Source organism: Artemia franciscana, chromosome 7 (assembly GCF_032884065.1).
Source record: "Artemia franciscana chromosome 7, ASM3288406v1, whole genome shotgun sequence".
Lineage (NCBI taxonomy): Eukaryota > Metazoa > Arthropoda > Branchiopoda > Anostraca > Artemiidae > Artemia > Artemia franciscana.
In genome coordinates, this window is record NC_088869.1 from 10630467 (window position 1) to 10702284 (window position 71818).

General features: G+C 34.9%; 2 protein-coding genes across 2 annotated transcripts; both read left to right on the forward strand.

Moving 5' to 3' along the window:
- Positions 1-2668: 2668 nt before the first annotated feature.
- Positions 2669-46497, forward strand: LOC136028829 (putative leucine-rich repeat-containing protein DDB_G0290503). Its single transcript, XM_065706755.1, is given in 9 exon segments — positions 2669-2800; positions 10702-11410; positions 14685-16456; positions 22417-22618; positions 30893-33231; positions 33234-34334; positions 36658-36804; positions 39283-39875; positions 46360-46497. Coding segments are annotated over 8 exon segments (6729 nt in total). The 5' UTR covers positions 2669-2791; the 3' UTR covers positions 39733-39875; positions 46360-46497.
- Positions 46498-49578: 3081 nt separating this feature from the next.
- On the forward strand, positions 49579-59239 carry LOC136028828 (uncharacterized). Its single transcript, XM_065706754.1, has 3 exons — positions 49579-49691; positions 54088-54464; positions 58930-59239. Exons 2-3 carry the CDS (start codon positions 54215-54217, stop codon positions 59076-59078), a joined length of 399 nt encoding a protein of 132 aa, XP_065562826.1. The 5' UTR covers positions 49579-49691; positions 54088-54214; the 3' UTR covers positions 59079-59239.
- Positions 59240-71818: the final 12579 nt, after the last annotated feature.

The window sequence follows — 71818 nt, forward strand, 5'->3', positions numbered from 1 at the left end:
ATATATATATATATATATATATATATATATATATATATATATATATATATATATATATATATATTTTATTTATTTATATATATATATATTTATTTTTGGTATAATTTTATGCATACAGAAAATTGATATGTAAAGTTTTATGTGTAATTTGATGTATGAAATTATAGAGAAAAGCTTTGTAGCAAAAAGCTCGGAGAAAAACTCGTCACAGAATACTTGTCATTTATATTTTCACAGAACACTTGTTCAAAAATAAAATCCCGAAAAAATCAATTCTAGTGAGGATTTGAAGAACTGTCCTAAATATTCTACCAATATTCTCTAATTAGATTTTGCTAGATGAGCAAGAATTTACCACACGAGAAATATTGTACCATATTTACATATTAGTAAAAATATTAGTAAAGTAAGTACGATACTTAAAAAGAACTTTTTAAATGTCAAAGTCTTTTTGGCAAAAGAGGGAAAAGAAGATCTGTTTAATACAAAGAATTACATCATATTTGGCATCATAAGTGTTTAACTCGCGTTCCATTGTTGCTAAAGGAATTTTAGTAGAAACTAGTAAAAACAGTAGTACAATACTAGTCTTTTACAAATCAACTTCTAAAAGTTTATTAGAAGCACTTCAAAATCAAAGTCTACTAATGTGTGCTGCAAACACTGACAGCACAAAGAAAAAAAATGAATAGAGGGGATAAAGTGAAATAATGTTTTTAAGAATTTCAAAATAACTTTTTACTGAATGTTTTTTTTGTAGACACCCCAAAGTCTTATTGCCAAAAGAAGGAAAGGAGGATCTGTTTAATACAAAGGATTACATCATATTTGACATCATAAGTGTTTAACTCGCGTTCCATTGTTGCTAAAGGAATTTTAGTAATTTTAGTAGAAGCTAGTAAAAACAGTAGTACAATACTAGTCTTTTACAAATCAATTTCTAAAAATTAACTAGAAGCACTTCAAAATCAGAGTCTACTAATGTGTGCCGCAAACACTGACAGCACAAAGGAAAAAAATGAATAGAGGGGATAAAGTGAAATAATGTTTTTAAGAATTTCAAAATAAATTTTTACTAAATGTTTTTTTTGTAGACACCCCAAAGTCTTATTGCCAAAAGAAGGAAAGGAGGATCTGTTTAATACAAAGGATTACATCATATTTGACATCACAAGTGTTAGCTCGCGTTCCATTGCTGCAAAGGGATTTTAGTGATTTTAGTAGAAGCTAGTAAAAACAGTAGTACAATACTAGTCTTTTACAAATCAACTTCTAAAAATCAACTAGAAGCACTTCAAAATCATAAGTCTACTAATATGTACTGCAAACACTGACAGCACAAAGAAAAAAATTGAATAGAAGGGATAAAGTGAAATAATGTTTTTAAGAATTTCAAAATAACTTGTTGCTAAACGTCTCTTTATAGTGCACTCCAAAGTCTTTTTTCCAAAAGAGGGAAAGAGACTTACCATTCAAACATATGCAAATATTAATTAAAAAAAATCATGGCTGATTGAAATTTATTATGTGTAAATTTATATACATAACATTTTATGTATCATTTGTTTGATTAACTACCCCTCTAAGCTGAAGTGGTGGGAATATGGATGTAGACTTATCCGTAACTATTTTGCACCCGATGACATTTATGGGCGGCAATACTTATTTGTTGTTTTTTTGGACCAAGTTGTTTTTTGAATGAAGTTAGGAGCAGCATTAGAACTTAAAACGAACAGAAGTTATTATGTATATGAGGGGGGTTGCCACCTCCAAAACCCCTACTCTTTACCCTAAAGTTTAGCTTTTGTCTGAATTTTTTGAGAACAACTGCTCTTAACACTATAATATCAATAGAATAAGAATTAAGATCAGAAAATTTCTAAGTCACGGAAACTTTTGCTTAAATTGTAATGGGGTTCAGGGAGAGGAAACCCCTTTCGTACAAAGAATAATTTCTATTCGTCTTAATTTCCCCTCTTTTTTGAAAGTAAGGCAAATTTTCTCAGTCTCATAGCCTTGATGCGTAACTTTAATCGTGATAAATTTCATGTATTCAATTGATTCAATTGATACATATATCTATTGCTGTCTAAGCTCCTTTCCTCAGTGTTTGGGGTACTACTAGCCCTGGTCGCTCCTTGCTTACAGTTCGTTACCACGAACTGTTTTGATCATCCAGCAATCTCAGCATGGCCATTTTTAAACTTCTTCTAAGCCTAACCTAAGAGAAAATACAAGGAAATACAAACAAAAGACAAACTAAAGCTAAAAGTTCAAATAATACTTTCGGATTTATATATAAATAAGATTTTTATATGCGTATTTTTGGATTTTTGTGTGTATTGGAAGCAGTGCAGGCAGATAAACACAGACACATTCTCACGCATATATATATATATATATATATATATATATATATATATATATATATATATATATATATATATATATATATATATATATGCATGGTAAATTATATTTTCTAATTTTTTTAATCGATCTATGATGTTTTTATAGGGGAAGGTTCGAGACACCCCTCCCCCCGTCCAGAATGATAAACAATTTCTCGAAATCCAGGAGAAATTTCTGGCCAATCCTACATCTCTGCCCCTGTCACAGTCCATGTCACCTTAGTTATTTAAATTTTTGAATTTTGCCTTTGTTTTGCAGTTGGAACGAGCAAATCGACGAAAAACCTGGTGTCCATCTTCTTCTAAGAATTTGAAGAGATTATCATTTGAGCTTCCACGAGCGGATCGAAGTTTGAACATTCAAACACCCACCTCTCTACATGAAGAATGTAAGTGTTTATGTGTTTGTATTTTTGCTTTTAAAGCTCATTTGCGATATCGTATTTTTTACTTCGATGTAGTTTTTGCTTCAACAGATTATCGAAGATTGTCCTTTTTGGCCAATCGTCTGGGGCTAAACAGATAGCGGGACGTTCGCTGTTGAAGTGGGAGGATATCATAAAGATTTAAGGGGATGGGAACTTCCCCGGAGGGTATAAAGAGGGAGGCTTTAAATAGATTAGAATGGGGGAGGAGCGTGCGCAGCTTTATTGACCTCAGGTGGCTTGGTGCTGCAGTGAGTTCTTAGTAGTAGTAGTAGTAGTAGAAGTAGTTTTTACTCAGTATTTTGGTACGTTTTAGGAATATTATGTTTCAAAAGAATAGCTTGATGAATTTTGTAGAAACCTATGATATAACGAGAAAATGTAGGGATCACCATATGATATAACGAGAAGACGTAGACAATGAATAAAAACGTGGTAGATCGCAACCAAGCGAGCAATTTAATTTTAAATTCAATTTTAATTCAAGCGAGCAATGTCCTTGCTAAATAGTAGCTTTTCTTTGTTATTGCTTAGAGAAACATGTCCTATTGAAGACTTAAGGAAGGAACGCGCTATCTTTACTTTTTAACTGATTTTAATGCATGCACATGTGGTCTCAGGATTGGGATAGCTGAACTGCTACATATTCTTTAAATTATTAAATCAAAATAAGTGCGTCCGTAAGCTCAGCGATTTAAGATGGCCAAAATTTCATTTCTTTAACCAGTTCCGTAATTTTCCTATTTTTCAATCCTCTCTGACAACCAATGAAACAGTTTGTATGATATTTGTTTTTCTTCTTTAGTTTTGTGTAACTTGGGTTGTTTTTTTGCTGATTAGTGCATTCTAAGAACCAAACAAAATTGTTTTTCGCATAAATTCCATTTTAAGTGCATGCAGTAATTAAAATGCTTCTAACCTCAGTAAAGGTTGTAGAAATGGCATTTTTAGCTAATCTGTTGGATTTTTAATAAGTCGGTCGCAGATAGAAGACTATGAAATGTTAAAGCAGGAATTTCAAATTTTGAAGACCTTTAAGTGCATCATTATTAATAAGAGCAAGGACATTTTGAAACATGGTTACAAATTTGTAGCCAATAAAATAATTTTGAAAATTTGGATTTAAAAGAAAGGGAGATGTCATTTACTATTTGCAACAGGACATTTCATAAAAGTTTTAAAACGGTTGAACCAACAGTGACGCATAGCAAAATCCATGGGAAACATATTTGCAAAATATTTATTAAAATATTTAATTAATGGAATTATCAAATAAAAATGAATAAAATAAATATAAGAAACGTCCATATTTATAGTTGAAATTTGCAGCAAAAGTTGACATTAAAGTTCCCTTGTTTGCAAATATATTTTAAAAATGGTTTAATTAGCAATGACAATTTTGGTGCTTCTTATTCAACCTCTTCTGGACATCTTTTCTAAAATCTTATATTTGTAATACTGTAGACAAACGACTCTTCTGAAGGAAACTTCTTAATAGAGTTAAAAGTTTTAGCATTAGATTGTTTATTAAAAAAAAAATATAGTTAATTAAATAAAGGTAAAAACTCGAAATTGGTTCATAAAAAAATAAAGAAATACCTACTGATTTCAGAAAACGCTAAATGGAATCTTAAAAAAAGCAAAGAAAGAGTAATCATATCATCAGTAAGCAACAATAATAATATTAACAATGAAACATACATTTTATGAAATATATTATAAATATAATGAATAAATAAATGGCATAAAATTTGTGAATGTCTATTACTCATTTTGACAAAGCTAATTATAACCGATTGCAGACAGTGAAACCGGCTTTCCAAAATTATTCTTAGGAAATGTGTCAATATGAAAATTAGCCTTGGTTAGGGATTTTTTTTGGCACGGTGTCAATGTTGCTTTACATTTTTTCATTCGTCAAGCAGTATTCGCCTTTTGCCAACGAGGCGGTACTCAAATGCCTAAACTAGCTTTAAACTAAAAAAGATAGCTCTTTGTATGATTAAATAAAAACAACAAGTTTTTTTTAACTAAAAGTAAGGAGTGATATTCAAACGAACAGAAATTACTCCGTATATGAAAAGGGCTTTTCCTCCTCAACGCCCCCCCCCCTTTACGCTAAAGTTTGACTGTTTCTCTTAACTCTGCTTTTTAAAATGGTAAACTTTTAATTGCTTTTAATTCTTCAACTTTTAATTTCTTACGGACGTTTTCTTTAGTAAAAACTATACATAACTTACGAATTAAATTATGTAACGAACTTCCATATTCGTATTTTTTTTATTGCGTATATGAGGGGGTTCACCCCCTCGTCAATACCTCAAAGTCCGTAGAATAAATAGTTGAAATTACTGAATATACTTTAGCGTATGGAGTGTGGTATAAACAAGGAGGTAAACCCCTCGTATGCGTAATAATTTCTGTTCTTTTTAAGTTTTATTGCTGCTCCTTACTTTCAGTTGAAAAAACTTTTCATATTTATTTTTCATTGTTTTTTTTTTAAATAATGCTAGAAAATCCTGCGCCCCCTTCATTGAAATTCTCTTCCCCCATGACAAATTCCTCCATGGAAAGATCCTCCCACGTAACCCCCCCTCCCATCAACTTCTCCCCCCTCCTGAACCCAAAAAATTCCCCCTGAAAACGTCTGTACACTTCCCAATAGCCATTACTTTATGTCCTTCTAAATATCTAAAAATCCTCCCCTCAAACCCCCTCCCCCGACCATAAAAATCCCCCTGAATGTGTATGTTCACTTTCCAATAACCATTACTATATGTAAACACAGGTCAAAGTTTGTAACTTGCAGCCCCTACCATGGGGACTATGGGGGAGTAGGTTTTCCCCAAAAACATATTTATTAAATTTTTCGGCTAAGGTAAACAGAATAGCTATCTCAGAATTTTGATTTGGTGACTTTGGGGGAAAAATGAGCGTGGGAGGGGGCCTAGGTGCCCTCCAATTTTTTAGTCACTTAAAAAAGGCACTAGAACTTTTAATTTCCTAAACAAAACAAATAAACACGAATCCGTGATCTGTCTTTTGTAGATTTTTGTAGATAGGAGCTTGAAACTTCTACAAAAAGGTTCTCTGATACGCTGAATCTGATGGTGTGATTTTCGTTAACGTTGTATGACTCTTAGGGGGTGTTTCCCTCCATTTTCTAAATGAGGCAAATTTTACTCAGGCTCGTAACTTTTTTTGGGTAAGACTAATCTTGATGAAACTTATATATTTGAAATAAGCATCAAAATGCAATTCTTTTGATGCAACTATTGGTATCAAAATTCCATTTTTTAGAGTTTCGGTTACTATTGAGCCGGGTCGCTCCTTACTACAGTTCGTTACCACGAACTGTTTGATTTGTTCCTGTAAATGGTCACCATATGCATGCTCAAAGCAATACTACTCAACTTGGGCTTCAGTTTTCTGAAGCTTGTACATCCATCCTTTCTGCACCTCGGTGCAGCCCCCTTTCTGGATGCTGAGTCTAGAACCTGGAAAGAGTCTATATAATTCTATGGCTCATAATGTACTGGGAGGAGAGGGGGCTCAACGTGAAAAGCGACGGGGAACGTGAACTCTCAAGTTCAAGGTGAAACTTGGGAGAGGGCTCAATTGGCATGTTTCTCAACTCATTATAGGCAAACAGAAGGCAAGCACCAGTGTTGGTTTGCAAAGTTCTTGATATAAAAGAATGTTTTTCAATTTTAAAGCAAAACCTTTGAGATTAAAAGATCAATTTTTCCCCTAGAGACCAAATACAATTTTCGACATTTTTGCTGCCCAAATTATGGCGTACCCGAAACCATCAAAATCAATCGAAAAGGCCTTCTCCTAAGTTTTTTCGATCACCTCTTCCATAAGAAGTGGCCAGAGAAAAAAATATTGAATTCGTATGGCTCTTTACTAAGGTACCGCTATGGCGTTTATCAAACAGTTCGTGGTAACGAACTGTTTGTTCGTTAGGAGCGACATTAAAACTTAAAACGAACAGAAATTACTCCGTATATGAAATGGGTTGTCCCCTCCGCAATCTCTTGCTCTTTAAGCTAAAGTTTGACTCTTTGCCACAATTCCGCTTTTTAAAACAATTAAAAACTTTAGTATAAAGAGCAAGGCATTGCGGAGGGGACAACCCATTTCATATACGGAGTAATTTCTGTTCGTTTTAAGTTTTAATGTCGCTCCTTACTTTCAGTTAAAAAAACTAGTTTTTTTTTATGTAATTCTGAGAATAAGGCTATGGCGTTGTGAATGCAATATCAACATTCCAGTAACTGTAAATAAATCCATATAAACTAGTGCGCATAGTTCTAGGGCGAAATCGGGATTGTTCAGCTGGTAGGGTTTGGTAACTTCATTATATATACAGGTTAAGAAAACACTTACATAATAGACGTGTAATGCAATTTATTATAATTTGATGTTATTGCAATTTATGTGCATTAGTTTGCACGTTTAGTCTCAATTTGAGAAAAGTGAACGCAAATAATAAATATGACCCTGGCCACAAACAGGTTTAACCCTTCTAAGGAGGTTAGGGGAGAGGGTCAGAACCTACGGGTAGGTTCATTTTTTTTTATTTCAGTTTCTTAGAATGAGTCATGATTCTTAGTATGTGTAACGATGACACTAGAGTTTACGTTCTGTTCAATAAGCAATGGCCTTAAATACTATATTAAAGGTCAAATTACGTTCAAGCGGTTTATACCTGTCAGTAAATCTAGAAAATTAGAAAATTAGGCTCAGTTAAAATCTACGTTATAGGTATATTTTGTTAAATACTGAATATTCATAGGGCATTTTGGATGGGTTAGGTAGTGCTTATCTCTTATACCCACAGGTGCATTAAAACCATCCCACAAGGCATAAAGCCCATCTGGCAGGACATTAAAACCATCCCCTGGGGTATCAGAACCATCCCGCGGGACTTCAAAACCAGCTCCCTTTCCCTGGGTTGCTGAACCGGCCTGCATCAAAACCATCTCGTGGCATATCAAACCCATCCCGCGAAGTATCAAACCCATCTTACTGCCAGTAGTATCCCTGCAATGACTTTAAAGTCAGCCTTATTCCAACTTACTATTGGATCCACTAGCTCTTCGTATCCCCTCTGTTTGTTTAAAGTCAGTCCTATCCCAATGTGCTATTGGTGCTGCTAGTCCCTCATTTCCAGTTAAAAACTTTTAGGATAGTCTTAACATTTTCTGGGAACAATGTATGTATTTTATCTCGGTGAAAACTTTCAATGAGTAAGACAAGCCTACGAATATGACGTTATCAGAATTCCCGGGCGACAAGAAAATTCTTGGAAATGCATGCCAGTTGCTATTTCACGCCGAAACAATGCCATGAATACAAGCGGCCACTACTCCCATTTTGTAAGGTATATTGCAGACTGGCAGGATCAATACATGGTCCTAGGATATATGGGAATAATGTCATTGATGGTAAAAGTAAACATCAACATCTGGTAATGTCTAGTGTTAATTTGAAGCTGAAATTTCGGAAGGTTAACTACCTCCCAGGAAGTTACGATGGTAGTGGAATCCAGGACGAGAATTCGAAAGAAATTTTTAGGAATAGTTGAATAATAAACTGAAAAGTTGAAATTTGACAAGATGGAAGTTGAATGGAATAATTTAAGGAAAATAGTTTGTGAAGTTGCTGATGGTGTCTTAGCGAAGAAAGTTAGGACTGCAGCTTGGAATACTAGTGAAAAGGCGTTATGTTTAATAAAGAGGAGAAGGGTACTGTACAAGAATTATCTGAGTGATAGATCATATGAAAACAAAAAGAATGCAAAGAAAGTGGAGAAAGCGTTAAAATGTGACTTAAGAGGTTTGAATTGGATGCCCTGAATAAAATTGCTGAGGATCTGGTTGACACAGCTTGACAGCATGTTGATACAATATTGCACTGACGTATTAATAAATTGAGAGGAGTTCTCAATCTGGATTTGTCCCAGCTAAAGATAGGAACAGGGTTACAGTTAATGACAAAGAAAGAGTTAAATAGAGATGGGTAGAGCATTCTGAGAAAGTGTTAAACCGAGATAGAGTTGCAGGAAACGATATAGAAGAAAATGAAAATGTTTGTTATACCTTAGATGTGAAGGAACATTTGTTTTGTTAGGAAGAATAAGCGAAAGTACTAAAAAGATAAAACAAATTAATGAGGCTCCAGGTGCTGATAGTGTGGTAAATGAGTTTCGTAAATACGGTGGATCTAAGGTTAGAAATAAGTGACTGAATATTATAAATATGATTTTTGAAAAAGGGGAAATACCTAGTGATTTTAATTAAACCAATTTGTAAGAAAGGTGATAAGAGTGAGTGTTGCAATTATGGAGGCATTAGTCTGGTCTCTATAGGTGGCCAATCACTTAGTAATATGATAATTTTTAGACTGAGAGATGCTTTAGACTAAGTTGTAGTCCTCAGTTTTATAGATTATGAGCAAGCATTTGATTATGTTGATAGAAGAACTTTAGTAAAGGTTTTATCCTTGTATGGTATCCCCCTTTATATCGATTATTTTTATGGATTTTGTCTTAAGAAGTTCTGGAAGGGTGACAGAAGACCATGTTATCAAATAGAGAGGAAAAAATCTTATGAACTTAGATTATTCTGATGGTTTATGTATCCTAGATGAAATGTGAGCAAAATGAGTGAACTTTTAGAGGTTTTGCGAGTTCGAGGTCCTAGAACACGTTTGAAAATAAATATTAAAAAGACTAAGTCACTAAGGCTAGGAATATAAAAGATAAAAAGGGGACGTTCGCAAGGAAGATGTTAAAAGCGGAATAGCCAAGACTCAAGATGTTTTTTTTTTACATTTAAAAAAAAGTTTTGTAAGAATAGGAAGATAAGTCTGCAAACCAAGATTAGAATAATGGAAGCAAAAATGATGACAGTAATCAAATATCGCTCGGAAGAATGGGGGCTCTGAAAAGTGGATGAAGATTTGCTAGATATTTTCAGAGAAATTGTCTATGGATTGTTCTGGGTAGCGACAGAGGCGCCATTTGGGGGGGGGGGGGGTCAGGGGTAGGCAAATGCCCACCCCAGATTTTCCAGGGGGCCCAAGCTTCCACCACAAAGGGCCCTTTGCCGGCCATAATAATCCATTATGTCCAACATAATCCATTCTGTCCAATTGATTTGAAATTACTATACGCCTATTTACCAAAGAGCATAATTACTTGACGACCCTTGGGGTAATTATGCTATTTGCTATTAATCATTGTAAACTTTGAAAGTAGGTTAGATACATAATAAAATTCTTGAGTTCTGTCAAATGCCCATTTCCTAGATGATTACGCGACACGAAATGATTCGGGGGGGGGGGGGGGGCAAGATGGCGTTCATGCCCACCCCAAGATTTGGTCCAAATGGTGCCTCTGGGTAGCGAGCTGACTCATTGCATTCTCATTTCTAGCTTGACTTGGCATCCGAAGAAGTCGAAAGTCCAGAGAAAAATAATTATGAACTTGAGCCGTGGCACATGACTTAAGAAACTGTAAATGGGGAATCCTGGAGTTAATTGCGCCAAAATTCAAATATAAGGCGGAACGGTTGCCGTATAGTCCCCAGATTTTGAGAACGTAGCGTTCTCAAATCTAGAAATAATAATTTTTCACATTTCGAGCTTGGCTTGGCATCCGAGGAAATTGAAAGTCTAGAGAAAAATAATGATGATATTGAGCCGTGCCAAATGGCTAAGAAACTGTAAATGGGGAATCATGGAGTCGGTTGCGCCAAAATTCAGATATAAGGTGGAACGGTTGCCCTATGAATCCTTGATTTTGAGAATATTGTATTAATTATAAATATAGAATTAATTATTTTTCCCGTTTCTAGCTTGACTTGGCATCCGAGGAAATTCAAAGCCTAGAGAAAAATAATGATGATCTTGAGCAAGTTGTCAATGATCTTCAGCTCCAAATTGACTGGGAAAGGGAAAGAAACTCGAGGGTTATGACGTCTCTTCAAGAGGAAACCATTAAGCCCTTGGTCACTGAGAACACAGACCTTAAGAAAACAGTAAAAGAAGCCGAAGTCAAACTTACGATCCTTGAAAAAGAGAAAAATGACCAGTGTATTGGATTCGAGATCGCCAAACATAATATGGAGAGGCAAATCATGGAGCTACGTGCTTCCCTTGAAGAAGCTTGGGGATCATCTAAGTCTGAACAGGCACCTACAGGAAAAGAACTTCAGTTAAAGCTCGTATTATTACAGGAAGAACATAAGGCTACAAATGAGAAACTTGCCAACCAAGAATCTACCTACAAAACTGATATTGAGTCACTTAGAAATCAATTGAGTGTCAAAGAGTCTCAAATCCTTGAAGAAATTGCAGCTAGGCAATCTGCAGAAGCCTTAACGAAGCAATTGCAGCTTGAACTTCAAGGATACACTGAGCGTATTTCATCTGCATCAAGAGGAACAAAGCGGATTAGCTGCTCTCCAATTCGTGAAGATACTTCTGTCAATAAAAGCCTAAAACAAGTACAGAAGAAGCTCAAGTTGGAAGATAGTTTTGACGAATCCATCCTTTCGAATTTAGGTAAGATTTTCGGAATATATATCGCATGTGCATAGGTATATATATATATATATATATATATATATATATATATATATATATATATATATATATATATATATATATATATATATATATATATATATATATATATATATATATATATATATATATATATATATATATCTCCTTGGATTTAGTCAGCGTTGCCAGTCAACTTTTTCACTTTTATGCAAGGTTTGGTGGTGACAGATTATTTTAGGTTGAGTTAGGTTAAGTTTTTAATCCATTTTTGAGATTTATAGCTTAATTTGACCTAACCTATCTTTGATTTTTACCATCAAACCTTGCATAAGACTGAAGAAGCTGACTTGCAAAGCTTATTGAATCCAAGCAGCAAAAGGAATTTCGGACATTCACTGGTGAATGTCGACATTAACCAGATTTTGGACATTCACAGTAACATATATGTGCGTTGTAGACAAAGAATCCAATCATGTTGACTGTTAATATTACTTCATTATTGTTATTTGTTAAAAAAAGGATTCGCAAACATTTATCAAGGGGTTCTAGAGAATACTCACGAGGAACATTACGTCGTTTGGTTAGCTGTCTTTACTAGTTTTAGGACTGCTCTAAAGTAAAGACAATATATGTATTAGTTTGTTCGTAAACATTCGATATATACCAACTAGTAGATATGATTTAATAAAAGCATTTCTAATGCATATATGTATAAAAAATCGCTTCTTTTGTAATGTTGAACTTATAGTTCTTCGGAAGTAAGTTTGTAACCTATTTATTAATCACTGGTGAATATATGCTACCCATTGACAATTTTCCCTTAAAAGCTTAAGGCCTTTTAGATACATACCACTCACAGAAAATAGTCTATTTTATTGTATTTATAGACATCAAGAGAGGGAGGGAGGAGCGAATCTTCCGTCGATTCAATCATGGAAAAAGTCAGCTTCATATTCTGCACCTTCCGCTAGTGGGTGTTTTTTGAAGGTCCAAAGACAACAAAATTAAAAAAAAATCATAGGTCTATTCATACCTACAAAATGCGATTTTCTTAAAATTCTCTGTTGGTTGTTTCAAAAATATGGAGTTTTCAGGATTGTATCATATTTTGTTAGCGTTGCCCCGTTAAATCGTGAAAACAAATAAGAAAAACTGATTCTGCCAATTTGTATACGCTTTTATTCAGTAAAAATTCAAACATAAACAGCTAGGCTGTATCAATTATTTTTTCTGGGGGGGGGGTATTTTTCGGGGGGAAGGGCACAAAAGAACCATAAATAAAGCGTAAAAAACGTGATTTTATACCTTTTTATTAAGTTTTATAACTCGGACAAATATATTAGGAGAGGGTTGGGTTAAGGGGCTCTAACCCTCCTAACCCCTTCGATACGGGCTTGATTAATAGTCTGTTGAATCCCAAAGACAACTGCACTTTCAAAGAAAAGATAAAGCGTCCTAAGTTGTTTGGTACAATATTGCATTGAAAACAAAAGTAACACTGCTATTTAAATTTAAGCCGGTTTATTAATGGTCACTGGTTCCTTAAAATCCTGACGAAAAATCGGCCTTTCCATTTTCACTTCTTGATTCATTCTTAGCTCTGTTCTTTTTCACTTCTTTTTACTTTTCATATTCACTTTTTAGTTCTCTTTCTACTTTGAAATACCCTTTTGCCTGTTTTTCCGTCCCATCTCCGCTTGTGCTTTGCCTTTGTACTACCTTAGTGAATAAAGTGTATATAATGTTTATGAAAAGCCACAATAATCAGTTAATAGATTATTGTACATCTTTTCAACATAATTAAATTAGATTAACATCAATTCATAATGCTCAATAATTTGTCCCGTGTTTACACTGAGGAGTCTTCCAAACCCTTTAATAGTATTAAAACCTCCACTCCCAATCATGTTTATCAAACAGTCTTTATTATGACTCAGCCACAGATGTTATTTCTTTAATTCTCAAATTTTCTATTTTCACGCATCCAATGAAACATGCTTCCATTCATGATGCTAGATATTGGGCCTGAGTATATACTGTTTTAAGGAAGACCGTACGTCTTAAGTTCCTCTAAGAGTCCGTAAGTCTGCAAGTCTTAGCGGTCCTTTGGGTCAGCTGACGAAAATTGGTTATATTTTGGAACTGTACAACCAAAATCAGGGCACACAATGAGACCAACTCTTATTACTTGTGACTCTTAAGTGACTGTAAGTGAGACAAGGGGCGAAAAGATATATTTTAAGGGGAATTTAAGAAAGGAGGAGCCAAAGTAGGCTAAATTGTTAAATTGTGGGTAAATAGTGTGAAGAAATGAAGGAGTTGCGAAAGGAACTGTATGAAGAGTGTGGGTTGTATGATGGATGGCTTGCAAGTACAGGGAGGGAAGATTGTTTTGTGAGTCTGGAAAGATAAGGGCGGTTTCTCAAGTCTTGCAAAAGGGGGATTTTTGTAATTGGTATGATGTTTTTGTTCACGTAGTGTCTATGTTTTTGCAGTGTTTGTTAGTTTTGATTATGTTAATCAGAATTTAATTACTCATTATATTTTAGAGCAATTTAGTTATTATGAATTATGTTATTTTTTTCAAATTCGGTTCCGTTTCTTAAAATTGGGTCTCGTACCCAAAGGTTTTATTTGTTAGTTAAGGAATTTTGTTCTAGAACCCGGGTTTTTGAATCCCGTTAACTTCTTTTTGCCGATTTTTTCGTGCTTTTTATAGAAGGTGGAATAATAAAAAAAAACGTTTCAATCCATCCCAAAAAATACTGAAAAACTAAAACTCAAAAGGTTAATAACATAATATAGGGAACTATGAAGAGATCTTAGTCAAACCACGTACCGGGCATCATTGAAGCCTGTTTTACATGAGTTTTTTTTTCATTCCTCGTCTCTGGGTCGTCAACCCTGAAGCCCTGTTCCTGAACACATGCCTAGGTGATGTTTTGAACGTTTATGGATATGTATAATCTAAAAGTTGTGTGGTAGGTCTTGCCAAGTTACGTAGTAAAGTTTTTTGGTGAAGTTTTTTTTGTGTGCTGATAGGACAAACTGTCTATATTTTTGTATATCTACGTGGCTCTTGAAATCTCCTTAAAAGTAGGTTTTTTGCACCCTCTTAAAGTCCCCCTCCCTCCTGTTACAGGGCATGCTGAAAATGTATTACGTTAAACTACTAAGGCGAAGTAAAAAGAAGCTTCCTTGTTTTCTCATAAATATAGCCTTTTTATGGATTTACAAGTATCGCATTACGTTTACATGCTTTTTTTTTCAGAGGAAGATAAGAACTTTGAACATTTTCCTTGCAATGAGCTTGAACAATTAAAAGAAGAACTGGAAGCTCAAAAGGAGCTCTTGAAGCAGCAAATTGAAGAAAAAGAAAAGACAGAGAAATTGATTAAAGACTTGAACGAGGACCTAAACCTTCAGAAAGCAGTTGAAACAAAGCTGAAGGAAACTTTTTGCAATGAACTTGAGCAATTAAAAGAAGAACTGAAAGCTCAAAAGGAGCTCTTGAAGCAGCAAATTGAAGAACAAGACCTAAGTCTTCACAAAGCAGTTGAAACAAAGCTGAAGGAAACCCTGGAGGCTGTTAGTGATGAATATGAAAAACTTAGATCTGAAATCAAATCAAGAGAAGCTAGAATAGAGTTGTTAACAGAAGCAAATAAAGAACTGAATGAAAATTTAAGAAACATGAAAGAAGATAACGAACATCGTGAAACCACTCAGGATAAGCTTAGAACTGATATTGAGTTGTTTGAACAAGAAAAGCTAATGTATAAAAATAGGTTAAGTGCATTGGAAAAAGAGAAAAAGGAGCTTGAACAGAAAATAGAGGGATTAACTGAAGAAATGAAGATCTCAGAAAGTGAGAAGAATACTTTAAGGTTATCTATGGAAAATTATCAAACTGAAATCAAATACTTGAAAGAAAGTGTTGATGATCATGCTTCAGTTGTTGCCAAAATGCAACGGGACTTAGACAAACATCAGAATGATAAACTAAATTTAGAGATAAGAATTGATTCGCTCGAGTCTGAACTAAATAAGAGACAGAAAGAAATTGAAAATCTTCTCGAAAGCCTTGAAATGGAAAAGAATGGTACACTGAGCCTGAAACAACTTTTAGAAACTGCTAATATTGAAAAGAAAGAGAGTGAAGGGTCAATGGAGCAACACATATTAAAATCCACACAGCTACAGCAAGATATCGATTCTCTTCTATGCGAAAAATCAAACTTTGAGGCTAAATTGAAACTGCTTGAGACAGAAGAAATTGAGAAGCAAAAAAAGATTGAAGCTTTATTAAAGGAGCTTGAAGTGGAGCGAGACCATGTATCAAAGCTCCAGTTTGAGAAGAATGACATACTGGAAATAAAGAAAAGTTTAGAAACAATGTCCACTGAGAAGCAAACATTGGAAAAGTTGATTGAAGACCAGGATCTAGTTGTTTCAAGTCTAAAAAAAGATATTGACCTACTGCAATGCCAAAAGGAGCAATTAGAAAAAGAAAAGGGGGCGCTCCAGTGTGAGCAGAAAGAGACTCAGAAGAGAGTTGACCTACTGCAATGCCAAAAGGAGCAATTAGAAAAAGAAAAGGGGGCGCTCCAGTGTGAGCAGAAAGAGACTCAGAAGAGAGTTGACCTACTGCAATGCCAAAAGGAGCAATTAGAAAAAGAAAAGGGGGCGCTCCAGTGTGAGCAGCAAGAGACTCAGAAGATAGTTGACCTACTGCAATGCCAAAAGGAGCAATTAGAAAAAGAAAAGGGGGCGCTTCAGTGTGAGCAGCAAGAGACTCAAAAGAGAGTTGAGCTTCTTCTTGAAGATCTTGAAATTGAAAGGACTGATTCGGGTGTTATTTGTCAGGAATTAGAAGAATTGCGATTAGAGACGGATAAAATGAAAGACGATCTTGCTGACAAGGGAATGCCGGCAAATGGAGAATCTCACCGGGGCGCAGATGGTGAAGATAAATTAGAGGCAGTTACTGCTGAGCGGGATAGTTTGTTCACGCAACTATCTGAAATGATGCACAAACTTCAGGTAAGATTTTTCTTAGTTATTGATTCTTAACCCGAGCTATTTGCAGTCCTGAGGATACAGTTGGTGTGCTAGTTGGGTCATACAAAGAATGGTTGGTACTAGCCAACATTTGATCTATATTAGGGTGTGATTTGGGAGTTTGTTCTCCCCTCCCTTGGCCTCAAGTGATTATCGTGACCCGTTGGCTCTTCAATTATTGGAGGAGTTTTCTGTTGGCTTTTTAATTTATTTTAATATTAAAAAAAAATGTAATAAACTTAAATCGACAAAAAATTGTTTTTAAATTTGGTTTTAATTGATTGGAAGTTATTACCCCTCCTTTTTCATCGAATCCTGCTCTTCCTTTTATTTAAATTTTGTAGTAAAGGTCACTAGCGTCTATTAACAAAAATGTGTAGGAGGATTTATTTTTCTATATCTAGAGGGACATTTTTTTCAATGAAAATAGTCAAAAAATCTTGGGGGGGGAAGGGTAAATGCCAACCCTGTTGCCCTCACCCTACCAAATGACGCCATCGGTAGAAGTTGAAATCTATTGTGGATGTGAAAGCTGTGAAAGATTTTCTTCCTTAGCTCTAAAAATGATGTAAGTTAAAAACAAAATCAGCACTAATTAGCTAAGAAACCACTATAGACGTTGTAGTTTTTAATAACTAAAATTTATTGGTTTTTATCAATAAATGGCTTTATTAAGGCATGTTAATGGTAGAAATTGGGAATTGAGTTCACAGAAATACTATAATATATTTTATCTATATTTATATCAAAATTATTTATATTTACTCATATTTATACAAATAAATAAAATAAATTATTATATATAACATATATATATGTAATATATATATATATATATATATATATATATATATATGTATATATATATATATATATATATATATATATATATATATATATATATATATATATATCTATATATATAAAAATAAGTTGTCTGTCTGTGTGTCTGTCTGTCTGTCAGGTGACGTCATGGTTCTGTGTCGACTGACGTCATGAAGTTAGTTGTCGTCATTTTTGCTATGACGGTGACGTCATTAACGGTATTTAAGACATTTGTTCACGGAAAAATGTTTAATTGTAAAATGACTGAAGAACCTACAATGGCAACAGCCGAGGAAGCTGCTCAAAGAGTTTATGCCAAAAAACTTGCTGTTGATAGAGAAAGTAAGAAAAGAAAGCGTTCCGAGGAATCACAAGAACAGCAAGAAAACAGGCTTGCAGCTGATAGAGAAAGTAAGAAAAGAAAGCGTGCCAGGGAATCACAAGAACAGCAAGAAAACAGGCTTGCGGCTAAAGAACGCAAAACCGCGCAGTTAGATGAAAATCCACCTGGACAGCGAGAGTCAAAACATATCAAAACTGAAAATGATAGCGATGATGATTGGGTTTGGGATTTTGACTTGTGATAAGGTCATCAATGCCTACCAGATTTAAGTTAAAAAAACAAAGGTTCGTCGATATGTACTTCATAGTGACGCTGAAAAATAAAGAAGAAAAAGAAAACTGAAAAAAGGTAAAAAACTAAAAAGAAAAAACACTCAAAGAGAAATTACAGACCGAGACACAAATGACGACCGAGACAGAGGGAATATAAGTGACGACCGGAACCTCAAAGAGAAATTACAGACTGGGACACCCGGACACAAATCACGACCGGGACACAGGGAATATAAATGACGACCGGGACACAGGGACACAACTACAACGGGGACGCCGGGGGCACAGGCGGGATATATAAATGACGACCGGGACACAGGGATTGTTCGAATAGAAATTACAGACCGGGATACAAATGACGACCGGGACACAGGGAATATAAATAACGACCGGGACACTCTAAGAGAAATTACAAACTGGGACACCGGGACACAAATGACGACCGGGACACAGGGAATATAAATTACGACCGGGACACAGGGACACATCATTAGAATAATGAGGTATAGATCTGAATACGGATTGTTTTTCCCATGGACAATTATATGTTGCATGTTCAAGAGTCAGTAAACCTGACAATCTATTTATATGCACAGACAATGGGACAGCGAAGAATGTTGTATATTTGCATGTTTTACGTAGTTAAAAACATATATTTATATCTATCTCTATTCACAGGTGGGACACAGGGACACAACTACAATGGCGCGTAACTAATATGGTGCTTAACGACTTACGCGCGCGGGGGGGCGCGAAGCGCCCCACCAACTAGGTGTTGGGGTTAATATTGTCTTTTTACAAATTTTTCACCAGCATCAAACTGAATAAGCCAGAAAAAATTGCAAAAATTTATTTCGGGAGGTGTTGGCACATTAGAAAACAATCACAAAAACTGGTGAATAAATAAAAATAAAACTAAAAAGTAATACTCATATATTTGGAGGTACCCAGTTCTAAATGGGTGCGTGGAGAAATCGGGTGAAGGTAAGCACGAATTGTGTACGAAAGAACAGGATGGTTGGCCCTCAACTCCCCATTGTACTTCCTGGCTTAAGGTTTGCACCGCCGGTTTGGAGCTTAAGCGTCTAGTGCCGTCTTATTTTACTTACTCATATTTTTGGTGTTAATGTATTTTATTATTGCCTTTCAACGGATTTTCTCTACTTTTTCAAAAAGAACTCTAACAAATTCGGTAATTTTATGGGATTAGGCCATTTAGGTAATTTTGGCATTAATTGTTTGGCTAATGAGGTAATTTGGTAAGTTTCTGGGATTAGGCCAATGAAAAAGCCCTTAAGAGGGGAGTAAGAAGAAGAAGTATTGATTAGTTATCACTGTCGCGTAGGCTAACCACTTTGACGAGCTATCAATTTATAATAATTATATTATAAGCGTAATTGTAAATATCTATCTATATATATATATATATATATATATATATATATATATATATATATATATATATATAGATAGATAGATATATATATATATATATATATATATATATATATATATATATATATATATATATATATATATATATATATATATATATATATACAGATAGACACAAATGACGACCGGGACAAAGGGAAACAACAACAACGGGGACGCCGGGGGGCACAGGGGGATACATAAATGACTACGGGGACACAGGGAATGTTCGGTTAGCAATCACCATCAACAAAGCTCAAGGGCAATCATTAGAATAATGAGGTATAGATCTGAATACAGATTGTTTTTCCCATGCACAATTATATGTTGCATGTTCAAGAGTCGGTAAACCTGACAATCTATATATATATAAAAATAAGTTGTCTGTGTGTGTGTGTCGAGTGACGTCATGTTTGTGTGTCGACTGACTTCATGTTTGTCGACTGACGAAATTACAGACCGGGACATCGGGACACAGATGACGACAGGGACACCGGGACATCTATCTTATGTATCTATATATATAAAATAAGTTGTCTCTGTGTGTGTGTCGAGTGACGTCATGTTTGTGTGTCGACTGACGTCATTTTAAGGATTGAGCTGTATGCGTCATGAAGTTGTTTGTCGACTGACGTCATGTTTGTCAACTGATGAAATTACATACCGGGACACCGGGACACAAATGACGACCGGGACACAGGGAATATAAATGACGACCGGGAACCTCAAAGAGAAATTACAGACTGGGACACCCGGACACAAATCACGATCGGGACACAGGGAATATAAATGACGACCGGGACACAGGAAATATAAATGACGACCGGGACACTCAAAGAGAAATTACAAACTGGGACACCGGGACACAAATGACGACCGGGACACAGGGAATATAAATGACGACCGGGACACAGGGAATATAAATGACGACCGGGACACAGGGACACATCATTAGAATAATGAGGTATAGCTCTGAATACGGATTGTTTTTCCCATGGACAATTATATGTTGCATGTTCAAGAGTCAGTAAACCTGACAATCTATTTATATGCATAGACAATGGGACAGCGAAGAATGTTGTATATTCGCATGTTTTACGTAGTTAAAAACACATATATATATATATATATATATATATATATATATATATATATATATATATATATATATATATATATATATATATATATATATATATATACCTATTCACAGGTGGGACACAGGGACACAACTACAATGGTGCGTAACTAATATGGCGCGTAACGACTTACGCGCCCGGGGGGGCGTGAGGGGGCGCGAAGCGCCCCTCCAACTAGTCGAGTGACGTCATGTTTGTGTGTTGACTGACGTCATGTTTGTCGACTGACGTCATTATAAGGATTAAGCTGTATGCGTTATGAAGTTGTTTGTCAATGACGTCATGTTTTTCAACTGATGAAATTACATATCGGGACACAAATGACGACCGGGACACAGGGAATATAAATGACGACCGGGAACCTCAAAGAGAAATTACAGACTGGGACACCCGGACATAAATCACGACCGGGACATAGGGAATATAAATGACGACCGGTACACAGGGACACTTCTACAACGGGGACGCCGGGGGCACAGGCGGGATATATAAATGACAACCGGGACACAGGGATTGTTCGAATAGAAATTACAGACCGGGACACCGGGGCACAAATGACGACCAGGACACCGGGACACAGGGAATATAAATGACGACCGGGACACTCAAAGAGAAATTACAAACTGGGACACCGGGACACAAATGACAAAGTGGACACAGGGAATATAAATGACGACCGGGACACAGGGATTTATCATTAAAATAATGAGGTATAGATCTGAATACGGATTGTTTTTCCCATGCACAATTTTATGTTGCATGTTTAAGAGTCAGTAAACCTGACAATCTATTTATATGCAATATATATATATATATATATATATATATATATATATATATATATATATATATATATATATATATATATATATATATATATATATATATATATATCTATTCACAGGTGGGACACAGGGACACAACTACAATGGCGCGTAACGACTTACCCGCGCGGGGGTGCTTGGGAGGCGCGAAGCGCCCCACCAACAGCTAGTATATTATAAGTGTAATTATAAATTTTAGCTGACCGAAATTAAAACACTCTTAGAAACAGATATAAATCACCACAAAATTTGGTAAAATTCGGGCAATCAGGCACGTAAGCCGGGGAAAAACCTTCCCCTTCTGGAAAGAAAGAAATTATGGTCCCCGTGTTTGGAATATTTTGCCCGGGGGTGTGAAAAATGTGCTTAGTCTTCCGTCTTTCAAGTCACGGGTAAGAAGTTTCTTTATCTCGTGAGTGATTTTGATGCGAGGCCCGTCCAGGTTGTCATTCTATTCAAGGCATTTCCCTGATTTGTTTGCTGTTAATTTTTTTTCCGGTTTTTTTTCTGTATTCTTCTTGTCTTTTCCTCTTTCTCTTTTTTCCTTTCTTTCTTCATCAGTTGAGTTTCTTTTGTATTAAGTTTTGTGATATGAATGTGATTTTAATTAGTTGAGGGTGATAACCTCATTTGCCCTTCCAAGCTTATTGCCTTTCTTGGTAGGCGAATTGCGAATAGTGTTTGTTTTCTTTTCTTAATAAATGTACATCTCTAGACTCATTCTCACAACTCTGCATTTTAAAACAATAAAAAACTTTAGCGTAAAGAGCGGGGCGTTAAGGAGGGGACAGCCCCTTTCATATACGGAATAATTTTAATTTGTTAAGTTTTTTTTTTTAATTTGATTTCCAGAAAAAGTTGACGCCAACCTTATTTACATAAGAAACTTAAAACACTCACGACCCCAAAAAGGCTGAACAACAGTATTCTGAACTATGAATCGTTGTCACGGCTATAGTAGAGTAACTCCTTACTTTTCCTATTTTAAAAATTTGTATTTTTAAATTATAATTAATTTATGACGTTGTAATTTATAAAGTTATATTCGGTATATTTTACAATTATACTATTATTTCTTAACTAGTCTTTATCCGTTACACATTAGTCGCTGCAAGAAATCAAAGACAAAGATGATGATATTTATAATGAAAGGAGCATGGGTAATCTTTCATCAACCCCTGCTAGAAAACCTATTGGCCTATTCATGAAACGGAAAGTAGAAGATACCTCAATGGCTGGTCTTGGTGTATCCTTCTTGGATGATGACAAAAGCTTCAGTGTCATTGAAGCAACGTCATTTTCAATTGGTAAGTTTTTTTTCGGATTGTTCTCATAATTGTTTCTCTTTGTAAGGGCCACTGGGGAAGGAGGGGTATTCTCCTTCCCAGGTGAAGAGTATAAATAATAATTTTCTAATAATTATTCTGTGTTTAATCTGCCAAAATAAATCAGTACCTCTGTGAAGTTGTTCTTTTTCTGTTTTCTGACATCAAGACTAATCTTGCATTTCGCTTCTGTTATAGCCCAAAATTATTGAAGCAATTCTTGTTTTCTAGTAGTTTTTTTTAAGTGGTAAGACAATGCAGTCAAATTTAATGATCTATTGATCGAACGGATGATTGATATTATATCGAGTTTTTTTTTTCTAAATGTAGTGTTGGCTTGCTAAGTTTTTTTTCTTTTTCTAAATGTAGAGTTGGCTTGCTAAATGTGTCGAAAACAATTTTGCAAAAAAACAAAAGTAAGCAAAGCCCTGAAAAGGCTGTGCAACGGGTATTGATTTTAGCTAATTTTGAATCGTGTCATAGGCAGCGCAGTAGCGCTGCCTAAGTAAAGAACGATGTGGACACAATGCATCATTTATTGGAGGGCAACTAACCCCTTCCCATGCCCACCATTTCCCCAAACACGTCAATCAAAATTTTGAGATAGCTGTTTATTGAATGTATTTAAAAGGTCCGGAAAATATGTCTTTAAGGATGAAATACCCCCCCATAGCCCTCAGGACAAGGGTTGTAAGTTATGCCCTTGGGGCACTTAAAGTTTATATATAAAGGGTGATCTTATAAACTTCGGAGGGGACGATGGGTAATGATAAGTTCTAGTGCCCTTTTTAAGATTCAAGGTTTTCAGAGGCTGGATACCCTTCCCCCTCCCCCACACACACATAATGTATTTACCCGAAATGCATTTGATAGAAATTTTGAGATGGTGGTTTTTTGTCGTTGAAACTTCAAAAAAGATTCATTTGATTGGAAATTGAAGGGACTAGTGCCCCTTTTAATCGTCGAAAGAGATTGGAGGGCATCTAGCCCCCCTCCCATTCCCACCATTTCCCCAAATACATCCAATCAAAATTTTGAGATAGCTATTTCGTTCTGCGTCGCTAAAAGGTCCGGAAATTATGTCTTTGAGGATGACAACCCCTTAAAGCCCTCGGGGCAGGTTTTGTAAGTTATGTCCTAGGGGCATATAAAGTTTTTATAGAAAGGGTGGTCGTATGATCTTCGGAGGGTTCTGTTTGGATTGGTAATCAGAAGCTCTAGTACCCTAGATTCAAAGTGGTCAGAGGGCGGATACCCCCCCCCCCTTTCAACGCCTCGTATTTTCCAGAAATGCATCTGATAAAAATTTTGAGGTGGCCATTTGTTGTCGTAGAAACTTCAAAAAAGGTTCATTCGATTTAAAATTGAAAGGGCCTTTTTATATAGTCAAAAGTGATTGGAGGGCAACAAGCCCCCCTGCGTCCACGCCCATCAATTCCCAAAACATATAATCAAAATTTTGGGATAGCCATTTTGTTTAGCGTAGTTAAAGGTCTGGAAATTATGTCTTTGAGGATGACTCCCCCCCATAGCCCTCAGCGCAAGGGTTGTAAGTTATGCCACTAAGGCATATGAGGTTTTTATGGAAAGGTTCTTCGTATAAACTCTGGAGGAGGCTTATTGGATTGAAAATCAGGTGTTCTAGTTCACTTTTTAATAGTCAAAGTGATCGGAGGCAGTCGCCCCACCCTACCTCGTATTTTCCACAGATGCATATGGAACTGGTAGTCGTATAAATTTGGATCGGATGGAGCTCATTTGATTGGAATTTGGAAGTTTTAGGACCCTTTTTAAGAGTCAAACGTCAATGGAGGGCATTCAGCCCCCTTCCCCAAGCCAATCATTCCCCAAAACATTTCTGATCGAAATTTTAAGAGGGCTGTAAGTTAAGGAAATCGTTCATTTTTTACACATTGTATTTGTTATTCAGAAAGGTATGCATGTTTGAATTTTACTTTCCAAGAAGACGAATGCTTTCAGGTGAGCCTTTCAGAGAATTTCGAGGGGAATGTTGAACTAATTCAAAACACGTTATGTTTAGACGGATTGTCGAAAGGGCGCAACACATGAATAACTGAGTATATTAATTTGGAAAACTCAGGAAATGATAAGGGAGATGATAGCGCTTGCAGAAGAAGCTGCAAAGAAAGGAGACTCAAAAATGGTTTATCGACTAACAAACGAGATAGTTGGAAAGAAAATAAATCGTACATCCCTTGTAAAAGATGAAAATGGAGACGTTATTTCGGATCCACAGAAAGCTGACGAGAGATAAGCCACACATTTCGAGAAAGTCTTAAATAGGCCCAGACCTGATGATCCAGAAACAGTACCGGATACGCCATTTTTACAAATTGACTTAAGTGCTGACCCACCCAGCACGGAAGAAGTGACGACAGCTGTGAAAAAGCTGAAAAATGGACGTGCACCTGGAGTCGATGGGATCACGGCAGAGATGCTGAAAGCGTCCCTTCGAGCCTGCATATTCGTATGGACTACTCTTCTAGTGGCCATCTGGAACAACGAAAAAGTCCCAAAAGATTGGACGAGAGGTATACTGGTCAAATTCTTCAAGAAAGGCGATGCACAAATTTGTGACAATTGGAGGGGCATCAATTTGACGTCTGTGCCAAGTAAAATACTAGCCTCAGTAATACTACAACGCCTAAGAGCAGCCCTAGACTCACATCTCAGGGAAGAGCAACATGGGTTCCGACCTGGTAGGTCTTGCTCTGATCTTATTTTCATTCTTAGACTGATGGTGGAAGAGTCCAGAGAATCGTACAAAAAGCTAAACCTGCTCTTCATTGATTTTGAAAAGGCGTTCGATTCTGTTGACCGAGACACTTTATGGAAGATTTTGATATATTACGGAGTACCTGATAAACTAGTCAAAATGATAATCGCACTATATGAGGATAGTGAATGCTGTGTACGCACAGAAAATGGGGACACGCGTTTCTTCAAGATAATGTCTGGCGTCAAACAAGGGTGTGTCCTATCCCCGTTTCTGTTTGTCATTGTAATGGACTATATTCTACGGCAGTCTTCAGGCATTGGAGTGAAGATTAGCAGCCGACAGATCTCCGATCTGGACTTCGCAGATGACGTTGTTCTTCTTGAAGAAGCGAAACTGCGACTGCAGCTGCTACTCGACGCCATAGACGAAAAGGCCGAGAAAATGGGACTTGCAGTAAATTTCAGTAAAACAAAGAGTATGGCCACATCTGAAAAACTATTGAGCAGGTCAAGGAATTTAAATATCTCGGGAGCTGGATCGAATACGATGATAAAATAGCCAACGAAATCAAGAGGAAAATTGGACAAGCGACATCGGCTTTTAGCAAGTTGAAACCAGTCTGGCGCAGTAGTAAATACTCTATGCGCTTGAAGCTCCGCCTCCTGAATAGCAATGTGATGTCCATCCTCCTCTATGCTAGTGAATGCTGGAAACTAAACACCCAGCTAGAGAAACGTGTCCTAGCCTTTGAAAACATGTGCCTTAGGAGAAACCTGAACATATCGTGGCAGGAAAAGGTCACCAACATAGAAGTTCGCCGGCGAACCGGTCAGCCATTAGTTACTGACCTTCTGAAATGTAGGAGATGGAAATACCTTGGCCACGTCCTCCGTATGCCAGAGGATTTACTCCCGAATACAGTATATGATTGGCGTCCCGAGGGGAGGCAAAAAAGAGGTCGACCAAGACACACCTTACGACGACATTACGACCGAGACCTTCGAAATGCGGAGTTGTCTCTTCAACCACAGTGGGAGGACGTCACGGCTGCAGCTCAGCTCCGAGATGTCTGGCGAGGTTTCTTAGACGCCCTATGAGCCACCCCTGGCTCTGGAGGATCTAAAGTCTAAGGTAAGGTAAGGCCAATAGTACTACAGCTTCCACCGGTACTACTACCACGCCACTCTATTTACAGTATTATGGTGAGATTTAAACTAAATCAAAAGACGCTAAATGCATGGACATTGTCAAAATAGCATATCTCAAGGTTTGATTTGGGCATTAAGTTGGAACTTTAAGAGAATGCTTAAAGGGGAAGATTATCTTACCAAAAGGCAATATATGCACACTACTGTTAATACTACTGCTACTGCTACATTTAATACTACTACTATTGCTTATGTTCCAACTACTTGTACTGCTAAGAGCATTGAGATGAAACTTTCAAGAAGTATATGAACATACAGGTTATCAAAAGGACATATCAGCAGTGTCATAGCAATGGCTAATTGTATTAAGTTGAAACTTCTTGGACTGTATGAGAGGAATGTTCTACTGACCAAAAGGCAATATATTAACACTACTGCTGGTAGTAATACTACCGCTATTCGATACTATTACTAGTAATATCAATATTACTACTATGACTACTATTACAACTATGCCTAAAGGCATGAAGATAAAATTTTCAAGAAATTTTGAGGAGGAAGATAAACTGAATCAGAGAAAACGCCCTCTTCATGCAGGTTGTCATAAGAGAGTAACAACAATATCTTAGAAACCGTTTGGTATGTGAAATTGAAACTAACAGTGATTATTGCGAGGGATGTTGAACTAACCAACGGAAAATATTTGCATCCTAATGCTACTGATTCTAGTCATACTTCTGCTGCTATTACTATTTTTACTACTTCTAATACTACTACTGCCACTAAAGCTTAGGCTACTGACAATTAATTCCATTGCTACTACTACTACTACTACTACTACTACTGCTGCTGCTATTACAACTAAGGATGTTAAGGCAAAAATTTGAGATGTATAGAAACTGGTTGGAACTAATTCGAAACACACTATGCCAACTATGACGCATCAGAAATGCTTCAGGAACGGTTGGTGGTATGCATTAAGCTGAAACTTTCAGCCTGTGTTGAAGGGGATGTTGAATAAATCAAAGGTGCCACTGCTATGCGCACACTGCTACTAAGCCCAATGAAAACAAAAAATTGTTTTAATTTTTTCACTTGTTTGTTGCTATAAATACAAATTATCAAAACTGTAAGGTATAAATGTCAGTGTGTGTCAATTAAACTGACAATCTACGGTCATTTTTTTTTTTTTTCAGTAAAGCGCAAATTATGTTCTGGTCTTGAAAAGGCATTAGGGTTTTCAGCGCTACTCATGTTAGTTTTTGCTCGTCTTGAGTTTGACTTGGTTATTATTGTAGCTTCTCTTCGTTTTGAGTTTTATTTATTTATTGATAGTGATTTGTGGTAGTTTTAAACTTGGAAGATTATTTGACTTTATTTCTGCTCATTTTTGGCTCTTTGGAGCCCTTCAATTTTCTTTGAAAAATTTGTTTTGTAAAAAAAAGTTTTTCAAATTAATTTTCGCAAGAACGGGACTCTTATCACAAAATAAAAAGGGAAAAATTGGAGCTTCATTATACACTTCCTATTTATGAATAAAGCACCATTGAAATACACAAAAAAGAGCGGATGAGTACCTGTACTGGATAAAGCCCCCCCCCCCCTCCCCTTAAGAAGAGCATAATAATTCAATTTAGCAACAGCACATTATGGTTTTCCCGAGAGCCCTACTTGTAAACTGAAGAGATATGGAGAAAAAGTAGTATAGTGGGAGTCTGAAGAATTCTCTGTCTGTTCGATATTTGAGAAATGGTAACCAATAATGGCATTTTTGGGTATTTGGTCCCTCTCCCCTCCTTTAAGAAAAACATTACGATTCAATCCAGCCTTGATCAGTTACCGTCCTCAGCGAACAAGAAGAAACACTAAATAAGCACCATTAAAGCAACTCACGATGAAAAACTCCCCGATACAAATCACATTCAAATTAAAAGCCCAAACGTAGAGTCTTAGCGTATTAGTATCATGGACGTTAAAAATATATTTTCAAATTCAGGTTTTTAGCTTGAATTTGTTTCTATATGCAAGTTCATAATTTTACCTTTATTTTAGATTGTATAATGTTTTTTTTTTTATTAGATTAGTGTACAAAGTCAAAGGTGTGTATTCCCTATATCTCTATTAAAAGATGTTATATTGCTTAAATTCACTATATTTCCATCGTTTCTTGGACACCTACTTAATTTCCTAGTGATTCCTTATTAAAGTAATTGCATTCAAAAGGAACCAAGAACTTGGGGTGTTTCCAAAATCTGGCTGCTCATAGGTTATTCAGAAGATTTTAGGGTTTCAACTTAAATTCAGGACTTCCCTTGCTCTTTTAGACGTTGAGACTTTTAGAAGTTTGGGTGAATTCTACCGATGCCACTGCTTCCGCGGATACATGGTACTGAAAACGCGTAAAATGGGTTTCTAGGCTGGAAACTTAAGAGGGGTTCTCCAGTTGGCCTGGGACCGGTAGGCCAAATCACTTTTGAGGTCTGTCCTTGTGTCCTGGTGTGATTCAAGATTAACAGGAGCAATATTTTTGTATATTTCGGGTTTTAAGATATGTTTTTGTGTATTGATCATTCCGAGATTATGCTTGTTGGCTTTCCCAACCGGTTGATTTTCGCATGCTGAGTAGATGAATTTTCATTGGTTATGTTTGTTGTGGATTGTGTTTTAAACGCCTTAAGTATTTTCTTTTTGTTTAAATTTTTGAAGTTCGATCGATTTTGCTCGAGTTTAATTTTTCTTAGACCAAGTTTTGCATGCGCTATGTTTCTATTTAAAGATGCATAATTGCATCTTTAATTGCATCTTTATGCATTTTTAAATGCATCTTTAATGCATAATTGCATAAAGATGCAGTATAAAATTCGCTTTGTTTCTGTCGCTTCAGGGACAATTTTTCTCAATTCCCTAGCGTTTCCCTTATGGTTCCATTCAAAAGGAACAAAAACGTGGGTTTCCAAAATCTGGTTGCTCAGAAGAGACTCAAAAGATTCAGGGCTTCTGCTTAAATTCAGGACTTGCCTTGCCCTTTTAGTTGCTTTTCTAAGTTTCGATGAATTCCACCCATGTCTCAGGTTCCGTGGGTACATGGTACTTGATACGTTCCCTTTGACGATTAACCGGGGGCCGAGTAACTAAGACTCTTCTAAGACTATTCATCGTGATATTATATGAGTCATTAGACTACAATAAATATAACGAACAATAATAGATGACGAACAAATAAATGAATAATCATAATAAATAAACTGCGTGAAGAACTGACATGTCGTGAAGACGGTGTTTGTATGGTCCAATGATACTACTTGAATGAAAAATAAAAAGAATAGTAAAGCGGTATTGATCTAGTATCAATGATACTATGATGGGAGTGAAACTCAAGGCCCACTGCCATTTTTAGAGGTAGCTCAAACTATTATGTAGGCCTATCTATCTTCTTCATCTTGTTCGGATTAATTTGGAGACGTATCCGCATAATCTTATACACGGAATCAAATTTTGAGCCCTGCACTGTGCTTCTACAGCCAGGTTTGAACTCAGGGTTCCGTATTACCAAGCTGAGATAAAACCCACTGTACCCCTACAGGACGCTATTTATAAATTTTATTAACCCTACTTCTTTCTATCTGCATAATGATGCCACCCTGTGAATTTTTTTTTTTTTTTTATGGAGGTTTAATCCCAGTTGGTAATTTTATGTTTCACACTATTTTATATATATTATTTTTATGTAGTCCAGAGTAAGGTGGTCCAGTCTACAGTAACTTATAGGTGTTTGTTTATTTACCATATAAAACAGATTTTTTGCATGAAGCGAAAATACCACAGGCCCTGAAATTAATCCCTGGGGAACGCCATAATTTACTTCAAAGGGTAAGCAGGAAAGTGGTTCAAGAGAAACGGCAATTCAAATAAGACATAACCAAAAAATAACATTCTCTCTCATAACATAATGCGACAGCTTTGACCGAATTTTTCATGGGCTGAGGAATCAAATGCTTTAGAAATGCCCTGTAACATTTTAGGAGAAATTAATCTACAATCTAGCATAGAATATATATATATATATATATATATATATATATATATATATATATATATATATATATATATATATATATATATATATATATATATATAAAAAAAAAAAAAAAAAAAAAAAAACATCACACACACATGCTTTGTTGAGTTCTTCATTAGGCAAAAAGACTGACAATCACGAAGAAAGTGTTCAGAATTTAATATCATTGTAAATATAGGTTGAGAATTTCTTTATATAATTCTGATAAAGCATTGAACATTTCTGAATGTACCGAATTAAACGGATTCAATTTTTGTATTTTTGAATTGATTTTGTTGTTTAATTTTCAGCTGAAACATTATCATCTAATGAAATTGAAGTTGTCAAGAATCAGCTGGCCGTTCTCCAGGGTGTAATCAAAGAAGACCAAGAAAAATACAACCTAACAATCCAAGAGAAAGAAGACATCATCCATGCTTTCTCAGATAAAATAGTCGACCTAGAAAATAATCTCCTGGATTTGAAAAACCTTTATGAAGAGTCAAAATCACAAATTAAGATTTTGGAAAGTGACACCAAAACCATTTCCCATGAAAAGGACGTTTTGACAAAGCAATTGATTGAGAAAACAAGTTTAGTTGTTGAAATTTCAGAGGAGATCAAAAATACAAAAACATCATCAGAATCATTAACTAAGTTAGCTCAAGATCGTCTTACAGAGATTGAAAATCTTAAGAAAGAGATTGGCTTAACTCATTGTCAGTTTGAAGGAACAGTAGAATTTAAAGAAAGAATTAATACTCTTCAAGAAGAATTAAAATCAGCTAAAGAAGCCAGTGATGTTGCGGTGTGTTTAGTTGCTGATTACGAAACCAAGATCAAAGAATTACAACAAGAAAAAGAAATGAGTGAAGAATACAAGAAAATAATCCAAGAGAAAGAAGATGCCATCTATAATCTCTCTAGCAAGTTAGCCAACCTTGAAAAAACTCTCCTGGATTCCAAGAACCGTTATGAAGAGTCAAAAATACAAATTGAGGTCTTGGAAAGTGACATCAAAACCATTTCCCATGAAAAGGACGTTTTGGAAAAGCATTTGAACGAAAAAACAAAATTAGTTGTTGAAATTTCAGAGGAGATCAAAAACACAAAAAGATCATCAGAGTCATTAACCAAACTAGCTGAAAATCGCCTTATAGAGATTGAAAATCTTAAAAAAGAGGTTGCCCTAACCCATTGTCAATTTGAAGAAACAGTAGAATTGAAAGAAAGAATTAATGCTCTTCAGGAAGAATTAAAATCAGCTCAAGAGAAAGCCAGTGATGAAGCCATTTGTCTCGCTGGTGATTACATAACCAAAATCAAAGAATTGCAACAAGAAAAAGAAATGAGTGAAGAATACAAGAAAATAATCCAAGAGAAAGAAGATGCCATCTATACTCTCTCTAGCAAGTTAGCCGACTTTGAAAAAACTCTCCTGGATTCCAAAAACCATTATGAAGAGTCAAAATCACAAATTGAGGTCTTGGAAAGTGACATCAAAACCATTTCCCATGAAAAAGACGTTTTGGAAAAGCATTTGAACGAGAAAACAAGATTATTTGTTGAAATATCAGAGGAAATTAAAAATACAAAAATATCATCAGAGTCATTAACCAAGTTAGCTGAAGATCGCCTTACAGAGATAGAAAATCTTAAAAAAGAGATTGCCCGAACTCATTGTCATTTTGAAGAAACAAAAGATTTGAAAGAGAGAATTAATACGCTTAAGGAGGAATTAGTATCAACTAAACAAGCCAGTGATACTGCGATGTGTCTAGTTGCTGACTATGAAACTGAGATTGACGAAGTTAAACAGAGTTATGAAAAAGAAATGAGTGAAAAAACATCACGAATTAATCTCTTGGAAGACCTGACCAAAAAGCTCGAAGATGAAGTTAAATCTTACACTGAAAAACTTATATCCAGGAATGAAGAGGTTAAGTGTCTTCAACTTTCTTTGGAGTCATTAAAGAGGACGAACGAGAGTAACCAATCGGCGATGGAAGAAGTGGATGAATTGCAGTCAAAATTGAACGAACGCACATGTGATATAAAGGTCCTAGAAGTGAACATTAATGCACTTCAATCAAAACTTGATGAGGCTTATTCTGATAAGGATGTCGCTACTAAAAATCATCAACAAATAATAGAAGAAGAGCAAGAAAAGAGTAGGGAAGCTATGGCGAAGATTGCGGAATTGGAAGGGTATGTTTCTAGCCTCCAAACTGAGATCAGAGATTTAGGTATACACAAAGAAGGCCTTGAAGAAGAACTTAAAACACTACGTGACAATCTGAACGAAAAAGAAGGCTTGATTAATGAACAGAAAATGCTTTTGGCTAGCTTGAATGGACATATTAGTGAGTTGGAAGCTAACCAGACTGTATTGAATGAACAAGTTAGAGAAATCGAGTTGTTGAAGAACAGTTTAAACGAGACTACTGCACAGCTTAGTGAAGCCCGAGCTAATATCAAAGATGATGTTAAAAATGAAGAGCTAAAAATATGTTTAGCTAACCTTAAAAATGAAGTGGTCAGCTTAAAAGCCAATAGCCAGACTCAGCAAAAAGAAAATGAACAGCTACTCGCTTCGCTTCAAGAAAACAAAAACTGTGTGATGATCAGAAAGAATCAATTAACCATTTAAAAATACAAATTTCGGACATGGAAGGGCAACTTCAAGTACAAATATCCTCTGCTGAAAATGAAAAAGAAAAACTGAATGAAGCCATTTCTAAAGGGAATGAAGAAATTCTGTCATTACGTAAAGAACTAACAGCCATCCAGGATGAGAAAGAACAAGAATTGCTGCGTTTTATTGAGTTGGAAAAAGGCTTTCAGACGAAACTAGACGCAAAAATTGCTGAAGCTGAGTCGTTGCAGGTTAAGATTGGAGAACTTACCGTTAAAAATTGTCAATTTCAAGAGTTGACCAAGACCCTTGAAGAAACAACAACCCTCTATAAAGCCCTTCAGGATGATAAAACTGAACTAATTATTAAAGTTGAGAAGCTTCAGTCTAAGCTGACTGAATCAAATTCTAGTGCTATTGAAATGAGAAAAACTATTGAAGAAAAATTGGCTGCGATTACGTCACTTTCAGAAGAGAGAAAAATGTTAGCAACTGAGAACGATCAGCTTAAAAGTCAAATTAGTGATAAGACTTCCATCGTGGAGCAACTGAAAAAGACATTAGAAGAAACAAGAAATGAATTGAAAACTGTTGAGTCAGACATGAATTCAAAATTAAAAGAAGTCGAAAATCTATCTCGCCATCATGCCGATGAGATTAATAAAAAGGAAAATGAATTAGCTCAAGTTACAAAAGAAAAAGAAGTAGTGGAAGACCTGCTAGCAAGCACCAAAGAAGAAATTCAACTACTAAAATCTAGTCAAGATCTTTTTGCCAGCCAAAATGATGCAGTCCGCGAAGTTAAAGAGCAGCTTTTAGAAAAAGAAAAAGAATTGGCAAATTTACAAAAAGAGCATGACGCACTCCGCTTGTCCCACTCAAACCTTGAAGTTGAAGTCACCACTTTCCGGCAATCGTCAAATTCAGCTGAAGAAATCATAAGCAATCAAAGGAAAGACATTGCCGACTTAAAACTGAAAATGGCTGAGTTTGACCAAGTTCAGGATCTGTTAACTGACTCTGCTCTTAAGATTACTGAATTAGAGGAGAAAATGACAATGGTGGCAAATACTGAATACGAATTGAAACATCTCAGGAATGAATATGCTACATTAGAGGTTCGTTTTTTTTCTTATCTCTTGTCTCGATATGTTCGATAATTTCATCTAGGCAACTGCACTGCAGGTGGGCTCAGGATCCTGTTTGATGTACATATCATTATTTTTTTCATACTTTCTATTTAATTGCAATATTATGTTAGTTTATTTCTCTTTTTGTAATTTTGGGCCCTCCTTTCTGGGATTACGTTCCTGTCTACTTGCCAGACTAAGTCAAAGGTATAATATATCACTAAACGATTAATTTCTACCTATTTTAAAGATTATCGTAGTAACAAGCAGCTTTAGCTCAATGCATACTTGGTGACCGTTGCTTCCGTGTCTCGTGATATCCTAGTCTCAGCTCTAAGATGTATCTTCTTATTCTTCCAAACTTTAATCGACTACAGAATAACAATATATTGCCTTTGCTGTTTACTTTCTACATTGTGACTGTATCCACCAATTTTTCTATTAATGCTACCTAGCTAATTTAAACTACACATTTGTTCAACTCAGCTAGGCACCGATTCATCCTCATTTCTCCCTTATTTGCAAAAAACCACCCCTTGCCTTGGTCACTTACTTTTTTTTATGTCAGATACGAGATGGGGCGGAAAACACATGATCCTGATGTAACTACAAGCTCCATCCTCACTAATAAAGCTACCTTTTTAATAGTGTTTCTACCTGTCCAGTTTGGCGAAGTACCTCTTCGTCTCATTTTCCCCCTAATTGTTAAAAAGATACCCTTTACCTTCGGTATTTACCTTTTATATCTTCACTGCATCCACCATCCTTACTGACAATGCCACCTATTTAAGTGAAGGTATCCCCTCGTTTGAATTCGGGTAATCACGTATTAATCCTGATTCTCTTTCATTTATAAAAGAAACACTATGCGTCTTGCCACTTTTCCACTTTTCTTTTTCCACTTTTCCACTTCCACTTTTTATATCTGCTGTATCCACTATCAATACTAATGATGCTGCCTATTCAAACAAAGCTATAATTTTCGACCAACTCTCATACGCTTGACTCTCGAAGCCTCTCAAATTCATTCATTTTATCCCCACTTTCAGATCATTTGCTCTATCTGATGTTATTCTATTTTCTAAAAAAGAAAGATTGCATATGGTAAAGTAAATTAACAATTTGCTAATTTGCCGTCTTTTTTGCATATATTTAAGAGCATCAGTATTTCAGTTTTATGTTTTATGATATGTAAATTTAAGTGTTCTGTTAAATGAGTGACTTCATTATTGATAAACAAGCTGCTAACTTTGACTTTCTTGTTATTTATTTTCAAAGTTTGATTAATTTTGAATGATCCAAAAGGACCACAATAAAGGGGTAGGTTTGTACGTGTACTATGAAGCGGGGGAGTATGCGTGGAAGCATCAGAAAAAAGTAAATTATTGGAACATTTTAAGATACTCTGAAAAAACTCATGAATATTGCTGTATTTTAGGGTATAGAACCGGGATTACAATCTTTTGCGCAGATTTTTATAGATATTCAATCCTTAACGTTGACGCATGTATTTATAGACACCATATATAGAAAAACACACAGAAAATGATGTCAACTACAAATCAGTTCCCCTTTGGGACCTACAGGGAATTACAACTTATCAAACTCCTAAATCTAAATTCGTGTTCTACCTTGCCTAGTATAAATGACCTATCTTGAGAAACTCGGATTTTGTGCATTGGGTATTTTCCTGAAGCCACCTAATTGAGCTGCTTTTGATTTTGCTTATATTTGGGTCATTTTGAAGAGGGAAACTTTAAGGGGCCGAGTTAGTTCGGAAGTGTACTTTCAGGTACTAATTTTTTGCAATAATTATTTTAATATAGCCATCTACCACCCTAAGGTGCCCCTTACTTCGCCAATAATTTTCTATGTTTTCCCAACCAGGTATGAATTTTTTTTTTTTTTTTTCTTTTTTTTAGTGGAGAATTAGATCGATTGCCCCGGTATGAAAAACGAATAAAAAATAAGTTCCGAATGGGTCTTCTGCGTGTTGCATTGCATTGTAGAACCGGCGAACCAAGCTCTATATTCCGAATGCTGTTTGAATACCAGTGACCGTTTCATCATTAAATGCAGGTCGTAACATAAAAAAAAAAATAAATAAACGATTCGATTTTTTAAACGCCTTACACGGTCATGCCGATCAGAGGCAGTTCTTGTCATGTCGTTTTGAAACATTTATTTTGTCCAAATAAGTAATTAGTTTTGTTGGTGGTAATTTAGTTGCTCTTATTAAAGCTTTAAGATCTGCCAATGTTCTTTTTTCGAACATCTTGAATTTTTTTGTCAATTAAATCTTTTTTTTCAGACTCAGAGAGAATCTGCTCTTTGCGCTCTAAAGGAGGCTAATCTAGCACTCGAGATTAAATCAAAAGTAGAAGAGCAATGTGCTGCTTATAAAGCTCAGCTGGACTCTGCCTGCAGTCAAATTCAAGAGCTGGAAAATCAGGTCAAGGTAAGGCTTCCTTGAAAAGTAGTAATACCCTCAAAACAAGTGGCACACCCTTTCTTATAAGAGACTATTGCTGTCATTATTTGCTGTTAGCAGCCACTAGCAGTAGAGCCTGTTGCTCGTCAGGATAAAAAAAAAGGAAGTAAAAAAAGTAATGTGCACCCTTGTGAGCATCGAATACCTACTGACTGATCGTAAGAAATTCTCACTTCAGGTACTCGTTGTATAAAGTCATGCAATCGTTTCCAGAGCTTAAGATTGATAGTTAGGCGAGAGTTACCAACACAACCAATTTTACAGTCAGACGAATGTACCATGTATAATTTTTTTTTGAAAATGTGTGCAGTCAAATTCAAGAGCTGGAAAATTAGGGCAAGATGAGGGTTCCTGTTTTTTTAAGGATAGCTTCATAGTTGATGGTACAATCTTCCCTGCCATGGAACTACTGCTGGTAGTGTGTTTGCTTTTATTGACCACTAGGTAATTGAATCCGTAAGGACAATACATGTATACCTATCCATATATGACGTTCTGAATTTTTTTACCCTCACTAGCCCTATTGTATTGTCGTGCTTTTTTTGTGCTTTTTTTTTGTTTATTGACTAAAAATTGAATTTGGCCCATCTGGGCTTATGATAAAAATATTTCAGAAATAAATCCTGTGTTATGTGTAGTTCAAAGCCAGTGGCCGTATACACAAAACAAGAACACTAATACCCAACAAAATTAAGTCACTGCCTTCTGCGCTTCCACACAATTCCCCTAAAAACATCCTAATGCATAAATTAGATCACTCAAGGTAGACCTCAAATCGCCTTGGAGCAACTTTATATCCCCTTGAAAAACAATGCTATTTATGAAATTTTGCTGCTATCAAATCCAAGTGATAGAATACAGTTGGATGAGGCTTCTGGATTATGGATCGATTGGACGTGACTTCGGTGACTATCTTGTGCCACATGACTATTTAGTTACAATTAAAGAACCCTTTTAAGGTTAAAATACAATTCCCAAGGATCCGGAAGTACTAATCACAGCGACAATGAAACCTGTTTGAATTAATGGAAACTTACACAACCCTTTATATGATGTAAAATTATGAAAAATCCAGAATTTTATCTTTGTTTAAAAACACCTGCTTATGCAGTTGTGTAATTTTTGGTAGAAGCGGGTGCCGAATTAAAAAGAAGAAAGGCGGAGTGAAAGGCAGCAAAAAAAGTGAAAACTTGTGACACCGAACAGCATAAGAAGATCCAGCTTTTTTTTTGAAGGTGGAGATTAAATTAAAAAGCAGAATTGAAAAGCAGCAAAAAATAGGCCCAAATATTGTGACTCCGAACAACTTAAGAAGATCCAATGCAAATTCGCACTTTGAAGGTGCAGGTTAAATTAAAAAAACAGAATTGAAAGGCAGCATAAAATAAGCCTACAACTCGCGACACTGAATAGCTTAAGAAGATTCACCTTTTCCTTGAAGGTGCTGGTTAAACTAGGAAAAATTTCAGCATGCAGATGCAAAATCGATATTGACTTTTATTTTAATAAATTTTTGTATTATATTCTATTGGGTTTAATTATATTTAATTAAAATTTAATCAGTGACGAGGGGTTTACAACTTTTGCTTGTTGCAATGAGGAGTTGGCAACTTTTGCGAGTTGGTGTACCTAGTATTTATTTTAAGATCCTTACAGATTAACAACATCAGCGTTTAATCGAAGCGACGAAACAAAATCAAAGCGTTGCTCTCGCAGCACTTTATTTGGCGAAACCGAACAAAGGTTGCGGTAACACCAAACGTTGCCAATGCAACTTAGGTCTAGTTTTTGTTAATTATGTGCATAAGTTTTTAGAAAGTTGAAAAGCTTAAATCGGAATTAAATGTGCTTAACGAAGAAAAAGCCGGGCATGCAAATTCAAAATTGATACTGGCTTTAATTTTTATTAATTTGGTGTATAAACTTTCAGGTAATTTTTTATTTATTTTGTGTGTAAACTTTCAGGGAGTTGAAAAGTTTAAATTGGAGTTGAATGTGCTTAACCAGGAAAAAGCCGAGCATGCAGATGCAAATCGATATTGGCTTTAATTTTTTTATTAATTTTGTGTGTAAACATTCAGGGAGTTGAAAATCTTAAATCGGGATCAAATGACCTTAACCAGGGAATTCCGAGCATTCAAATTCAAAATTGATACTTGCTTTAACTTTTATTAATTTTGTATATCAACTTTCAAGGAGTTGAAAAGCTTAGATCGGGATTAAATGACCTTAACCAGGAAAAATTCGACTATGCAGATGCAAAATCGATATTTACTTTAATTTTTGTTTATTATGTATAATGTATATAATTTTTTAGAAAGTTGAAAAGGTGAAATCGCAGATAAATGTGCTTAACTTGGAAAAAGCCGAGCATGTAAATTCAAAATTGATGGCTTCATTGTCTTTAATTTTAAATATGTATTGATTTTGTATATACACTTTTAGGGAGTTGAAAAGCTGAAATCGGAAGTAAATGAGCTTAAACTGGAAAAAGCCGAGCACGCTAATTCAATTGCAACCCTCAATAAAAATTTAGACGACTTTAAAGCACGTTACACTAGCATCATGAACGAGCACCAAACAGTATTGAAGGAGAAGATGGAGATAGGTACACAACTTGCTGAAGCTGAATACAAGCTCAGTGGCCTACAAGAAAAACTAATTTCATTAGAGAATCGACACGGACAACAAGTAAAAGAGAATAAGGAGCTCCTTGCAGAGCTCCAGAGTCTGAAAGCTGCTGTAAAAGACTTGGAATCAAGAGCACCAGTGTCCCAGCCAAACTTTGATGTGGAGTGGGTTCACCAAGAAAATGCCCGCTTGACCAACCACTCAAGTCATTTGTCAGAGAAGTTAGATAGTGCTATTAAAGAAACGGAAAATTTAAGGCGCTGATCAAAGAATCTAGCTCTGAAAAAGACGTTCTTTTAAAAGAGACTGATCAGTTGCGGCTCAAACTTCAGGAGCTAGAAACAGCCAGGAACACTGATCATGTTAAGGAGGAGCTAATGGAAAAATTGGAAGAATCTCAAAAAGAGGTCAGAAATTTTTTTGTTATATACAAAAATCATAATTACTAAAAAAAATAAAAAATCATGCTATATTGAAAAAAACTGTGGTATGAAAATAAAAGTAGATCTTGATATATAAGAGGATATTATGGCTTTGGCATTTGACGACATTTTGACATTTAAAAACTTCACCATTTGCTGTCAAAACTTTTGCCACTGGTATAATGGAGCTTATGATTTTCATGAACATTAAAAATTTATCATGGGAAAATCACTTCGAATTGGTTACTATTTTGTTTTCCATATTTCGAGGTAGAATATTTTGCATATGTGTGAGCTAAATGTGAAAAAATTACATTACTAATAATTTTGGGACTAAGAAAATGGACCTAAAAATTTTTAAAATGAAGCTTTATTTGTCAAAGTCTGACGAAAAAACAAATTACTTTTTGGGTACTACTTTCTGCTTCTTCAACCTCAGAATTATTATATTTCAGCTTTTAACTCGCATTTCATATTGGTGTTGTATTAAATTTTGATTATTATATCTCCAAATTGTATCTCCACGTTTTGAAAAAAATGAGCCCGAAGATAATTTAGAGCATCTAAGTTTAAGCTTCGATGTTTAGGTAGCTTATTTTACAAATTAAATTTATTTTGTTAAAATAGTTGGTTTATTCGCTTAATTTCTTTTACTTTTTATTTAAAATTCTTTTATTTTTTATTTAATTTCTTTTAGTTTATTTTAAAGAGTAAATCAAACTATCATCCTTACTAGAAAATGAAAAGAACAAACGAATTCTAAATACTATTCTAATAGTATTATAAATTTAAGAATTAAAATTAAAGCTATAAAAATTTAAGATCATAAACTGTTCTTTGTGAGCCTGGATGGTTTTGCTCACCGAACCACCAGAAAACCTTAAATAATAATTTTCTTCTTAAGACTGGGTATTCGTTGCATTTTAAGTCTAAAAATGGACGTATTTGAGAAACTTAGGCGTTTGTCATGTGCTGACTTATTTAATTTTTTATTTGGGCGTTGTCATACGCTGACTTAGTTAATTTTTATGTTTGTTCACGATTTTCGAATGTTTTAATTCCTAGAATTGTGGAACTTTTTCTTGCAAAGATACAGGGCAGTGATTCTCAGTCTTTTTTATATCTTTTCTTATCCACTTATCTCTAAAGCCTCATGTCCCTTTGCGGTGATATGTAATTTGTTTATTCAAAAGCTAAATTCATCTAAAATCCTAATTTTTTTTAAGATTTTAATGAAAAGATCTTGATTAGCTATTGAATTTTTTATGAGTGTTAGAATAAACCCCTGAGAATCAAAAGTGTTTAGAACATTTGCATCAAAATCACAACTATTTTCTTAAGTACAGTATTGTGTTCAGTTACTCAAGCAATTAACAAAAAAATTTGAACAATACCCCCCCCCCTACGGGGGGCCTGGAGGTATAAAACGATATCATTGTAATAATCATGTTCCAAAACCTTTAACTGGAGGTTTGCGATAGCACCTTCCGTATGACCATTCTCCAAGCCCCTTAATAAGCTAAATAATTATGGTCCTACTAACACCAATAGATTCAATAAGATACGAGCTATTATTCTGTTAGTAGAGGCCTGGACTTCAAATCAGAGTTTCATGCGTTTGATTCCTGCTTGGATATTTTTTTTCAGTCATGGTTTTGTCCCTTGTACATGACTATTTTTCAGATAATTCACTACCTTTGTAAATGCGATGCGCAAACACTTATTTTTAAACTTATGAAGTATTTTGATTCAAAAGGGAATAGAGGTCATGCAGTCCATGGCTTGCAACTAAATCCTTAGTAGATCACTAGATCCATACCCCAACCAGTGAAATAATATCGTCAAAATCCTGAGGGGTGGCAAAGTTGGAGCCAAATTTCCCAAATCAAGTAAAAATGACACAGAAAACTGAAAAATTAGCCATATTAAAAAGGTAAAGATGTACTGAAGAAAACTGACCTGTTTCTCTGGACGCTTAAATTATGCAGGCTTATCTTAGTTTTGACAATATTTTTGGAGAAGCTAAACTTCAGCTGAGGGAAAGCACACTGTATCTGTTGCAAGAAAGACTTAAGATGATCTCAGGGTAAGGCAGCGTTGTGGAAGCATGACACAACGTCGGCACACCTAACTAGTGAGAAAGCCCAGATGTGAGATCTCACTTCCAACACAAATCAGTTGAAAATCGTTTGTTGGAGATTGAGAGTAAAATTGTATGCCTCCTTGTGGAAACTGATTTGCCTTACAGCCTATGAGACGATTTCACGAAGTTAGCAAAGTCATTACCAAGGCCAAGCCTACTCAGTAGACTTGCTGTGGGAAAACAAAAGTGACAAACGTGGTGCGTCATGCACTTTGGCCACTTTTCAGGGAAGACCTAGTGGGCATGTTAAAACAGTACTGCTTTTCTATAGTGGTGGATGAAACCACGGACATGTCTGCTGATAGATAGCTGGCGATTTATGTCAATTTTGCCGATGGTGGTTCAGAGATGAAAGTTGATATGCTCGATATATTCTTTTTCCCAGACAGTACTGCAGACGGGATATTTGACAAACTAAGTCAATGTTTGCATGCACTGGATAAGGAAAGCGTTGACTTACAGAACTGGGTCGGGTTTTGTGGAAACACAACTAACTCTATGATGGGCTGTTGCCATAGTTTGTCAACGCTCATCACAACCAAGTGTCCTTGGGTTGTGACAGTGAAGCGGTCATGCCATCTTTCCAATTTGTGTGCTAAATATGTCTGCAAAAACTGCCTAAAGGACCTGAGGATCTTTGTTGAACTGTATCTTCAAATTTTTGGCACACTGCCAAACGAATACATGCTTACAAGCAATTTCAAACGCTCACCCAAGTTTCTGAAAAGTTTGCCGATCTTGCTCCTTCATGACGGTTTTTTTCAACAAACTTTAAGAGGCCTGTTGGAGCAACGGGACGCCTCGATACTTTACTGGACGGATTTAGCAGTCAAAGACCAGTCGCATGGTAACGACCGGTTTTATCGACGCTAAGGAATCCCTATAAGCGGGTACTGATGGAGCTTGTAGACACGATCTTGAAATTTCAACGAATTCACTAAGCTTTTCCAGAGTGAGGTGCCCGTTTTTTCAAGTCGGAAAAAGAAGTAATATCTGTAGTTTGTTGTTAAATAAAGAACTCAGGATATTCTGCATAAATTTCCTTGCTGCTTCCTACCTTCGGAACCAAAAAAATATCAAGGATGTAGACGTGGTCAACGAAGACAATTACCTTAAACTTGACCAGGTGTATCTTGGTTTGAACACCAAAAGCCGCCTTTTGGATTTGATGTCTGATACCTAATTCGCAGAAATGAAAGAAAACGTGAAGAGTATGACCAAAAAATTGTTCAAAGAATCAATAGCTAAAATTCAGAAAAGTTTCCCGTTTGAAGGTGAAATATACAATTTTGTTGAACTTGTCAATCCGTCTTTCACTCTTTCAGGAGAAGTTAAAACCCTGCATCTTTTTTCGCATCCTTTGAACTTCCTTCGTTAAAGAAAGCGAGTATTGAAAGGGATTGCCGAGAATTAGCTTTAGTTTGCCCCTCAGATGAAATGGACTGTGAAAGAGTTGACCCAGTTTTTTTCTGAAAATATGTCGCAAGTGTAAAAACAGTCGTCCTGGCCGAATGGGTTTGTGCGCTGGATTCGGGATCCCTTGTCTGAGAGGACGCGGGTTCGAATTCCGGTGTACCCAGTTCTTCAGTTTGGGACGGGGGTCAGTCGCGTGACTCTGTAAGCTTAGCCAGAGTCGACCCAGCTCTAAATGGGTACCTGGAGAAATCTGGGGAAGGTAAACAGGAAGGGTGTGCGAAAGCACAGGATGACTGGCCCCCAACCCCCCAACGCACTTCCTGGCTGAAGGGCCAAGAAACAGAGATCAGCACCGCCGGTACGGACTGTAAAGTCTAATGCCGTATCCTTTACCTTTTTTTTTACTGGACGTAGGCATTTTTCAGAAGAACTTCAAAAATGTTTTGAAATCACCCTAGTCAAATTTCTTTTCTGTTTGCAATTTTCAATGTCGTAGTAGAAAGACTCTCTAGGTTCCTAAAATCGATAAACACTGAACAGTGTATTCGGCTAGGCATCGTAACCCTTTGCACCACTCTTCAGAAGAAGTGTGGATTAAAACGGAAAGGCGACCACAGCCACATGGTCGTTGACGATTCGCTTAAAAAGCGTTTGGAGCGGGTTAAATCTAACGCGACAGCTTCAGAGTGCTAAAGCAGACATTTACTCTTTAGATTTGAAATATGAAGCGGTATTTTGAAGTGAATTCCACCCCTATACCCAAAAGTGTATGAAATGTTTTTTGGTTTTATTACATTTAGCTTAGCTAGCCAGTATTTTATTTGATTTTATCCCTTTCTATTTCTCTGCAGGTTTTCCAATTAAAGTCATTTATCTTAGCCCTCAAATTCAAATCTTCAAATAATTTATGCATAAACTCCTTATTTTCTACTTATGTTTGAAACCGTTTCTACTTTCAATCTACTTATTTTTTGGGCTTGCCTACTTCTTTCTGGATCATGCCGAGTGAAAACACTGCTAGGAGCTTACTTTTAGACAAATTCCCACGAAGCATCTGAATGTCTGACACCCGGTATCGAGGAGGAAAAACGCTTGGTCCTGCTGCAAGTAGTTGAAGTGTAGCGGTGAGGGAGGACTTGTCAAATTAAACATTCTTCCCTTTACTGCGGTGATATAGAAGGGGGGGGGGCATGCCCCCTTAGATTTTGAAAAATAGCTTTTTTGTAAACAGGCTGCAATCTTCATATTATGTTAATATTTGAAATTATTATGGCTTTAGGAAAACCAATGGCTTCGAACCAGTGCAGGACAGGGCCTATTACATGATCTCGAGTCTACACGAAGTGCTTACTTAAGCCTTTTTAGAAGCGGACAGCACGAAGTCCCTGAGACCTCCAGTTCAAATAATGGCTTTTTGCAATCCTGGGCCGATCTTTATCACAGTATGGTTTTTGACACTTGGCAATGTTCTTCTACCATGCCTATGCCTCTATGGCTCTATGGCTCTACTATGCCTCTGCTTAAAAGTTAAAAATCAGACTTTTCTTTCGTCGTTTTTTTTTTCTGTTATCTCCCATGGTAATTTTTGTTATAAATATTAATACTATGTACAGCTACTTAAAACAGAATTTCAATGAGGGCTGTTGGTTCCTGAAAGCCATGAAAACGGCTCCTACAAGCCAGGTCCAAAGCCATGAAAATGGTTACTACGAATCAGGTCCAAAGCAATGGAAATGGTTCCTACAAACCAGGTCCAAAGCAATGGAAATGGTTCCTACAAGTCAGGTCCAAAGCCATGAAATGATTCCTACAAGCCAGGTCTCAAGCAATGGAAATGGTTCCTACAAGCTAGGTCCAAAGCCATGGAAATGAATCCTATAAGCCAGGTCCAAAGTTATGGAATCGGTTCTTACAAATCAGGTCTAAAGCCACGGAAATGATTCCTACAAGCCAGGTCCAAAGCCATGGAAATAACAACTGATCTGTTTTCTCCTCATTTGTCTTGTCCCAAATACTTGGCAAATGCTCCTGACTGTGTGTGACAGCCTATAAATAACAAAACATAAATCTTCGAGTAAAAATTAAAAATAAAGACAAACGTTTGCGCAGGAAAGGTGCGATGGGATTCCTTCTTTTACAGATTTTTTTGAGAACCACCGTTTTTTTGTATTTTCTTAGAGAAAAATCGATAAAACAACGAAAATGCCCAACCTCCATAGATTGTAAAAAGATCACTTTTGCCTTCTCCCACTACAATTTTCTAAATTGATACCCCTAGTAGTGGTCTGAATTTTCCCTAAGTTTCCCTCGCTTGTACTGGATTTCAGTTGCTAATGTTATCTTCCTATGGTGTAATGAGAAAATCTATCCGATTTTATCCAGGTTTGAGTTTGACAATTTTTTTTTTATTTTTTTTTATGGTTAGAAATTATTAAGATAGAAACCTGGATCAAACGACATTGTGAAGGAAATAAAACAAATAAGGAAATTTTAATTTCTCTTGTGCGATTCTGAATAACGTAAAAAGACAATACTGGAGGATGCTACTGAATCTCAGAGTATGCAGATTAAACCCAGAGTAAAACGAGGTGAATTGCTGCACCGCTTTATTGCATACGTTTTACCAATTAAATCTTTTTTTTCTTATTGATGAATGGGCAACTTTATTCCTGTTGTCACATCAAAGTTATTTACTGATTGAGACGAATTAAATTTTCGATTTACCGTTTTCTTTTATTAATTTGATGTATTATTTCGTTGCATCAGTGTGGTTTTCATGACAGCTGTTTCAAATTGTCTTTTCCTCTCCCCCTCCTTCCGCTTTCTCTTCCATCTCCTTCCTCCCCATCTCTGTTGATATGTTCATTATTTCTTTCTTTTTCTTTTTATTTACTATATATCTCTTTTCAGCTTGAGGAAGCAAATGCAAAGGTTATTAATCTTACGGCCCAAGTCAATTCCTTAGAAGATTTCTTGAAGAAGAATGAAAAAAGAGTTGAATTTGCCACATTCAGTGAATATAAAGCTGTAAAACATTGTCTTGGCGCCATAGGGGTGAGTCCTTTCTTATTTGTCTATAAAGCTCATGCTTCTGAAATAGTTTATTTTAAAATAATAAACTATTAAAATAGCAATTTTGGTTATAATAACAATAAAATATACTATGAAAAATAATATTAATATATATATATATATATATATATATATATATATATATATATATATATATATATATATATATATATATATATATATATATATATATATATATATATATATATATATATATGAATATATATATATATATATATATATATATATATATATATATATATATATATATATATATATATATATATATATATATATATATATATATATATATATATATATATATATATATATATATATAAAGGAAAGAATAGTATATAAAAAATAATATATATATAAAATAATAAAATAAAAATAAATAAAAAACATAACATATAAACAATAATATAAAAAAATAAAATAATAATGTTTATTTTAAAATAACAATCACAAAAGAGGTATATGTAATAATATAATAAAAAAACTGGTTTTACGCGTAGGTCCATATGAAATAGCTTTTACCTTTTTTTTTATAGAAGTCAAGATAAGTGTCTTATCCTTTTTTACCTGATTTGATCTTAACCTGACGTGCACAAGGTTTTTACGAGCCTGAGGTCTTGTACAAGACAACCCAATTTTTTTAAAGATATCTCAAAGGAGCATTTAATTCTTTTTCAGTCAGTCATGTAGTGACTGACCAATATTAAGTGAGAAACCATTGCTCTAAACTAGTCAAATTTTATGCTATGGTCACAAGTGATAGGATGTACTATGAGTTGAAATCAATGTTTTGGAATTGTCTTTAGTGTTCTTTCGAAACACGGTTATAGCCACTGGTATTTTTTTTCTTTTTTTGTTACTATATCTTACATCCCTTAATTCTATGACTATCTACCTTAGCCCTGCCCTAGGAATGACGTATGGACGGATGATAGATAGACTTGTATATATATATACACACACATATATATATATATATATATATATATATATATATATATATATATATATATATATATATATATATATATATATATATATGTGTGTGTATATATATATATATATATATATATATATATATATATAAATTTTTGAAATTGTATTTTATTGTTTATTTATACTTTTTTTTTTAGAAAACTGAAGTTATTCTACTTGAGCGATGTATGAAGAAAATGGAAAAAGAGCTAGAGCTTCTTAAAGTGCAAAAGAAGGAGCTTGAGAGTAAAGTCATGAAGAATGCTTCAATCGCAGAACATTACAAGAGCAAAGTCATTGAATACAGGTATTTTATATTTTTAAATTGATTTTATTTAATTTTATTCAATTTAGGTCTAATTTAATCTTAAAACTTTTTTTGTTTATTGTGTTGATAGTAATTTTTCTTTTCCCTCCTCCTAAAGCTTTCCCTGATTCGCTTTTCCCTTTGCTTTAAGTCCAAGTGAAAATAAAATATGGCCCTCCCATGGAAAAATTGTTTATTTACGCTTTCATTTATTCACGTCTCGACTCAATGTTTATAATAGTTTATAAATAAGTAAATACAAATAATAAATAAATAAATTATAAATAAATAGATATAAAATGTTTATAATAGTTCACAGTTTGGATAGAGTCTAGGATTGAATTGAACGCTCACCTACTCGGAGGATTAGTTGAATATGTAGCCATTAGTATGACTCTTAGCAACCAAACTTTAAGGATGAATGTCAAAAGGCTTTTCTTGTGAGGAAGGCGGTCTGAAATAGGAAAAAACAACAACAACAAAACAAATGCATTGTGCTCCTACTGTCTTGAACTATTTTTAAAAGAAATGTTAGGAGGGTTAGGTTGTGCTCTATGGAGATAAGATATTTATCTTATAAATCACTTTCACAAGCCCGCGAAGGGCCGAATTCGGACTTTGGGGTTGAAAGTATCATAAGAAAACATGAAAACTGGCAAAATTGCAAACAAAAATAACGAAAAGAAAAATAAGAATGAATAATCACTCTTAAGTCACAAATTTAACTGTAAAAAGTAAATGAAAAAGTCAAAAAGATGAAAACTTGTCAAACTAAGCTAAAATAAATATAATAATAATATAATAAAATTTTAAGCTAGAATATATAAATTAAAAGAAACATTAAAAAAAATAATTAAAAGAAACATTAAAAAAAGAAGACATCTATATGGTACCAAACTAAATGCAGGTTGTTCCGGAATAGGGTGGGAAAGGTCTTAAGGAGGGATTTAAAAGAAACTTGAACTTGATGGGAATAGAGTAAACATCGAAATATTGGACAGAAAGGGAGGAGGAGGAGCTTGCGCAGCTTTTTTTTTACCACGGTATATCACTGACTTGTATTGAACTATGAGTATGCTGGGAAAAATTATAGCTGAGAAATAAAAGTAGAAACGAAGCAGATTAGGGGGAGCCCTGATATCTTTGGCTGTTAAATAGATGCCTCGTTAGAATTTTTTCTGAATCATATGAATGTTAAATTGACCTAAAGAATATTGAAATGGACTAGGTTGTAACGTAAGTGACCTCAGACTGAAACTATCAAATTGTTTGATTGCTTATCCCGAGAAAAAAAATAATGAATATTTTCAGGAATCACTACAGTATTGTTTTGTTTTAAAATATAAATGATTCGGCCAACTCCCTTCTTGCAAGTCTTGAAAGATATTGCTATCTTGATATCTATTGATTTGCTATCTTGGAAGTCAGCTTGAGTCTTGAGGGCCAGCCTAAACTAATTTTTTTCTAAGTGAGCTCAGGCTTGTAAGAGTAACTTGAGCCAAAATTTGTTTTCCTAACAGAATTTGATGAACTGGGACCTCGTTAGAATTTTTTCTGAATCATGTGAAAGCTAAATTGACCTAAAGAATATTAAATGGACTAGATTATAACGTAAATGACCTCAGACTGAAACTGTCCAATTGTTTGGACATCCCGAACTTATCCCGAGAAAAATACCAATTTCACCCTTTTTATTTTTGAAATTATAAAGAATCTTGGAAAGCTAAACTAGCGAATTTGCATCTTTGCATGGGAAACTAAGATACACAGTAAAAAATTTGTTTTTCTTTTAAAGAGCCTGAGAAACAAGAGTGACCTTCAGTGGAAGAGTGATCTTAGATAGATGTACCTTCTCCAATTTACGAATAAGGTCAATGTTTTTTTCATAATTTTTGTAATTTTTACAAAATGACCTCTGAAATACAGTACTTCCATAGATTATACTTCCCAATAACTGATGCTAGCCTTATGGGGAATAATCTTATTGTTAAAGATAGCCAAGGACAAGACCAAACTGATTGAACTTTTATTTGACGATTTCGACGGTTTAGTCCATGTGCTTCAATCAATTTTAAATGTCTACATCTCTGGAGGCTTTGAAGACTGGATGAAAACATTAACGCTCAGCAGAAGTGGATCATTTACAGACTTTGAACAGCATTTGAGTTGCACTCATAAAGGGATGGATACTAGAGCTGTAATGCACACATTGGACTGTTTGAAGAGGGGTAACGAAATTTTATGTGTTGACGCGAACGACATAGGCATTGTTGCACTTTTACTCTACCATTATAGGCTATTTCTTGGATACCACTCAAATCGTGAAAAGCGGAGATGTTTTAATGTGAATTCGTGAATATATAGGGCCAATCTTTTTTTTTTATCTTGCCTCTTCGGCCTGTGATATGGTTCAGTTTATGTTCTCTAAAGGAAAAAGAGTGGTGACTAATGGTGTCGAGAAAGAGGGACAGAAAGAACAGATTGCTTTGCTTGTAAAAGAGATAGAAAGGTCCAAGTTCGATCCTTCTGTGCAAGAAAACTTGTGTTTTATTTGCAAGAAAGTCATTGTCCTCGTATACAATAAAGACCCACTCCTCTTTACCTGTCTTAATGACTTACGAGTACATTTATACCATCGACAGCTCAAATATTTGCTACCATCAGACGCTGCCTTCGAGTGCCATACTAAGTGCGTTTACCTCCAGATGGGTATTGCAGTCCTGTTTACAAGCGATGTGACCAAAGCCATAGTTTCTATATCCCCTACAGCTTGGATGGTTATTTCAGGATTGGTGGGGACGGGACCGTCGTGTCCACCCTTAATTCATTCTTAGATGGTTTGGTCCATGAGTTCTGCTCGTACAAGTGTTGTATAAAAAATTGATCATACAAAGGGAGTCGACCTTGTGATTTATTTCGTGGCTTAGGTGGTTTGTGGGATGTTTCTTCTTTGCTCTAATTAAAATTTTCTTTTTATAATTTCATATTTTTATTATATAGTTTGTGGAATGTTTCTTCTTTGCTCTATTAAAATTCTCTTATTTTTATAATTTTCTATTTTATTATTTATCATTTAGTTTGTGGGATGTTTGTTCTTTGCTCTATTTAAAATTCTTTTATTTTTATAATTTAATATTTCTATTATTTATTATTTAGTTTGTGGAATGTTTCTTCTTTGCTCTATTTAAAATTCTCTTATTTTTATAATTTTAAAAATTTCTTCTATTAATAATTCAGACCCATATAGAAAAATTAGATATGCTGAGCTAGTATCCTTTAGGGTTTTTTTTTAATAAGTACATTAGTTAAAATAGCTAGCAGTTCCTATTAGAGCATTCTAGTCTTTTTTAGTCTATTCTAGTACCTTTTTTTTCTTCATATTATTAGTAATTTTGCATAGGCATTCGCTTCAAGTTCATGTACGTAAATATTTCATTTGCAGCCCCTGTGACTTGATGTATAATAATAGTAATTGATTTATGCTCTCTATACATACATGGATATACACAGAGGAGTATGGGAAATAAATGAAAAGGGAACATTGAAAATACAAAATTACACTTTTGACGAAAAGGACAATATGTTGCTCATAATTCTCATAGTTACTCATGAATATATATTATAATTACCATATGATAGCTCAATAGTGGATAACACTAAAAACACTCACAAAACATAACGCATGAACACTCATAATACATAACGCATAAATAGCTCAGTTTTATTAAAGCTATGGCGACAAAAATATTTATCCATTAGAAAAGAACATTAAGGGAAAAACTTATTCTATTTTCTCTAGATTCTCTAAGAAATCGATCGCATTGTGGATCCATTTTTTAACAGTAATATCAAATATTCCGAATTTTTGGATAACATACATATTTTTGAACCATAGTGGGATTTGAAAAATATATTTACATCCGGAAAAAGTACTCGCGGATACGCTTTTCATCACTCTTACTTAAAAACATCAAGTATGGATGAGGTGCACATGAGGTGCACACATTGAAATATAAATTATAGCTAGTGTTTGTTTATCAGAACGACCTTTCACCCTGACTGGCAGGCCATAAGTTTTCCTAGATTTCTCAATACAGACGATAATACCAATTCCCGCGTAGCTTTAGCTGTTGGGCCAAAAGGCAACCCAGGGTGTTTAATGGAATCATTATTAAAAGTATTCAGTGATCTCAGTCCCTAACTAAGTGATGCTGGAAATCGCTATTATTGTTTGCCACTAAAAATTCTGTCTTTAAAAGTGATGTTGGTGTTCCAATATCTCTAGAAGTATTGCGTGTGCATTTTGAACCCATGCACCACTTCCAAAACTCAACTAATGGTCCCCAACATCACATTTTGTTGATAAATACGGGAGTAAAATATTTTCAAATAATTTACAATGTACTGTGGAAGTCAATTGTGTATAATGCAATGCAGTAAATACTTTTGCAGAATAAGGTTATACTAATACCGAAAATTTATCTAGAGCTAATTTGAATGCAAATAAAATAAAACTGCAAAATGGTTATAATTACATTGTTTATTTGAAATTTTGTACCCATAAAATTTGTGCCCGGGGCAAGCGCCCTCTCTGTCCCTCCCCTATAACTGCCTCTGGTCATAGCAATTATCACTTTATCGTGGTACGGTAATATATAATGAAAAGAGAAATCACCAATGCAACAGCATAAACACATTAGGTTAAAACAGGTTAAAAGCACAAGGTTAAAAGCCTTACCTTTTATTAATATATTTGCGTATTTGCCGTTAATATAGTTTATAATAAACTATAAAATAAACAAAAACTTTCAGTTTTACATCTAGAAATACTCTATCTTTTACCAAGCTTAATTTATTATTTTGATAGAAACTGTCGATTGATAAAAGTTTTGTCCGTTGCTTATATATTTCAAAATTTTCATTTATTCATGTCTATATTTTGAAATTATATTTTTAATTTTTTTTTTTCATTATACCTGAGAGTAAATCACCTGTTGCATTGGTGATTTCTTTTTTCATTATAGTAAAGTAATATTTATTAATAGTTATCATATGTATGACCTATTCGGTTATCATGTCCAGTAGAGGATAAATATAAATACATCTATATTTAAATTATCTTTTTGCCCCCCTCCCCCTGCCTTTACATGTAAAGGTTTAAACAAATACACAAATATGTTAATTAAAGGTAAAGCTTCTAACCAAGGTAGTGATATAATAAACTATAAAATAAAGGAAAATTTTCAGTTTTACATCTAGAAATACTCTCTTTTACTAAGCTTAATTTATTATTTTGATCAAAACCGTTGATTGATAAAAGTTTTAACTGTTGCTTATATATTTCTAAATTTTCACTTTATTCATTTCTGTTTAGAATTTATAGTTTTAATGAAAATAGAGATTTAATGTGAATTATATTAGCTACGCCAGTATTTATACCCGCATTCTGGTTTGCCAAATAATGATTGTTTGTCTCTGGCAACTATGGCATTTATACTGGTATGAGAGTTATACCGGTAATTTTGTCAGATTTTTTAAGTTTAATTTGTTACTTTGACTAGAACTGTTGATTGATAAAAGTTTCATCCGTTGCTTGTATATTTTTAAGTATTCATTTTATTCTAGTCTGTATCCCGGCAATATGATTTTAATCAACAAAAAGATTTAATGACAGTTATATCAGTTACTCCAGTATTTTTTACCCGCATACTGGTACGAAAAATAATGATTTATTTGTTTGGAAACAATGGATTTATACCCGGATAACAATTATACTAGTGCGATCATCATCGACAGAATTTAGTACGAAATTATTTCCACCCTTTTCATATCCAAAACGCGTTTCCGTCTTAAATATAATGCAATATCAAATGGGACTTATAGAAAGCGGTACTTTTCCTGTAGAATACTTGTCAAGAATCATCAAACAACATTTAAAAACTTAAAAAAGGTGAATCAGAAATAGTAATAGGCTGCTAATAGCAAAAATCATCATCAATCTACCACAATCTTAACATCAAAACTTTACAAGGTTCAACCTGGTCGGGGTTTACTTTCATAAATGTGAATAAAAAGAACTCACCCTGAAATCGCAACTGAACGAAGAAACTGAAACAGTTGTCAAATCAGCGAGAAATCATTAGCTAGGCAACTTCAATCCTTCGATTGCCTTCATGTGTCTTTCCTAAATACCCAGTTTTGGTATAATCCAGCTCTTTTAATTACCTATTTCCTGTATTTCGTCAAAACTTACCTTATCGTTTTAGAAATAAGTATTATATCGAAGTTGGTCAACCAGAAAAAGTCGTATCCTTAACGACATTGCACCAACCACAGCTTAACGCCATACAGGAGGAATCGAGAGAAGAATCAGGAAGAGAAAGTGTTGCTGAGATGCAATCCACCTCCAAAAAAGTAATTCCTATAGAAGAGACAAAGGCTGTGGAAAAGCCAATAGTAAAAACAGAGCAAAGCGTTAAAAAAATAAAAATCGAAGAAGATATTGTTCCTAGCAAGCCGGCACCACCAAATAATAGTGCAGTAGAAGGTAAAACTGCAGAGACTGAAGTACCACGTACACCCTTAGGTAAAGTCAACTCGCCAAGGAAAAATCCTCCGTCAATGAGACTAGAAACTGTTCCTGGTATGTTCATAATGCACTTATTTGATTTTAGTGCTTGTATAAGACTACTAAAAACCATGAATGTAACCAGAATTCTGAGATCATGGGAGGGGGGGGATAAGAGGCGTGCAGACTGACAACTAATTTTAGCCGGAAGAATATGAAAATAACACTTATTTGATTCTAGTGCGTGAATAAAACTACTATAAACCATGAATGTAGCCAGCCAGCCCTGAGGGCCAGAATTGAAGGTATCCAGTATTCGGGGGCTGAGAGGGGGAAGAATGCGTAAATAGCACTTATTTGATTTTAGTGCTTGAATAAAACTGCTATAAACCATGAATGTTGCCAGAATTCTCGGATGGGGGGAGGGGGAGTGAGAAGCGTGAAGACTGACAACTAATTTCAACCGGAAGAATACGTAAATAGTACTTATATGATTTAGAGGCATGCAGACTGATAATTAAATTTAGCCGGAAGAATACGTAAATGGCTCTTATTTGATTTAATGTGCTTGTATTAAACTGCTAAAGACCATGAGTATGGCCAGGATTCAGGGATCGGAGGGAGGGGGAAGAGAGAAGGGTTCAGACTGATTTACAGTCAATTTTGAAACATTTATATTTGCAAACTATGCTCTACCAGCCCAGAGGCCCTGGATTGAATGTAGCCAGGGTTTAGGGGCCGGGGGGAGGCTGAAAAGGGTTCAGACTGAATAAATAGTTTAAGCTGGAAGAATGCGTCGATAATACCTATTTTATTTTAGTGTTTGTATGAAACTACAATGTAGCAAGGATTCGGGGTAGGGGGGGGAGGGGTGGAGAAAACTGCAGACTGAAAAACAACCACTTTTGAAACCTTTAGATCTGTAAACTATGCTATTCCAGCCTGGGGGGCCAGGATTGAATGTATCCAGTATGAAGGGGCGGGGAGGGGGGCTTCGAAGAATGGAATGAACTAATAGTTTTAGCTGGAAGAGTGTGTCTATAGCACTTATTTGATTTTAGTGCTTCTAAAAAAGAAACAAAGACCATAGATGTTGCCAGGGCCACATGGATTGGGGTACAGGACTAGGAGAAGGGTGCAGACTGAACAACAATCATTTTCGAAACCTTTAGATTTGTAACCACTATCTATGTTCTACCAGCCCTAATTGTAGCTAATTCTAAGAGGTGTGTGTCTATAACCTCTAGCATAAGATATTTAGGTTTTACATTTTATATTCACTCTATTAAAAGTTTATTTTGCTGGAAAATTGTTTTCTAATATTTATTGCAGGTGCATATTTTTTCGTTCGGCAAATGCAAACAGTCGACAAAGATGCACTAATGGAATTCTTTACTTTTAATTCAATTTCTTTGAAGTATGAGGTATATCCTTTTGGTTAGAGTGAGGCGATGTGTAGGTTTTGTAACTCTACTTCATCATTTAAATTCTAAATATTCTCGAAACTTTCATTCCATAAGGCTTCAGTTGAGGATATGGAGCGTAAAGTCATACGAGTAGGAGGTACTGATAGGAGAGTAGTCCCCACTGGCCTCTGCAAGTGCCACCAGTAGATTAAGGTGCACCAATGGAGTTCCTCACTTTCTTCCTCATTTCTGTAGAAGAATGAGTTACACCCTTTTGTTCTCAGTGCAATTAAACATAGATTTTGCAATTTCAGTTCATTCTTTTCCAAATCAAGTTTTCTACAAAATAGGTAAAAAAATAGTAACTTTTAATATTTTCAGACACATTACTATAAAGTTTCTATGTATTGTAAATCAATAAAGAAAACTTAATGTTTAGAGTTATATTTCAATACAGAAACATATAAAAGCCTGATTTTGAGACGCAAATTCTTTTTAAGCGGACTTTTTATTCTATAAATTCTTAATCAAGCAGTTCGTGATAACTGTAGTAAAGAGCGACCCGGCTCAATAGTAACCGAAATTCAAAAAAATGGAATTTGATACCCATAGTTACATCAAAAGAATCGTAGTTTAATGCTGATTTTAAATATATAAGTTTCATCAAGATTAGTCTTAAGAAAATTTGCCTCATTTTAGAAAATAGGGGGAAACACCCCCTAAAAGTCATACAATCTTGACGATAATCAAACCATCAGATTCAGCGTATCAGAGAAACTTACTGTAGAAGTTTCAGGCTCCTATCTACAAAAATGTTTGTATTTTTTTTTATCACGGATGCCTGTTTCTTTGTTTTTTTGTTTGTTTTTTCCTAGGGGTGATCGTATCAACTGAGTGGTCCTAGAATATCGCAAGAGGGCTCATTCTAACGGAAATTAAAAGTTCTAGTGCCCTTTTTAAGTGACCAAAAAATTGGAGGGCACCTAGGCCCCCTCCCACGCTCATTTTTTCCCAAAAGTCACCGGATAAAAATTATGAGATGGCCATTTTATTCACAATAGTCAAAAAACCTAATAACTATGTCTTACTCCCCCGCAGTCCCCGTGGGAGGGAATGCAAGTTACAAACTTTGACCTGTGTTTACATATAGTAATGGTTACTGGGAAGTGTACGGACGTTTCCAGGGGGATTTTTTTTGGTTTAGTGTGAGAGTTGAGGGGGGGGGTTACATGGGATGATATTTCCATGGAGAAACTTCTCATGGAGGAAGAGAATTTCAGTGAAGGGGGCGCAGGATTTTCTAGCATTATTTGAAAAAACAATGAAAAAAATAAATATGAGAATTTTTTTTACTGAAAGTAAAGAGCAGGATTAAAACTTAAAACGAACAAAAATTATTACCCATATGAGGGGTTTACCTCCTCGTTCTAGCTCACTCTTTACGCTAAAGCATTTTTAGTAATTTCAACTATTTATTCTACGCCCTTTGTGATTCAGAGGTCATTCTTAAGGAATTGGGACAAAATTTAAGTTTTAGTGTAAAGAGCGATGTATCGACGAGGGTTGAAACCCCCTCATATACGCAATAAAAACATACGAATATAGACGTTCGTTACGTAAGTTAATTTGTAAGTTACGTATATTTTTTACCAATGAAAACGTTTGTAAAAAATTATAAGTTCTAGTTGCTTTTTTAAGTAATAAAAAAATTGGAAGGCAGCTAGGCCTCCTCCCTCGCTCCTTTTTTCTCAAAATCTTCCGATTCATTGCAATTAATTAATATGCAAATTTCGTTTAAATTATTTATGTGCGGAGAGCCAAGATTAAAACATGCATTAATTCAAAAACGTCTGGAAATTAAATAAAAAAACAAGTTTTTTTAAAATGAAAGTAAGGAACAACATTAAAACTTAAAACGAACCGAAATTACTCCGTATATGAAAGGGGCTTTTCCTCCTCAACACACCGCTCTTTACGCTAAAGTTTCTTACTGTTTTAAAAATAGAGTTAAGAGAAAGAGTCAAACTATAGATTCTTGTTTTTATATAGATATACAGTTTCACTTATTTGGAGAAATAAATGGAAGTTTTGTTGAATCAGGGTCATTCAAACTTATCGTGAAATCGTGAACAGAAACAAAATGAATCAATCGGTCATTCGAGCTATGATTAAGCACGAAGAAAATCAGCATTCAAAATGGTACCGCAAAGACTTGGAAGCAAAAGAAAAAGAAATCCAAAGGAATGTGGCATTTTAATTGGAGCCTTGTTAAAAAAGCTTTATTCCAGTTATTCCAGTATAATTAGGGTACTAGTGTCAAGAGGCCCGAGGCTTAGGAACATTTTTCCTTAACCCTTTGAGGATAGATGGTTCTGTCTGGCACAATATTTAGTTTAGATTTTTCCTTTCGTTAGCCAATCACGTTACCTTCATCCCTGACACCCTAGAAAAGTCAAGACGCTTGTTATTAATCAGTATTTTTATCATACGCTTATTTTGAAATTTTATATGGTAGCATAGTAATTCAATGTAGTAACTTAAGAAGTAATTTGCAGTTTAATATAATTTAACGAGCTAGTCTTATTTATCTTTAACCTTTTTTTGGCTTCATTCCAAAAAAATGGGGGGAATGGAGTGTTGAGGGTATTGAAGGCTGTATAGTTTATCTTTAACCTTTTTTTTTGCTTTATTCCAAAAATTCAGAAAAATTCTGTATTAAAAGTATCAAAGGCTGCATCGTTTAACTCTATCTTTTTTGCTTCATTTCCGAAATTCGGGAGAATATGATATTGAGGGTATAAATCAATAATTTTATTCGGTGACTAAACCCGTATTTCAAAGTATTGAGGGTATCGAGAGTATTGAGAGTATCGAAGGTTGTATCGTTTATCTTTAACCTTTGTTTCATTCTGAAAACTCGTAATAATCGGGTATTTAGGGTAAGAATGAATTATTTAGTTCAGTTACTAAACTCGTACAGAGTATTTCAGGGTATTGAGAGCATCAAAGTTTGTATTGTGGAACTTTAACCCTTTTTTTGTTTCATTCCAAATCTTTGGGAGACTCAGAATGAAAAAAAAACAAAAAACAATATAGTATTTTACAATGTCGAACTTCAAATATTTGGTTTACAGGAACTTCGGCTTCTTCGGCTGGTCGTTTGCCTGAGCCCAAATCTGAAAAGCCAGGTAAAGTTCAACCCCCTGTGAGAGGAAGGGTTACGAGGTCAACTACTCGGAAGCTTGGTGATGAGGACATGCCAGATAATTGCAAGCAGCAGTAATTAATGGAAGTCATTTTCTTTGTATTAGAGGAGTTTATATGCGTTGATCTCTTTGTCGAATAAGTAATTGAAGTGGTCCTGCTTTCATTTGATTTGAATTTTTTTAATTAATAGTTTTGACTTGATAAATGATTTGAATATCAATAAATGGTTTTTCATTATTTATGTCAAAGACTTTAATACCAACACCAGGTATATCTTCTTAGGGAATAAAGAGTAAAATAAAAATATTGCAAAAAAAAACCGAAAGCCGAAATTTAGACTGGTTTTAAATATAAAATTCTAATTTGTATCAAGTTTACGATACAGTGAATTGCAAAGAGGGAAAAATATAAATACTCGAATGGATTGAATTTTGATTTTTCGAGTACCACAACTCCTTCTTCTTCGGGGCTTTAATGCACATTTACACATGAAAATTCATTACTTTGGATTTTTTAATTTAATGTTATATTTTTACTCACAATTTTCCTCATTCGGTCAAAAATATATATTGCCAATGAGCCTCGGTCAAGGATATAAAAAGCAGTAAAACTACCTGATAACGAAAACGTGATACTGTTGGGTAACACCATTTCAGAGTGGGGGTCAACGGGTTTGAACCCAGCCCAATTTCACCCCAATTTTGTAAAAAAAAATTGTACCCTCCCCCCTCTTTTCTCCCTCAAGAAAAAATCCTAGACATGGATAGAAAATCTGATTTTCAAACAAAAAATCAAACAGTTGATATTGAAAATGAATATCAGAAATATTTGATTTTCAGATAGTTCACCAGCCCTCCAAACATGGGTAAAAAATGTATATTGGGTTAAAGTTAAATTCTTGACGTGGGTTTAAAAAATAAAGTTTTAAATGGTAAGACTTGAACTGTTTTGCATATCAAAAAATCAAAATTTTATCGGGTATCATGTTTTCTTTCGAAGACTAAACCAGCTTTAACAAAGCTTTAAGGTAAAATTTACCAATTTTTCCACTAAAATTTTACTGCCACAGATTGATTTGTCTTAACAAGAAGAAAATTTTTGATAAACTGAAATTTAAACAGATATCTGAGTCAGAAACAAGCAAGTAAAACCATATATACTGGAGAATTTGTATTGTGCAAAAAAGTTTTTAAATGTACGGCGTTGTGCTAGGAATTCTAAATTATACCAAAAACGGTACAATTGTACCGTGTTGGCAACGCTGCTCTAGACTCCCAAAAATTATTCAAAATGTCCTTGAAACCTGTTACCCAGTTTTACCGTTGGATTGTGCTTACATCCTAAAGATACAAAACAGCTAAATGTTGCACATTTTTTTGATAATAAAAAGTTCTTCTGTCATAGTTAAAAACTCACAACATTCTGGAATTGCGGAAAATCATGGGTTCAAAGTTTTTTTTTCTTTATTTCAAGAAATTGGGGCTTACCCAGTTTAGCTTAGCCCAATTTCAGCATTCTGTTATTGAAGAGCAGTGGATCCTGTAGAGCAAGGGAACTTAATCGTCCAGATGTATTTGATGAAATCTCCGGGATTGGGACATGCCCATTTTAGTTCAACCCAATTTCAGTACTCTTATATTAAAGAGCAGTGGATCCCGTAGGAATCGTCTAATTATTATTAGACACTTATTTTGTTATTTTTTGTAACTGCTTGATCGTTTGAATAAATGCATCTTGAACTCATTTATTTTAGTAGTTCTGTCTTTTTTTGTAAAAAGAGAGATTTTTTTTTTTTAATTTGTTTACCCCTTAGTTTGTTAAAGTCACTTGGGAGACCAGAAATCAAAGACAGGCTAAGAAGTTTGTATTTTTATAATTTATATAGTGTATACTGTATTTATCCATGTGTAAAATAAACAAGCAACAATAAAAAAGTGAAAATGGAGCTACTTTGAGCATTTCAAATGTATGATTATACGAACATTTTATGCATTTTAGCTTGTATTGCACTAACATTTTAGAAATGTTTTAGTTGCATAATTATAAAGAAATAAACCTAGAAAGCCAAGCTCTTTTCCCTAAATTTTAGAGGGTCTACAAGTCCAAATTTACATTCAAAGCTCCCCTGAAAAGGACATGTCCCCTTTGGCCTATTTTTCCCTGTTGTTAATACTAATAACTACACTGACTAAAAATATCAGCTTTGAATAAGCTACTTAGGCAAACATAAGGTATATATTCATTACAGAGTCTGTCAAAAACTGTCTGAGTATTATTTAAGATGTAGTAGATAAATATTTATAGGCCAAAATTAAGGTCAAGCAGCATTAAGATTCCTTTCTTTTGCTAGAAAATAGCCTCATATAGCTTCGAATAACTTCAATAGCTCCAATCTATATAACTTCAAATAAGCTTACTTTGAACCTAGTGTGCGAACCCTTGACATTATAATCCTGAAATATGTCTAGCAGTTCAAAGAAAATATATTTTTTAAAGTAAAAAAAAAAAAAAATTCAGTTCCTTTGCATAACAGAGGAAATATGGTTTAACTTCGTAAATTTTTCCTGGGTTTTACTATCAGTAAAGAGTCTAAGCACAGAAAAGGATCAGTGTTGATCATTGATCAATAAATCTACCCAGGCGCAAATAAGCCAATAACGTCTCTAAGCAGCAAATAAGCTGTTTAAGAGTAAAACACAAAAAAGTCCCTTTCAGCGTCAAATGAATGAATTCACTAGGCTATAGACTGGAAGATCAAGAATGAATTCACTAGGCTATAGACTGGAAGATCAATATTACCAATATCACCACAAGCTGATAAGTTGTGGGAATAGTGCGTTTCGTTTTAAACAAATGAATGAACTCACTAGGCTATAGACTGGAAGGTCAATATTACCACCAGCTAAGAAATTGTGGAAATTGTGCGTTTCATTTTAAACTTCTTGGTATATCTCTAAAAATCAGAATTTACACCTAATGGATTCAAATCCTAGCCAAACGTTCCTAAATATAAATTCTACCCATTTAGGTAAAATTCTAGTTAATTGACTTCTTGCTATCTCAGAAAGGGTTTTGGTCAGGGAAATGAAACTTTCAGGGATGGTTCTACAGGCTAAAGTATGTCCCGGGAAGATATTCCAAAGTACCCACCTCCACTCTTTCTCCCTCTAGAGGGCCCTGAAGTTTGCCTACATGTCAGGTCTATACCTATTGAAATTTTGACAAAACAACATTTTATCTTAATTTTCAGTTACTAGTTGCTTTTTATCTGCCTTTAGTTCTGAAAATGCAATTCCTGTTATTTGAGTAGAATTTTGAGCCATATCAATGTTTTTTTTTTCAAAATTTAGGAAATATATTTGCATATCTTTAAAACCTTATAAAATGGAATTGAGCAAAGTTATGAAGCTGAAAACAATTTTGTTGTACTTCAATTAAGCAGAAGATCTATTTTGCAAGCTTTCACTTTTATAGCACACATATTTTTAAAGGTCATCAAAGGTCAGGGCCCACTAGAGGGAGAAGGGGTGGAGGAAATATATGCTTCACCAATTTTTGGCTATTTACAAAGGCAACTAGAACTTTTAATTTTTTTACGAACGTTTTTATTAGTAATAAATGTGCGTAACTTACAACTTAACTTATGTAGCGAACTTCTATATTCCTAAATTTTTATTACTTATACGACGGGGTTCACCCCCTCGTCAATACCTCGCTCTTTACCTTAAAGTTTGAATATTGTTTCAATTCTTTAAGAATGACCTCTAAATCACAAAGGCTGTAGAATAAATAGCCGAAATTACTAGAAATAATTTAGCGTAAAGAGTGAGGTATTGAGGAGGAGACGAACCCCCTTATATACGTAAATATTTCTTTTCGTTTTGATTTTTAATGCTGGTCTTTACTTCCAATTGAAAAACCTTTTTTCAACACGTTGCCACCTCCCCCCCCACCGCGAAAAAGTCCCTCTGAAAACACTTCCCACGTGAAAACATTTCCTACACTTTCCAATAACCATTACTATATGTAAACAATGTTCAAAGGTTGTAACTTGAAGCCCCTCCCCCGGGGACTGTGGGGGATTAACTCGCTCCCAATGACATAGTTGTTAGGTTCTTCGACTATGCTGAACAAAATGGCTATCTCTTTTTCGGTCACTGGGTCGATACGATCATCCCTGGAAAAAGAAAACAGACAAACAAATAAACAGACATCCGTGATCTGTCCTCTGGCAAAAAATACAAAATTACACAATGTTTTAGATAGGAGCTTGAAACTTCTACAGATACGCTGAACCTGATGGTGTGATTTTCGTTAAGATTTATGACTTCTAAATAAGGTAAATTTTCTTAGGCTCGTAACTGTTGGTGGGTAAGACTAAACTTGATAAAACTTATATATTTAAAATCTGCATGAAAATGCAATTCTTTTGATGTAACTATTGGTATCAAAATTCTGTATTTAGAGTTTCGGTTACTATTGAGCCGTTACGAACCGGTTACTAACAAAATGATTTGTTAGTAGTATTCTTTGTACCTACAAATCAATTGTTGCAGAGATCCCTAAACAGCAACTGTGCCTACTTCATATTAAAAATACAAATCAACTAGGCATTGTAGATAATTAGAAATGGTGATATACTAGTGAATAGCATCACCATCACACCCCCACCTGATAAAATATAAAAGAGTGATCTAAAGGAAATCCATGCCCTTTAAAATCCTGTAATGGGAGAATTCTTGTGGAAAGCAGAACAAATTCCTCTAACAAAATCAAGATTTAATTTTATTTATACCGCTCATTTATTAAGTTACTTTATAAAAATTACAGTTCAACATTATAGAAATTATTAAGTAACCATATAGTATTAGATATACAATCACCCAATCTTCCCCAATGAGCCCAATCTTGATTGATTAGTACAATTTTAGCTGTTTTTAAATAATGGAGATCCAATTTTTCTCTAGCGTTGGAACTTCCACACCCGTGCCTTCGGGAGTTTTATTATTTCTCTTATAAATAATTATAGCCTATTTCACCGGCCTTTGTCTATACCGGCCTTTGCGTTGGAACTTCCACACCCGTGCCTTCGGGAGTTTTATTATTTCTCTTATAAATAATTATAGCCTATTTCACCGGCCTTTGTCTAATAGCAGATAACGGATAATATGACTGTTCATACTGAAACGTTTGACCATTCAAGAAGCTACTTCTTGAATGATGAGAAGTTTCATGAGAAGTTGATGAGAAGTTTCATTCAAGAAGCCATCTTTGTCTAACGATAGAAAAATATTGGAAAACGACACAATGCAAGATTGACGAGACACTTAGGATTCAGAAGATTTATTAGAACTAGCCGAAGCGCTTGATCAGCTAGAGGAAGGTGTAGCCAGGAAATAAAGAAAATGGCGAATTTATCACGGGTGGGAATATGCTCATTTCAATGGGAATATGCCCATTTCAGAAAGTTGTCAAGGTCAGGGTTGTCATTGCTCGTTGAATCCAGCTAAATCTAATTGGGTCAAAAGGGTTTAGTTAGAGTAGCTGAATTTAGTGGGGTTAGATTTTTCAATTTCAGTCTTTTAAGAACAAGTTTTTGTTCTCTTCCTCAAATAAATAAAATTTTCTTGTTCTTCTCTCCCACATTTTACCAAAACATATGCAAAGAAAGCAAAAAGTATTGACTCAATATGCTCCTGATTGGGGGGAAAAGCTTGATAATACCTTATCCCCAAAATAGGCAAGTTTTAGAACATTATCTTTTTTTAAATGCACTCTTTATTCTGAGAACTTTCTTGTTACCTTGGAAATTAGTTGAGTTAGGCGAAGGAAAATTTTAGGAATGTCTCCATAGTTCAGGTTAAAATATGCTCCAGGAAGGTCTTTGGTAAATTTTTGGTTTTCTTAGTGAATTTGTTAGCTATGAAATAAACATACCACCTAATGCCTATTTTAAAACTATTTCTAAGAATTTAAATTTTTTACTCTTGCAAATGATTCACAATTCTTTCTGCAATGGTGCTAATTTGTGAAAATTTTTGGGGTAGGATGTATCTCTCAAAATCTTGTGATTTTTTTTTTCTGGATTTTGGGACCGTCCAGATTAAGAACTCCTCAGAAGGAAACATCTTACTAAAAAAGAAATTAGTAGGCTACCATGAAATTCTATATTTAAATTTCATATTCCATATTTCCTCTTGTCATATATCGTATTTGCGTTTCTCCATTGCACCCAAATGTTTGCAACCCATGCACCTCAATAACTAGTTTTTCACTCAAAAAGGTGCCTTTGGATTTTTGGCCTTAATCTGTTTCCAAACATTTTGCTAGCTTTTTGGGCAATGGAGATTTTGAAAAGTATCTTTTTTTAGAGTATTTTCGTTGAAAAAACCTTATCTTGGTATTTCCGTTGAAAAAAAGTGAAAAAACTGTAAGTTTGCTTCCCTTTATTTGAAAAATACATTTCCTCTCCCATAGACTTCGGTGAACCCATAAAATGAGCTCAGAGCAATTGTTTGTTTGAGATAATAATTGGAAAATAAAATAAAGACGTGAGACCAACAGTTCCTTCAAGACAAGGTATGGATGCAACTTTTCCAAATTTGCAGTTTGTTATAAGATACAGGTATATCACCAGTATCTTATAATATCACATTATAAAATTAGTGTATATCACCAGAATATGAAAGGGGTTGTGTCATAATAATATTCCAAAAGGAGAGTCTTAAATACAAAGAAAAGTTTTATTTCATAAAGATAAATGTCTTGGAGTTAGGTAAAAATTCTCCATGTCTTCTCCTGTGAAGGAATGGAAGTAGAGATAAACAGCTATCAATTAAAGTAAAGGTGAAAACATTTGAAAGAAACAGGTTGAACACTTGATTTCCCAAATCGTTTTGCTTCCTGGTGCTCTGGTGTCTGGTGTTTACCTTTTGCAAGAACACTTTTCTGAAGCCTATATTTCAAATGGAAACCTTTAGTTTCCAAAAAGCATCAACCACAGTCTTTCTATTAATACCGTAGGGATATAAAAACAAGGAAATTTGATGACGAGAATCAATATAAGCTGCTCACTGTTAAAGTATAAAAGTGACTGTCAAACTTTCGATGAGAGCTATTCTTATTCTCTAAATAGAGAATGATATCGTTCCCAAAACTGTGATAACATAAATAAATCGATTCTCTTTTATTTTGAAAAAAAAAACTAGGAAATTCGTGATACAGTTTCCAATTTACATATTTCTGTAGCCAAGGCTCCAATCAGGTTGGAGTGGGGGATAATAAATTGGATAAGCTTATATTGCAACACTTTGAAGCAGCCTCTTGAAATTTCAAGATCAGACGAGTATGTCTGGGCGTTCTTAAACCATTGTCATTTTGCATTACCAAGACACAACAAGCTGCGCAGACCACACTTATGCACAAACTAAGTGTCTGTACCTGTAACTAGTTGAACAATAACTAAAACTATGTGAATAAACCAAAACTAACTGAGTTGTAAGTAGGATGGCTGTTTGGGCGTTCAGTTGCATGATATCCATCTTGTTTTTGTTCCTTTTCATGTAAATTCTGTCGATTAAATACTTAAAGACGGAAGTTTATCTGAATTTAATATTGTAATTTTGTTCTATTTCATGTCTATTACCTGCCTTTCTTTTTGTATAAATGAGGGAATAATTACAAGATAGATTAAATAAGTCCCTGCTGCTAAGGAAACAGCATAGAATTTAGATCATGCAAATACTTTTGATGAATGAAACTAAACTTCCAAAAGGATTGGGAAGATTTAGATGGGTCAAGAGAATTTTAAAACGCAGTAGTGATGAAGGTGATTAGATTATTGCTGTTTAGGGTAACAAAACATTCTGGCATCCAATATTGAACCTCATGTTTGGTCGAGAATGCAGATGACAGTAAAACTAACGGTTACCAGGTCGAGCCTCTTTGGATCTAATGGTGGGGTAACAGCCTGCAAAAACATGTTAATAAATTTGAAAAATATCTCAAAGGATTTCCACAAGTCCTTTTAAAATGCCGCATTTGAGAAATTAATAAAACAACGTAGAAAAGGATATCATACTACCTCCATATACAAAGGGTAAAAAAAAGTTTACTTAATTGCTAAATCTACAAGGAAGGAAATTAAGAACAAATCTATATTGACATACGTCCTCTCACTTTCTCCTTCACCAAAAGTAAAGTGATAGAAATTATAAATGTTTTTTTGCTATGAAATATCTATGGTTGCTTTAACTTCTTTGAGAACCTAACCACCCAAAACTCAGTTAAAAACAAAAAACTCGTCAGGTAATTATTTAGTTATTATTTATTATAACATAGTAATATTTATTATAATATGATATAAGTTATTATTATAAAGTAGTTATCTAGTTGATACAGTTTGCAAGGAACAGAGAACTTGTTGAACACAGGGAGATTAGTAATCTACTATCTCGATTTTACATGCCCGTGTGTCCTGGAACTAGTCAGCTTCTACCTGGATTTTACATCGCAAAGAGTACTAGCGGACTAAGGACCCACTTTTAGGGATAACCTACAGGTATATCACTGTCTTGTAAAGGGGCATAATAAAATCTGGTTGGTAGTATATCACCCATTGTTTTAATTTTGATATACAATTGTTTTGAGTATTTTTTTTTTAATCTACCATTCAGCTTTATATAAATTAGTAATAAATTTTGGAATGACCACTACTTTACGCAAATTAACTGGTGAAGTTAAATTATCTTATTAAATATTAATTAGTAACTAGACAGTTTTCAAGTGAAAAGCCCGTAGGTCATGTATTTACAACAGATGATCCTGCAGTAATTTGCTTAGAGGGGAACTAATGTTTTGCAGGGACTGGTGAGAACAAATTACGTAGACCATTGAATAAAGGGATTAAGAAAAGTCAAGGAACAGTGTTAAACATCTTGAGATCATCAAAAGAAGACCCGGTGAAAGTAAAGCAAATTAAATGTATACGGCTGGAATTACACGCTGCAGATGCACGCAATGAAACCCCTTGAATAAAGACCGAAAACGGAAGAAGGTGGGAAATAAGCCTGAATTTATGTAAAATCCTTAAATTTGACTCTTTCGACGGATATTATTCTTTTCTGGAAACAATTTACCTGCTCGAAAACTTGTGAACGCACATACTTGAATAAGTCCAATAAAGTCTAATATAAATATTGTAAGTAGATGAATGGCTTTAAGAAGATAAAGAATAGCATACGAAACTTAAATTTTTCGTAAATTAGGGAATCATTTTTATTCTCTTTTCTCTTGATATATCACTTTGAAGAAAAAAATCTGCTACAAAAGTAAACTATATCGTTTCATTTCGTATTGAATATCTTATTTTAGAGGAGATTTCATAAATGCTTGCTCTGTCAAGCCAGTTTGTAAGCAAATGGAGTGACATAGTTTCTTTTTACGATAGTAGAAATTTAGCTTGAAAAAGATTATGTGGTTCACCTCTATTCTGGTACTTTCAGATGTGGTTTAGTTTTTCAAAAAAAAACTTGGAGAATATTGACTCATTTTAAAATTTATAGATTACTATTTTCACAATTCAATAGAGATGAATACAATTCAAGAGAGAGCGTTTCTTGTGGGACACCTCCTGTATAAGAAACCCTGATGTGAGTCTACTTTCTAAGAATCTATTTCAATCCAGCTCGATCATGCGTCTCTACAAGTCTTAATATTAGGCCCATTGGCGATTATGGATGCCCGCCTTTTCAGGGGTTTCCGAAATCCTCATGGTCGGCACCAGAAGAAATCTCAAATTAAGTCTTTCAGGGCCACCTTCTTCTGGAGATACGTCTTGACTAGTGCTACTGTTTGCTAAAGGAACAAAAAGAACCGCAGGAATTCAACAATTAAAGAGAGCGAACCGTACCACTGTTCCGTTTTTGCATGTCAAACAGTTCGTGGTAACAAACTGTAGTAAGTAGCGACCCGGCTCAATAGTAACCAAAACTCTAAAAAATCGAATTTTGATATCAATAGCTACATCAAAAGAATTGAATTTTAATGCTGATTTTAAATATATAAGTTTCATCAAGTTTAGTCTTACCCATCAAAAGTTACGAGCCTGAGAAAATTTGCCTTATTTATGAAAATAGGGGGAAACACCCCCTAAAAGTCATAGAATCTTAACGAAAATCACACCATCAGATTCAACGTATCAGAGAACCCTACAGTAGAAGTTTCAAGCTCCTATCTACAAAAATGTGGAATTTTGTATTTTTTGCCAGAAGACAAATCACGAGTGCGTGTTTATTTGTTTGTTTGTTTGTTTTTGTTTTTTTTTCCAGGGGTCATCGTACCGACCGAGTGGTCCTAGAATGTCGCAAGAGGAATCATTCTAACGGAAATGAAATGTTCTAGTGCCCTTTTTAAGTGACGAAAAAAATTGGAGGACATCTAGGCCCCCTCCCACGCTCATTTTTTTCCCAAAGTCAACAGATCAAAATTTTGAGATAGCCATTTTGTTCAACATAGTCAAAAACCATAATAACTATGTATTTGGGGATGATTTACTCCCCACAATCCCTGGGGGAGGGGCTGCAGGTTACAAACTTTGACCAGTGTTTACATATAGTAATGGTTATTGGGAAGTGTACAGACGTTTTCAGGGGGATTTTATTTTGTTTGGGGGTGGGTTAGAGGGGAGGGGCCACGTTGGAGGATCTTTCCTTGGAGGAATCTGCCATGGGGGAAGAAGAATTCAAGAAAAAGGGTGCATGATTTTCTAGCATTACTATAAGAAAACAATGAAAAATAAACATGAAAACGTTTTTTTCAAATGAAAGGAAGGAGTAGCATTGAAACTTAAAACGAACAGAGATTATTACGCATATGAGGGTTCTAAAAATACTTTAGCATAAAGAGCGAGGTATTTAGGAGGAGATAAATACCTCGCTCTTTATGCTAAAGTATGTTTAGTAATTTCAACTATTTATTCTACGGCCTTTCTGATTCAGGGGTCATTCTTTAAGAATTGGGACAAAACTTAAGATTTATTGTAAATAGCGAGGTATTAACGAGGATACAAACCCCCTTGTATACATAATAAAAATATAAGATTATGAAAGTTTGTTACGTAAGTTGCTAATTTATAAGTTACGTAAATTTTTTACTAATAAAAACGTTCGTTAAAAATCAAAAGTTCTAGTTGCCTTTTTAAGCAACCGACAAATTGGAGGGCAACTAGGCCTCCTTCTCCACCCCTTATTTCTCAAAATCGTCTGATCAAAACTAAGAGAAAGCCATTTAGCCAAAAAAAGAATTAATATACAAATTTCATTTTAATAATTTATATGCGGAGAGCCAAAACCAAACATGCATTAATTCAAAAACGTTCAGAAATTAAATAAAAAAAACTAATTTTTTAGCCGAAATTAAGGAGCGACATTAAAACTTAAAACGAACAGAAATTACTCCGTATATAAAATGGGTTGTCCCCTCCGCAATCCCTCGCTCTTTATGCTAAAGTTTGACTCTTTGCCACAATTCTACTTTTTAAAACAATTAAAAGCTTTAGCGTAAAGAGCGAGGGATTGCGGAGGGGACAACCCATTTTATATACGGAGTATTTTCTGTTCGCTTTAAGCTTTATGCCGCTCCTTACTTTCGGCTAAAAAAATAAGTTTTTTTTTTATTTAATACCAATTCAAAAACGAATGTATTCAAGCCGAAGTAGCTGAGTTGGTAAAGCGTTATGTTCCAGGTTCTAGGTCCGAGAGGTTCCAGGTTCAAACCTTGGCTTTAGCATTAATACAAAAGAAGAAATAACCCCAACAGAAGACCCATATAGCCTCAACTGCATCAACTCCGCTCGAGCTAAGCTGTCGTTTTCATTTTCCACTAGTGTGTATTTTTTATTCTGCCAAGATTCCCCGTCATAAAGGTTTGTGAGGGGTATAGGATTTTGCGTTAGTATTTGTGCTGTTTGCTTGAAAACGTGTGATTTTGCATCTAAATATGTAAAATATCTGACTTTGAAGCCATTTATACCACATAACTGTTTTTTGAAAAGAAAAAAAAGAACGACTTTTTTATAACTAATAATTGTACACTAGCTCCATGCTTTTTTATATTCTAAGTTTTATCACTTTTCTATAGTTTGCTGCTCCTATAATGCGTTCAAATACATTAAACTAAACTCTTTGTTATCTACTTCGTAGATCAAGATGAGCGCTCAAGAGCAATTGAGTATATCAGGAGGCTGGGGGACACCTTCCCTGTGCTTTCGCACACCTTTCCTGCTTACCTTCCCTAGATTTCTCCAGGTACCCATTTAGAGCTGGATCGACTCAAGCTGAGGTTATCAGAATTACACCACTGAACCCCGCTTCATACCAAAGAACTAGCGACAGCAGAAGTCGAATCCCTTTTCTTACGGACAAAGGATTCTTAGTCTAGCGTGCTAACCACCCGGCTAGGATGAATGAGTTCCTGTGGGCTTTTATTATTCGAAAAAATTGCACCTAAGTTTTGATAAATTCCCTGGGATCCATCCAAGTAGACCCCCTTTTCCATTAAGGCAAGGGTTTGTTCTGTATAGGATTTTTTTTTTATATACCCTGCTTATGATTTACTTTTGATAGGAACTGCTATCAGGAACATTACTGTTATCTTGATTTTTGAATTAATTGCCTCATGTTCACTCATTCGCATATGTTTAAAATTAGTCAGTTCACCCGAGGTGAAATCGGCAAAGGAAATACCGTTCAAAGGGATGTTATCAGGTGAATTATCAGGCCTACTTTCATTATTGGGTTCTTGTAAAACAGTACCATT

What these genes read in the sequence shown, in the direction of transcription:
- LOC136028828 (XM_065706754.1), top strand. Translation starts at nt 54,215, where the DNA reads ATGCAATCCACCTCCAAAAAAGTAATTCCTATAGAAGAGACAAAGGCT. An exon ending in GAGACTAGAAACTGTTCCTG is followed by an intron (nt 54,465 to 58,929) that starts GTATGTTCATAA and finishes TTTGGTTTACAG; the next exon opens with GAACTTCGGCTTCTTCGGCT.